The sequence below is a fragment of the Carica papaya genome, chromosome 6, assembly GCF_054855325.1.
Source record: "Carica papaya isolate Zhongbai chromosome 6, ASM5485532v1, whole genome shotgun sequence".
NCBI lineage: Eukaryota > Viridiplantae > Streptophyta > Magnoliopsida > Brassicales > Caricaceae > Carica > Carica papaya.
In genome coordinates this window covers 20,367,709-20,439,797 of record NC_142314.1, presented here as the reverse complement: position 1 = coordinate 20,439,797, position 72,089 = coordinate 20,367,709, and the positions used below count along the sequence as shown (strand labels likewise).

At 36.5% G+C, this 72,089-nt stretch overlaps 4 protein-coding genes across 11 annotated transcripts; 3 read left to right on the top strand and 1 right to left on the bottom strand.

The window, feature by feature from the left end:
* Positions 1-11,961: 11,961 nt before the first annotated feature.
* LOC110824321 (uncharacterized) lies at positions 11,962-65,704 on the bottom strand. 8 transcript variants are annotated; one of them, XM_088222265.1, is made up of 27 exons: positions 65,454-65,703; positions 63,717-63,811; positions 50,450-50,559; positions 48,473-49,083; positions 48,259-48,383; positions 48,027-48,121; positions 47,696-47,932; positions 46,905-46,992; positions 40,356-40,407; positions 39,286-39,351; positions 36,639-36,790; positions 36,453-36,523; positions 35,724-35,918; positions 35,580-35,618; positions 33,939-34,046; positions 30,291-30,380; positions 29,314-29,389; positions 24,002-24,098; positions 23,857-23,926; positions 23,597-23,773; positions 23,390-23,512; positions 16,188-16,271; positions 14,913-15,097; positions 14,632-14,770; positions 14,486-14,545; positions 13,053-13,124; positions 11,962-12,416 (listed from the first exon to the last, which is right to left on the bottom strand). In XM_088222265.1, exons 4-27 carry the CDS (start codon positions 49,054-49,056, stop codon positions 12,303-12,305), a joined length of 3,099 nt encoding a protein of 1,032 aa, XP_088078391.1. In that variant the 5' UTR covers positions 49,057-49,083; positions 50,450-50,559; positions 63,717-63,811; positions 65,454-65,703; the 3' UTR covers positions 11,962-12,302. The 8 variants fall into 8 exon arrangements, with proteins under 8 accessions (XP_088078391.1, XP_088078392.1, XP_088078390.1 ...); XM_088222266.1 differs by having other exon boundaries at positions 50,475-50,559; XM_088222264.1 differs by lacking the exon at positions 50,450-50,559.
* On the top strand, positions 53,851-54,767 carry LOC148253391 (uncharacterized). The gene is made up of 2 exons (XM_088223357.1): positions 53,851-54,149; positions 54,236-54,767. The coding sequence occupies exons 1-2, from the start codon at positions 53,851-53,853 to the stop codon at positions 54,765-54,767; spliced, it is 831 nt and encodes a 276-aa protein (XP_088079483.1).
* LOC148253390 (uncharacterized) lies at positions 54,958-55,281 on the top strand. Its single transcript, XM_088223356.1, has one exon. The coding sequence runs from the start codon at positions 54,958-54,960 to the stop codon at positions 55,279-55,281; it is 324 nt and encodes a 107-aa protein (XP_088079482.1).
* On the top strand, positions 56,093-56,975 carry LOC148253389 (uncharacterized). The gene is made up of 2 exons (XM_088223355.1): positions 56,093-56,506; positions 56,625-56,975. Exons 1-2 carry the CDS (start codon positions 56,093-56,095, stop codon positions 56,973-56,975), a joined length of 765 nt encoding a protein of 254 aa, XP_088079481.1.
* Positions 65,705-72,089: the final 6,385 nt, after the last annotated feature.

The following is a 72,089-nucleotide window of genomic DNA, read 5'->3' as shown; positions in this document are numbered from 1 at the left end:
GAGGATATTGGGCCCTAAATTCTGATTCCAGCTCCCAAGTCGCCTCCCTAGGCGTGTGGTTATGCCACAAGACTTTTACAAATGATATTTCCCGGTTACAGAGTATTCTGCTTTCTCGGTCCGTGATACTGACCGGTACTTCTTCATAAGACAAGTCCTCTCGGTGTGAAAGCGGTTCATGAGCCACGACATGAGAAGGGTCCGGATTGTACTTGCGCAACATAGATACATGAAACACATTGTGAACCCGGGAGAGCTCAGGGGGCAGTGCAAGTCTGTAGGCAGTGGTACCAATCTTGTCTAAGATTTCAAAGGGTCCAATGTATCTGGGGTTTAATTTTCCCCTTCTGCCGAACCTACTAATTCCCTTGAAGGGGGTGACTTTAAGAAACACCCGGTCACCTTTCTCAAAGGCCAGGTCTCTCCTCCGGGTATCAGCATAGCTCTTCTGCCTACTCTGAGCTGTCTGGATGTTCTTCTTGATCTTAACTATCTTGGACGTGGTTTCTTCCACCAAATCCGGGCCAAACAATCTTCTATCGCCCACTTCCTCCCAACAAATCGGTGACCTGCACGGACGCCCGTATAGCGCCTCGTATGGGGCCATGCCGATGCTTGCTTGGTAACTGTTGTTGTAGGCAAACTCTATCAGGGGTAGATGGTCGTCCCAATGGCCTCCGGAGTCAAGGACACAAGCTCGGAGCATATCCTCCAGCGTACGGATTGTCCTCTCTGATTGTCCATCGGTTTGGGGGTGGAAGGCAGTACTAAGGGACAGCTTTGTTCCCATAGCTTGCTGGAAACTATTCCAGAACCGAGAAGTGAATCTGGGATCCCTGTCGGATACCACTGTTACTGGGACCCCATGCAGTCTGACTATTTCCCGGACATACATTCTTGCCAACTTGTCCAACGAATCAGTCATTCTGATGGCCAGGAAGTGGGAAGACTTAGTGAGTCGGTCAACAATTACCCATATGGCATCGTGTCCCGATCGTGCCTTGGGTAGTCCCGATACGAAGTCCATGGTGATGTGTTCCCACTTCCATTTTGGAATCGGTAAAGGCTGAAGCAACCCCCCTGGGCGTTGATGTTCTGCTTTGACCTGCTGACATACCAAGCACTTAGATACAAAGTCGGCTATATCTCTCTTCATCCCATTCCACCAGAATCGGGGTCGCATAGTTTGGTACATTTTTGTACTTCCTGGATGCATGGCGAACCTTGAACTATGGGACTCTGTCATGATGTCTCTTTTTAATTCATTGTCGTCTGGGACACACATTCTGTCCTTGAAACGAATCAATCCGTCGGCAGAGATCTGAAATTCTGAGTTCACTCCCTGTTCTGCATCCTTCTTGCGGTTTACTAGGGCGGGGTCGATTGACTGGGCTTCCTTTATTCTTTGGATTAACTCGGGTTGGACTGCTAGGTGGCTCAAATATGTGGCCCTCTTCAGATCTTGCAGTCGAACCTGCTGCGTAGCCCCAATGGACCTGCATTCCGAAACCATCAGATGGGCTAGGGTGCCTGCACTCTTCCTACTGAGGGCATCGGCTACTACGTTGCCCTTACCTGGATGGTATAGGATGTCACAATCATAGTCCTTGAGGAGTTCCATCCACCTTTTCTGACGCATGTTGAGATCCTTCTGAGTGAAGATGTGCTTCAAGCTCTTATGATCGGTGTAGATCTGAAAGGTCTCTCCATACAAATAATGGCGCCAGATTTTCAAGGCGTGTATGATTGCGGCAAGCTCCAAGTCATGGGTAGGATAGTTCTTCTCATGATTCTTTAGCTGTCTAGACCCATATGCTATAACCTTTCCATGCTGCATCAGGACACAACCCAGGCCCAGATAGGAGGCATCACTATAAACTGTATACCCTCCTGATCCACTCGGTAGAGCCAGCACGGGTGCAGTAGTCAGTCGCTTCTTCAATTCGGAAAAACTCCTTTCGCAGTTCTCATTCCAATCAAACTTTGCATTCTTCTTTGTGAGTCGGGTTAGAGGGGCCGCTAGACTGGAGAACCCTTCGACAAACCGGCGGTAATAACCCGCCATCCCTAGGAAAACTGCGAATTTCCTTAACTGTTGTCAGCCTTTCCCAACCAAGTACCGCTTCAACCTTTTCGGGGTTCACCGACACCCCTTCCTTCGATATAACATGTCCTAGGAAGGCGGTTTGCTCGAGCCAAAATCCACACTTGCTCAACTTTGCATACAACTTCTTTTCCCTGAGTACCTGGAGGACTTGGGCAAGATGATGAGCATGTTCTTCTCTACTTTTTGAGTAGACTAAGATATCATCGATGAAAACGATGACAAATTTATCCAGAAACTCTCTGAAGATTCTGTTCATTAGATCCATAAAGATGGCCGGGGCGTTGGTTAGCCCAAACGGCATAACCAGGAACTCATAGTGTCCGTACCTGGTTCGGAATGCCGTCTTGGGGATGTCTTCAGCTCTCACTTTCACCTGATGGTAACCTGATCGTAGATCTATTTTAGAAAAGACCTGTGCACCCTGCAACTGATCGAAAAGGTCATCAATCCGGGGGAGAGGGTACTTGTTTTTAATTGTTACCTTGTTTATCCTTCTATAATCAATACACAGTCTCAACGTTCCATCTCCTTTCTTTGCAAAAGTAACCCCGGCACCCCATGGGGAAATGCTGTGTCTAATGAAGCCACTGTTTTGTAGCTCAGTGATTTGTTTCCTTAGCTCTTCCATCTCGATGCGGCTCATTCGGTAAGGAGCTACCGAGATGGGTTGGGTTCCTGGCTGTAAGTCTATGGTGAACTCGACCTCTCTGTCCCCTGGTAGACCGGGCAGTTCATCCGGAAATACGTCTGGAAAGTCTCAGACTACTGGAATCTCTTGGATACAAACTTCCTTCTTGGGTTTACCTAGTTAGGGAAAATACAATATCAACGCACTGGGAATTAAGAAGAAAAGAATTTGTCATTAGGGAGAATCAGTACCGAATAATTTTATTAACTTGTAAATGGCTCCTCGTTGGGAGGATTAAATACAATCTTTTTATTAAAGCAGTCTATGGTGGCGTGATACGCCGCCAGCCAATCCATTCCTAGGATTACATCAAAATCCCCTGTGTCTAACCCTATCAGGTCTACCCTCAATTTCTTATCTGCTATCTCCACGGCACATGCCCTGTAGACAACCTCTCCTAGTAATGTCTCCCCCCCAGCGGTAGATACCAACAATAATGAATCAAGTCTATCAGATGATACACAAATTTTGGAAGCAAGAACATGTGAAATAAAAGAATGTGATGCACCAGTATCAAACAAAATATGAGCAATGTGGCCAGAGATAGTATACATACCATGTACCACGTCCGGGTCTGCATCGGCATCCTTCTGGGTAAGGTTGTAAACTCTGCCCTGGATTGGAGGCCTCCCTTGATTCTGGTTCCTAGGGCACTCCCTCGCATAGTGCTGGGCACTGCCGCATATGCGACAGGTGTTGTTGAGGCGGTAGCAGGGTCGGTCCCCATGATCCCTGCCGCAGTACTGGCAGGTCTTCCCACGAGCTGCCCCCATAGCCTGAGGAGGGCCCTGAACGGCAGGCCTGGGTCTCTTACTGGGTTGGACAGACATGGTAGGCGCTGGCCTGCGGAGCGGGGCTGAAGGTCGGGAACTTCCCGTTAGCTGAGGACGGGTGTCGAAGCTCCTTTCTATGATCTGCGCCTTTGCCAGGACTGCCGAATATGTCTCGAGCTCCATCACCAACAAGTGCTGTCTGATCGCCGGGCGGAGACCCCACTGGAATTTCCTGGCCTTTCGGCCCTCATCCAACAATGTCTCCGGGGCATGTCGGCCCAGCTCCAGGAACTTGCGGGCATACTCCGACACTGTCATATTACCCTGGACCAACTGAGCAAATTCCATTTCCTTTAAATGTTGGATGTGCTTAGGGAGATACTCCGCATGGAAAGCCGCTAGGAACTGCTCCCAAGTAACTGGTACAGGCAGGGTGGCCCACTTGAGCTCCCACCAGCGTACTGCTTCCCCTACCAGCATGTAGGAGGCAATGGCAGCCCTCTGCTCAGGAATTACTCCCAAGGTCTCAAAGGCTCTCTCAGTCTCCGCCAGCCAGTATTGGGCCTCTTCGAAAGAGGATCCCCCTGAAAAAGTAGAAGGGTTCAGTCTCCTGTACCTCTCTATGAAGCCGGGGTCGATCAAGGAGGGAGCGGGGTCCCGAGGTAAAGGGACTGGGGCCGGCTGAGGGTGAACTGGGGGACCCTGTGGTGGCGCCTGCTGATGGGGTGGGGGCACTGGAATGTGCTGTGGCGGTACCTGTTGGTACTGTGGCTGTGGTACCGGGTCGTACCGCGGCTGTGGTGCCGGGTGGTACTGTGGAGGAACAGGCTCCTGCCGGGGTGGCTCGGGATCAGCCTGCTGTAACGGGGGCTCAACCTGCGCTAGCGGAGGAGGTCCGGGTAACTCCCTTCTCTCCTATTGCCTTCGCTGGGCAGCTACGAGAGCTTCCACCATCTCATATAATCTGTCCAAATCCTCCCGAAGCGAATTATCTTGGGCCGCTCGGTTTAGTGGGGGCCTTCCTCTCCTCATTTCTGTGTACCTGCATTTACAAGGAATGGTTGAGTAACGACCAATCGGTGAGTATTTCTTTAAAGGACTATAGTGTAAGGGATGGGTCCGAGGAAATGCGGCTCTGATACCAACTGTAACGGCCCCGGAAATATTAAAATGAAATGAGTATTTAAATATATCAAATGCGGAAGCGAGATCAAAATTTCAGTTAACATCCCTTACACGAAAAATCAAAAACGTACTTAAAATATAAAAGATTAAACTAACTAAGAGAGAAACTCGAAAATTAAACTATGAGTATGACTACAGAGTCTCTAGGCATCCCCTTCGTCGTCCTCCTGCGGAACGGGCTCGGGAACCATGTCTTCCTGATCTGAAATGGTTAAATAAGGAGTGAGCTACACTAGCCCAGTAAGAACATCACGATATCTCACCGTCACGGAGGTAAAGGTGGGTAGAAAAACACAAAAAGACCAATGGAGCATAATTTACAATAAACTCGTTTATTAACATGAAAACCTTTACCATCCACTTACCTCGGTGGAATTTATGAAAACAATATAAGAAAAATAATAACATTATCATAATCATGAAATAATATAAGCTGTAAAACATAACACTTATCACGCCTCTTGTAATTCAATCATTGTACAACATATTTTTTTTCTCATTTACCAGCCTACTAGTATCCGTGGGGGTCCATAGGGGTTCCGCTACCCGTTAACCTTTAACATTCATAATCAGTTTCCAGGGCCGTCCCCATACCCCGTCCGGTATGGGCGCCAAAACCATGAACCTCAATACCCCGTCCGGTATGAGGGTGAAACGGGCCGTCCCCATACGCCGTCCGGTATGGGCGCCAAAACCATAAACCTCAATACCCCGTCCGGTATGAGGGTGAAACGGGCCGTCCCCATACCCCGTCCGATATGGGTGCCAAAACCATAAGATCTCCATACCCCGCCCGGCATGTGAGACCACAATCCCGGTAGGGTTCCCTACGGACCTGGTCCGTCCACCATCTCCCAGGATATCTAGTTAGGCTGACCCTCATAATACAATTATCAGTCTACACAATCTTTCATTTTCCTTTTCCTCAGTCAGCATCATCAATTCACAAACAAACAAGCAAAACAGTAATTCATGCCGAACAGACAACATACAGTATCAGTTTTTCAGTCATTCAACCCATGATTAATAAAAACGTAGTATTTGCACACAAATCTGTAAAATGAACACATCAAACCTCATTTTGCATTTAAAGCTGTAAACAGGCTAAATAACAGTAAATCACCAATCACACTAGACTCGGGCTCCATTAGCCACCTTAAGCAATTTCACACATTCGTTAATTCAAGAAATACCGTTTTATCATTTTGAACTTTAATACCGTGATAGGAAATAGGGTGAGGGGTCCTTACTTATTTTCGGGATCCGAATACGATTCACAGTGCGCCTGCAGGCCATCCCTAATTTTCCCTGAATTTTTCCCGGGGAACTGAAACACACTAACAGTACCTGCACGTGTTCCAAAAAAAATCCAAATTAGGCCCAGGGCCCCTTTCGGACCAAATTGCAACTCCGGCACGGCGGCTCCGCCGTGCTTCGGCGACGGCGCCGCCGCTGGCGGCGGCGAGTCGCCTTGGGTTGGCTGTTTTCGGCCGTTTTCGGCCGAATTCGGCCACACTCGCATTGGTCCTTGTCAGAAAACAACCCTAGGGCCCTCGGGGGGCCAAAAATCACGGAAAAGCGGAGCTTACCGGCGGCGGCGCTCTCGGGTACGGCGGCTCTCCGGCGAGGTTCGTGTTTTGGTGATTCGGCTTCGGTCAACCTGTAGAGAAAAGAATGGTGATCACGGTGATATAAAAATTGCATCGAACGGAGGCCGGGAAGGACCTCGTCGGAGGCAAAAACCGAGAGGGGCGCGGCGGCGCCGCTGGGTTTCGGCCGCGTATTCCGGCCGTTTGGCCGGGATTTCGGCCTCAATTTGGCCATAGGAGGAATCAGCGGAGAAAAACGAGTCGGGGGTATGAAATTTACCTCGATCGGCGGTCGAAAATTTCCCCGGTGCGGCGGCGGGTGGCGGCGGTCGGCCTCTGGTTCGTCTTCTCCGGCGAGCGACGGGCGGCTAGGGTTTGTGGTCTGGTGTGGGGGTTCTATTTATAACCCCTTGCCTTTTGATCACAGCCATTCATTTTGTTTTAATCTGGGCCGTTCATTTTTGATTGAATCTGGGCCGTCCGTGCGATTGAATCTGGGCCGTCCGATCGCGCGATTGATCTGGGCCGTCGGATCGCACCCACGCGGATCGCCAACGTGGCTCCTTTCGGAGTGACGCAGTCTTGCCATGTGGCAGGCCCCGGTTGGCCGGGACTGCTGACCGGGCCTGCTGACGTGGCTGCTGACGTGGCCCCTTTTTTTTTTTTTTTTTTTTTTCCTCCTTTCCGGGTGCTACAGTGCTCTTCAGTTTGGACGAAAAATAAATTTCGATTTTAGTTAATTTTTGAATATTTATCTAAATACTTTATAAATTTTGTAAAATAAAAGAAATTGACCCCTTAAATAGTTAGCAGGTAAATAAATTTCTATCACTTCAAATATACACAGATATATACAAATTTATATTTTTGATAGTGAAGCAAATATGAAGATTAACATGCTCGATTCAAACTCATTCCACAACCATCTTTACCGACCATCAAGTGAAATTCAACTTCTCTAATAATTGCAATTAGCATAAGATTCTCATTCAGCCAAGTAAACAACATAACAAACATAGTTATTGTTGAAGAAATGATTCAAAATTATGATTTTCGTAATTTTGAATCATTTCTTCAACAATTCCCTCTTGATTCGAAATTGCAAACACTAAGTAATGATGTGAAGTAGACAAGCTTTTGATATGAAAATGTTTTTGTGAATATATCTGTTACTTGAGGGATCACTACTTTGTCAGAAGCTATTTAATTTATCTTTCCTTATCATAAGCTATTTAATTTACCTTCCATATCAAAAGCCGGTACCTTATCACAACAAGGCAAGTTCAGTTGACATATCACTTTTTTCTAGGAGAGGAATCAAGAAGAGACTTTACATCTTCTTCTTTTTGTAAGGGGAGTAATCATTTTTGTAGTAAAAAGATCAAAGCTTATACATGTAACTCGTTGCAAGGTAAGAGTTTTATAGCCCAAAAATGAGAAGAGATGTTTTAGTAGCTCCTTAATACTTTATTACTCATCTATTTATAGAAAAACAAGTCTTTCACATGAGTAACAGAAAAAAGTGAAAATTGAGGCTTTCTTCGAAAAAAAAAAGAGAAAGTCTTGGTTGATGAGAAATAGATATTGTTCATCATCAGCTTACCAATAAAGATTTGAAAGACTAATTGTTTAAACATTTAGTCAAAACATCTACTAGTTGAGAATTGTTAGACATGTAGAGTAGACATTAGGGTACTGTTAAGTTTTCTCTTGACAAAGTGTTTATCAACCTTGATATATTTGATCATTTCATTCCACTGGATTGTGTATAATGCTTATTGTTGACCTATTGTCACAGCATATCAGCATGGAGCTTCACTTGATTCTTAGTTCTTCTAAAATTCTTCTTATCTATAATATTTCACATACCTCTTATGTCATTATTCGAAATTCTGATTTTATGCTTAATCTAACAACTATATTTTGCTTCTTAAATCTCTAAATAACTCGGTTTCTACCAAGAAAAGTATAGTATCTTATGATAGATCTTTTGTCTACAATTGGTCTTGCATAATCTGCATTCATATAGGACTTTGAAAGCAATCTATCGTTATTTTTTAACATGATTCCTTTTTCAGGTGATCCTTTCAGGTTATATAGTAATATGTAGGTTGCATGTAGGTACACTTCATTAGGGTTATGCATGAATTGACTTATAATATTCATTGCATAGTCAATATTTGCTCTTGTGTGAGATAAATTTATCAATTTTCTAACTAATCTTTGATACATTTCCTTGTGTACTGGCGTATTTTTTTCTGTTATTCATAATTTGTAACTAGGATCAATAAAAGGACTATCTAGTTTATATATTAGCATATCAATATTTTTAATAGGTTATGAATATATTTTTATTGAGAAATAAAGATCCTAAATTTTAAATGGGCTACTTCAATTTTAAGAAAATACTTCAACATAACTAGTTCCTTAATTTTAAATTCTCTTGTAAAAAAATTATTTAATATCAATTTTTCTTTATTATCATCTCGTACTATAATAATGTTATCAATGTATATTATGAATATTGTAACTCTCATGTCTCTAAGTGCTTGACAAATATAGTGTGGTCTCCTTGAATTTTCTTAAATATCAAGTTTATCATCATCCTTTGAACCTGCCAAACCATGTTCTTGGTTATTGCTTGAGTCCATCCAGTACTTTTTATAGTTTACATACCTTATTTAGTTATGCTTTTTTTATCAAAACTTAGTGGGATATCCATGTTTATTCCTTCTTCTATATCTTCGTGCAGAAAGATATTTTTCACATTGAATTGTTATAGTTACCAATTAAAGTGATAAGTTAATGACAAAAAGATTCGCACAATTTTCATCTTGATTATTGGTTTGAATATCCCATTACCTCTCGGTTGTCCCATCTATCTAATATTTGATTTTAAATACCTATTTGCATCTATAAGTTTCTTTCCTTTGGGTAGATCCACTATTTTTCATGTATGGTTTTAATTAAGTACCTCCATTTCCATCTTCACAACATTTTGTTTTTATTTTTCACAAGATAATACATCATATACTTTGTTAGGAATAGACTTAGCATTCAAACTTGTAAGAAAATTTTTTATGTGATCATGAGTATTTACTAAAAAAACACAAATTGTGAGATAATATAAAGAAGATGTTTAGTGTATTTTTTTAGTACTTTTACAAAGTGTAATAGATATATCATTATCAGTTTGCATAGATTTTTGAGACTTACCTCAGTTCTAGCATAATGATCATATGCTTAGGTCAGCTTAGACTCGAAACTCAGAATCTTCCTCTTTGTATATAATTGAGGGAATCTAGGATCTAATATGATCTCTTGAATAAGTGAATTTTCTTATAGATTCTAAAAGTTTTCTTATGGAGTCATATGATTTATTGTTCCTAAGTTTATAATCTAAAATTTTTTAAAGAGTTCATTTAAGTGTTTTATTACACTTGTACCTGTGGGTGTCTTAAGGTCCTCAAATTAACTTTGCAGTCATTCAATCTCAACTTTGAAAATAGTGAGATTGACAGTTGTTTCCTCTTTCCGTTGATTATCATATGAACTTGTTTATGAATCTTTGAGGTAATTTTGTATCCCTACTCCATGTTGGAGGCATTGGGCTTATCATGTCATTTCTAATATTTTCTTTGGTATATCTAAGTTTTTTGCAAAAAGTACACCAAAAAATTATCCTTGTTATCTACTCTTGGAGTTAAGTTCTCCGAGTGACTCACTTCCTTCGTTTTTTAACGAGGTTTGAAGCGTTGTGAGATCAAGATTGAACTATTAGTAAAGTGAGGTTATAGTATGATCCATTTTTTGCTCTCTTATGTTGTTACAACAAAAATTACCTCATTATGTGATGATATTTTCTCTTTTCCAGGATTTGTTATGGTACTTTATCATATGTAGGATTTAATCCTAACAAAAATTGATTTGCATAATCTTTTTCTACAAACTTTTTTAAACAGCCTACATCTCTAATGTAATCCATGGTCAGGTTATGATACTGGTCGAACTCATGCCATTAATTTTTAATATGTTACAATATTTTTTTACTGATTTATTTTTTTATTTCGTGAATCATATCTTAATAGTTTGATCATAAATTTGTGTGACTTATTGATTTTAGAGTAGGTTTCACCAATTATATCTCATACTACTTTTATTGTGGGTAAAAACATTACAGTTTTGTTAATTTCTAGAGTCGTGGAGTTCCAGAGGCATGCGATAATTATAGAATATTCTTCATCCCAAGTATCAAATATGAGATTTTTGAATTTTGATCTGGTACTCAGAAGATGGTTGAACTTACCTTTACCTTTGAGAGTGGTCTAGATTAATTGTGACTAACTCAAATAATCCTTGCTTGTAAGGTGATGGGCAAACTAAATTTATTGAAATTCGCTACTGGAATTTCTTATGTGAGAGTATGTTTTAATATTTTAGGATGGTACCTTCAACGTTCTTGAAAAGTTGTAGATAATTAAGGCAAAAAATTTACAAATATAATTTTACCAAAAAAACAACTGATTGCATGTATCTAGTTAAAGGATACTACAGATTGGTTGCTAGAGCTGGCTGGGATAATGGGATGCAAGAGGGAAGTTGTAGGTTGAGGGCAACTGTGACAGAATAGAGTGGTTGTTGTGTTGGACAAGCGCACAGATCCATGGAGTTGATGGCACAGGAAGTAGTTTCGTGCAACTGAGATACTTGATAGAGAAGGTTGCATGACTCGTCAGAAGTAATGCACAGAGGTCTAGATAATGGTAACCTAGACTGTTGTTGGCACAGCTAACAACGTTGGAAGCAGTTAGGCATGCGCATCTGGATGGATTGCGCAGCTATGAGATATAAGCACGGTTAGAGCTGTGCGACTGTGAGGAATACGATTATAATGGAATAGAGAGCGGCACAGAGGACCAACCAGGTGGTTAACAACCACGTCTTTGCATCTAACATCTCACTTATGGTGACATGACCACATCTGATTAGTAAGATTAATGACAAACTATGTGACTATCAATAGACGATGTGCAGTTGCAAAACTTTTTGTGTCAATCGAAGTCACTAGTCTACAAATAGAGCGTGGAGACATGGCTGGACAAGAACGCAAAAGACGAGAGGTGTCTAGTTGGAAGATTTTAACGCCTTGATGAAAATTGATTTGAATACTCCTGGTAGCCATCAGCCTGGTCTTAATGGCCAACTATGAAGTCTATTTTTTTTTTTTTCATATTTTAATTTAGAACTCTGATATTATGTTAAAAATAATTAATATGTATTTTATTAAATATCACAATTCTGTGTATAAATATTTTTCGAGATAAAAAAAAAGAAATAATTAATTAATAATGAGATGCATTTTACCTTATATATCTCAACCTAATTGATACTTTCTTTAATAACCTATAGAATAATTTTTGGTCTTTATGTGATGAGTCATGCGGACAACGCTCTCTGTTTTTGGTAGTAATACCCACTTACTACCACGAGATATACATATATATATATATATATATATATATATATGCATGCAAGTTAAAAAAACTTGAGGAAAAAAATATGATGTGCCAATGAGACTCTGTTTTTCTACTACTAATAAATAAACAATAATAATACAAGTGGAGGAAAATTCCTTTAAGATTATTCCTAATAATCACTTATGAGATTGAGGAAAAAAAATAATATTATACATGGCAAAATTGAAGCCTGTAATTCGGGGAAACATTCCAACAGCAACAGGCTGCCTAAAAATAATATTAATATTAGAGAAGCCTTTTCTACCTAACCTTTTGTGCCTAGAATACATTTAAGATTTTGTGTTGATGCCGCCTATATCATCCATTCAAAAAGGATGAAAAGTAGATTTTCCCTCTTGACAGAATAAAACGCCACTGGATTTAGGCATTTCTTCTTCAATGAGAACAAGAATAAATTATGAAAAGACAAAATGAAACAAAAGACTAGCTTCCAAAACCAAAAGGTGATCTTCTCCTGTTTCCGCCTTCTCCGTACTGTTCATTCCATTTCCTCAGCTCATTCATGCTTGCAGCATCATATGCAACTGATGGTCCCACCTGTTTATCAGTAAAACATATAGCAAGCAAGAACCAAGACATGCTTTCAGCTTCTTGTGTGGGCATAAGAACTAAATGGTCAATGAAAAATGTTCTGAGAGGAAAAATTCAAGCCGAATTGTGTTAGCAATGAGTTAGTAATGGAATATCCTATAGTTGTATGGCATCCATTGTAAGTTCTATATCCAGTGTACAGCCTCCAATCTTGGTAAAAGTGTGTAATCCCACTTCCCAGCCAACATAAAGAGAATATCTCTAGAAGATAAATCATAAACAATAAGTATTTGGCTGGGAAACAGGATCCTAAAAACCACTTTTTAGCTTCCTAAAATGCATCTTGCATAACTTCGAATATAGGAAATTAAATAACATGCATCTTCTCCACGAGAAATTTAACAGGTTTCTGGTGGAACGTATATTTGAGAAGGATGACAATCACATAGACTAACAGGTTGAATAACAAGTAGACTCAATCCATGCTGAACACATTTTTGTACAGTACTACATAAAATTAGATTTCAAAGGGACAAACATCATAACCTAGTTTGATCATTGAAGAATCTAGTTTGATCATTTGTGTATCTGTGGATCTCCATATTAAAGCAGTAACATAAATTAGAAAGACTGCTTCAATACCTTAGCTTTTGATTGAATGAAGTCATTCAAGTTAAGTGGCCTTAAAACTGGAGCTGCAGCACTTCTGCCTTCCTGTACAGATTACCAATTAAAGGTAAAAGGGATACCGAATATAAGGACATCCAAGAAAAACATATTAAGAACTCAAGTAGGAAAGGCCAAACATGGATTTGTACCCAGGGACTCCATAAAAGATGGCAATGCACAAGAATAAGACCCCGTAATTATCAACATATTGCAGTTTTAGCGAAATTCCAACATTAATGGAACTCAGTGACAAGGTACATCCAAAATTAGTAGTAACTTGATCAAATTTGTGTTATATGTTCATGACCAAGTAATACCCAAAGTGAAGGGCAAAACATTTAGCTTGTTGGTAAGGACCCAAACTTTTAGTAAGAAATCAAAGGTTCAAATCCCTATCCCTACTCCTTCCCCTCTTAAACCTCTCAAATAATATCCAAAAGTACTGATCAGCAGCACTTGTAGGTACTGTAAGTACCAACGACTAGCAACTTTTAAGTATCAGACTGTGGTGCAGAAAGAGCATCATAAGAACCAGTCTATTGCCATGTAAGATGATTCATGGTGCACAAATAGCATCATAAGAACCAGTCTGTTGCCACGTAAGATGTGTAAGTTCTCTTTCTACGTGGTTTATGAGACCAAGAGACAAGAATGTCTAGAACTGTTTATTCTTTGTCCCATAAGTACATTAGGATCCTACATACCACATTCCACTATGGTATTTACGTCGTATATTAGGTAAACTATTTGTATCTATTTGTAAGGGGAAAAAGAAGTTTATTATTCATCAACATAATATATATTTTCACTCCACTAACCTCAAGGTCAACAACCAGAACACGTTCAGGACTAGCGATATTACTCTACAGAACCAATGGGCTATTTGTTCATTGACATTATGGTGCTTTACAAGTTAGTTCAGTAAGAGATCAATATTCAAATGACTCTGAACTGCGCTATTCAGTTGCCAACCAAACAGTGCCGAAGTCTCATCTCCGTTTATGTGATTCTTCTCAAGTAGCACTGTGCAGGAACAAAGGACAGTAGGAACTTTTCTAGCCAGACAACTAGATATGGGGCTTGAACCCATTCTCCACCTTACACTTGAAACTCTGAGATTTTCAAAGTGTGTATACAATGTATAAGCCTTCACACTTGCCTCACAGAACAGATGACAAACTCTGCTCTTTCACATACAGAAACTTCTGTTGTGACAGTGCTACATTAGGTCATTCCTCTAATCTACCAGATTCAGAAGAAAATGCTAGAGCAACATAACTGTATTTTGCTAGAATAATTAACTGCACAAGCAAAATTGTCTTAATCTGTTACTTCAAGCATCAATTCAGGTTATTCAAATTGGACATCCAGAAATGTTACAGAAACCATCAACTAAACAAAAGTACCTTTCTTTCCTCCTCCAAAAGTTCTTGAACAGGTCTGTATGCTGCAGCGATACAGAGATTCTGCAATCCAAAAGGTGTATAAAAAATATAAGTACTTCTCACAACCTTGACATTTGAAATTGACACAACAAACATCAATGCCCTACCTTTAAATCACTACCAGAGTATCCCTCAGTTTCATTTGCAAGTTCGTCAAACCTGAAATCAGGTTCTAAATTTTCTGTTGAAAGAAATATTTTCAGTATCTTCATACGATTTCCTGCATCTGGTAGGTCCACGTATATCCTGAACAGCATCCCAGTATAACTCCATAAGAATCAAAGAAACATTAGTCATATAGAACAAATACATAATTGGATCCATTTTTGAGTTAAAAAATATCATTTGAAAACAAAAAGCGATTATGCAAGAGTTAATGCCATTTTACCGTCTTGGTAAGCGACGGATAACAGCATCATCAAGATCAAACGGCCTATTTGTGGCACCAAGGATGAGTATTCTTTGGCTGTCTTTTGACCGCAAACCATCCCAAGCTGCCATAAATTCATTTCTCATTCTTCTAGTAGCCTCATGCTCAAAAGCACCGCCACGAGCACCAAGCAAACTGTCAACCTATCCCAGAAAATCTGAATTCTTAGGCAACTGAGGTAATAGAACCGAACAAAGAATAAATATTGCGAAAAAAGTAATAATAATTGGCCCTTATGATATATCGGATATAAATAAGTGTCAGAAACTTACGATAAGAAGCTTTTAAATTTATTGAAGATAACTGCCAATAAGAATATCATAAAACAATCATGTGAAATATCCCTTGGCCATGGCCATTACACTTGGTTACAAAAAGCCACTGATTCATTGCTGTCAGACCTATGAAGAAAAAACCTACCAGTTAATTTGAACAATACCAAAAAACCTTCTATTTATATCAAGACCTGCTGTCTAGCTACTATAATGCACCACCTAAATATTACTTGGAGCCGAAGGAAAGGAAAGGAAAGGAGAGACTGCAATAATTCTCTAACTCTTTTTGTTTGCTCTCACACAGATCATTTAGATCCTTGTATACAGGGGGCACCTAAATGCCACTTTACTGCCAGTACCAAGACTTGTTCACTGCCATTGTCGATTGTAGTGTGTTTAAGAGATTTTAATAGAGAAAACTTGGCTAACTTGCTCAATAGATAACAAAGCAAGTGCCACAGGTTTGAAGACACAAAACTGATGAGAAGTGAACGCATTTAATAACCTGTCATCAATTTTCCAACATTACTAGTCTCATATATGCCTCTAAAATCAACTATAAATGCGAATGGTCCTTTGAAGCTGCCATCCCATATTTGATAGACATTGAGGATGCCCCAGTTTAAAAATCTGTATGCTTTTTACATGAAAAGATAATGTTACCTAAAATTCTTTTCCTCTTTTCATTGGTTGGAGGATGGGGGCATTTTTTCTTTTGAGAAAGACAAGCAGCAGATTATGCTTATTTGTAAAGGTTAAAAGGAGGAGAAAAAAGGAATTCTCTTCCAACAGCAGAATAAATCTTGTGTAATGGAGAAGACAGCATATTCTCGTCAAATATGAGGGAAAAAATTTCTTCTGACCTACTCTCTTCTCCTGTTGGATTCCAGGAAGATTAAATATAAAAATTTAAAAAAAAAATGCTTACTGTAGAAAAAGTGTTAGAAGATTAATTCACCTCATCAACAAAGATAATGACAGGGTCTAGCTTGCTGGCAAAGGAGAAGAGAGCCCTTGTAAGCTTTTCCGCATCTCCAAACCACTTCAACATGTGAAAAAGGGGTAAGAAAAGGGCAAACAAGTATTTTCTCGTATTAGTTAATAACTCCAAAAGATTTAGGCACAATCAATTGTAAATACAGCAACAGATAAATTTAGTGACATATTACAGTCCAATGAATTAGTTGCTGCTAAAAATTATCCGAAAAAACACAATATCTCAAAACTTCCCTAAACGTTTAAGAAACAAAGAATGGTCAATCAAACTATGCTGCTATGCACACGTTGACAAACAGCACAAACCAAATCCTTTCAATCCAACAACAAAGTGTAAGCCATCTGATATTCTAATTACCAGCAAAAAATGAAAAATTCATAGCAAGAATGAAAAAGGGTTCAAATTGACTATCTTTGTTTGGAGAGAGGAAATCGAGTGGCTCCTTGGTGCCCCACAGGAATTTTACTGAACAAAAGGGGAGAACTTCTAGGGACAAACATTTTCCGCAAAAACCAACTCTTTGGGTAGCTTTAGGAGCGAACAGAAGAGGGAAGTTCTTGGATCTCACAAAGTAGAGAGGGGAAAGTTTATCCCAGATGGACCGCAGGCAAAGGATGGTGGAGGATGATGGTGTTGCTGCACAAAATTGATGGGGAGGAAGTTTAAGGCACCCAATCATAGAGAGGCGAGCGAACTGTGCTCAGAAAAGACAATGTTGAAGATCACGAGTGAGGAGCAAAGTAAGATGTCATACATACTATCAACTATAATAAGGCGGTGATGTAAAGTTAGGCGGCCATGCAGTCCCTCATGACTAACCTTTTCTTATGATCATTCATTCTCCTTAAGAGATAATGCGCCTCATCATAACGATAAAGATTGATGGAATGGCATGATGGTAGAGGGCAAGGCAAGTAATAGAGTGGCTAAGAAGCTTTCGGTGGTTGAGGCAAAAATAAAAAAAGTAGTGTAAAAGGGAGCGGAGATGAGAATCAACTATTAATCAATCCTTACTTCAGGAATTAGAGAGCATTGATAGAATGAAGGGTGACAGAGGATTGTCTGCCACTAATTAAGCCCGTAGAGAATCTATTTGCCGCGAAATGACAAATAGAATCCAGATGGAAGAAATCTCACAGAGAGAAAACTCATAAGCCAAGTGGATAATGGAGAGTGACAGAAATATGAAGTTCTTCCATTGTATAGCTAATCATTATAGGAGAATCAATTATGTGATAGGTTGGAGATTGACGGTGGTCTAGTGAAGGGGACTTGATGAAGGGGCCTAGACTTTCTTTAAAAGGCTTTACTCTGATAATTTAGGTGGACACTAAGTAGGATGCCTTGAATTTTCTGTCACTGGATGATCACAGTCGTGAAGTTTTTGACAGAAGTTTTCCAAGGATGAAATTCATGATGACCTTGTGCAAACAATAAGGATAGAGCTCCTGAGTCTAATGGATTTAACATTGGTTTCCTTCATGATATTGTTGAACTCTTTAATGATTTTATAAAATGGGGCAGTTTGTTAAAAGTTCAAACTTAACATTTCTAGTTCTTATCCCAAAAATTGTGGAGTAACAAGCATTAAGGATTTCAGATCTATCAATCTTGTGGGAAGTGTGTACAAGCTTATTACTAAAGTTCTGGCAAGAAGAATGGCTAGAGTGATGGAGAAAGCAGTGGAAGAGGATCACCGTGCTTTTATAGGGAGAAGACAGATTTTGGTTGCAACCTTAATTATAAATGAGATTACAGAGGAACTGAAACATAAGAATTTAGACGAGATCCTTTATAAACTCAACATGGAGAAAGCCTACGACCATGTGAACTGGGAATTCCAAATTACATGTTGATTATGATGGTTTTTAGGGAAAAATGCCAAAAGTGGATCAGACATTGTACCTCTAGGACCTCCTTTGTTATTATGGTGAATGGGGGACCATCATCTTTCTCCAAGGACTCCATAAGTCATAGGCAAGGAGACCCCTTGTCCCGATTTTTGTTCATCATTGTTATGGAGGATCTCAATAAAATGATTTTGAGGGCCTACGAACTTGGAATATTTACAGGTTTAAAGGTCAAAGATGGGAAACATGCGAAGGAGATTACTGATATTTGTTTTGCTGATGACACGCTACTTTCCTGTGACCCAAGTGAGAGAATTTTGCTAAATATTAGATGTATTTTGTTAAGCTTCCAAGTAGTATTGGATTTTAATATAAATCTTGAAAAGTCTGAATTGGTGAGACTAGAGAATTGGAACGACGCTAATAGATTAGCTAGTATTATTAAATGTAAGATTATTAATCTATCGATCAAGTATTTGAGAGTACCATTGGGGGACCAAATACAAGGAAGTCCGGATGTAGGATCAGGTGGTAGCTCAATTTGAATAACATTTAGTCATATGAAAAAGAAATCTTCTATCTAGGAAAGAGGGAGGGGGAGAGAATCACTCTCATTAAAAGCACATTGGCCCACATCCCCATTCATTACATATCTCTCATGACAATCCTAGTGAGTGTGGTTGAGATACTTGAGTCCATAAAGTGTAGATTTTAATAGGGTGATTCTGAGGAGAAAAGGAAATATCACCTTGTGGCTTGGAAAGAGGTGAAGAAGCTTTTTCACCTTGGTGGGCCTGGGTTGAGATCAATGGTGGAGCTCAATGGGGCTCTTCAAGGGAAATGGCTCTGAGGATTCATAAATGAGATGACAATTTTCTATGAAAGGTAATTAAGGCGAAGCATGGTACAGAGGAAAGAGCTTGATTCACTAGACTAACATCTAGACATCAAGGCAACAGACAATGGAAAAAAATTTATATGAAGAAGACAGTTTCCCAATTGCATTAGCTAGAGGATTGATATGGGAATAGGGCCAAGATATGGCATGACAGATGGATGGAGGGGGATCCTCTCAAAGCTTTAGTTTCCTCATATATATATATTATTGCTTACAACAAAGATGCTTTGATATAGGATGCTTGGACTAACACTACGAGATTTGGGAATGATCTGTGGAGGTCATGAAGAGCCTCAATGATTGGGAAGTCATAATGTTAATGTATCTTTCTCTGCAAGTACTTTCTACAACCATCTAACAAATAGAGAGACTATGGGAAGAGGCTTTCCTTACAAGCAAATTTGGAGGGTTAACGCATTGCCCAAAGTTGTTTTTTCTTTTTTGCTTGGGAGGCTACTTGAGGTTGCATTTAACCCTGGACAAGCTGATCGGAAGGGACAGAGTTTTGTTAAATTTGTTATATCTGCAGAGGAGACGTGGAGTCATGTAAGCATCTACTATTCTGGTGTCCCTTTGTATATAGACTATATACCTTTACTTATGGCTTATTGGGTACTAATTGGGTGATGGCTGATTCAGTGAAGGATGAAATTTGGGCGTGGAAAGGGATCAGAGGTGAGAAGAGACGTGAGCCTTATTTCCCTTGTCACTTTTTGCATGGTGTAAAAAGAAAGGAACAATAGAGCTTTCAAGGACAAAAATGTCAATTTCAATAAGATTAAAACTAGTTGGTGTCAGACCCTAGGTTTTTTATTAAGAATCATCCTATTTATTCCTTTGAAGACTTGGGGACCTTCTTTACATTCTGATTGATGTATAAATACTTTTCTACATGGATTTGCACATCCTTGGTGCATATGAATAAAGTTTTATTTCAAAAAAGAAAAAAGAGACAGGATGACACTTCTTCAGGATATTCGGAGCCCTTACAATATAGATCAAGCGACTCTTTATTTATTTATTTTGGTGCTGTTGGGGAGGGGGGAAGAAAAAAGAAGTGAACTAAAAAGGCATCAAGCAGTGCTAACCCAGATTCAAAGAGGACATATACGGACAGAGAATTTTAAACATTCCTAGGAGAGTTAAAGTCGAAAAGCAACTGTGTCTCCAAAATGTAATAATCGACAAAGATACATGTGAAATTTGCTGCCAACAGCAATACTAATGAAGTAAGAGGAGCATAAAACTTATCATCTTCATTCTAAAAATTTTGGAACCATCTGCTAACATTGTTTTGATTTTCTTACAGTGCATAGCATGAAAGAGTTAACACTCATACTATTCAATTTCTAAATGAAACTTTAACTCTGTCTTACATAGGACTGACATTTTGGTTACTATTATGAGCCTAAAACTGCTGATAGAACCAGTAGCTGAAGGGACTGGATCAGCCAAAGTGGTTCCAGTTATGGGGAAGGTTTATAAACCTTATATCCATGGAAAAGAAGGTCAACTTGATAAAGGGAGGTAAGACCTCGTCTATTTTATTTTACTTTCTTGATTGTCCTGGTTTTATGCTAAGAGGACAGTTGCTCTTAGTAGCAATTGATGGTATAAATCTATAAGAATAGTGACGAAAATTAAGCAGAACTTGTTCACCAGAAGTTAGATTTTCTTTCTAAACTCTGAGATCTTAGGGGTTCTCTCTAACAAGCCCTCCTGCCACAGTAAGGGAGAAAGTTATGGAAATTGTTGAAAACTCTTGAGTTCCTCTTAGATTACCCCACTTCTAGATGCATAACCCAATCCTTAACTTGGTCTTGTGATTTCCAAGGATGGCGTTTCAGCTGATAACAGCATGTTCCTTGGAATGCTATAGTGGACAAGACCTAACTGTATATGGTTTATGAGCTCTTTTGGGGCTTATAGGGTGCGACCACAAGCTTGTGTGAGATCATTCTTATCATTGTGGTACCTCTTGTTAACATGTCACATGAAAGCCCCTTTAATTGGACAGGTGACTCATCCAAGGCTTTTGATGCACTTCCCCCTTTTGTTCTTCTGGCTTTTACTCAAATTTTTGTCAGATGTGATGCATCTGATTTGGCAATTGGAGATTACAATAACTAAACTATCATATTGCCTTCTTTAGCCGCCATCTGGCTGTGTGTCACCACAAACTGCCCAACTATGAAAAGGAACTGATAGGGCTTGTTACAGCAATCCGGCATTGGCATCCACATCTTTGGGACCAAAGTTTGTTATTCACACTAATTAATAGAGTTTGAGGTTTCTTCTCGAACGGCAAATTTTAACAGCTTCCCAATAGCATTTTTGACTTTTTGTTGAGTATAAAGCTGGCCAAGACAATATTGTTGCTAATGCCATATCACAGGTTCATGAAACTCAAGCCATTTAGGTGCAATTTCCAACCCATAGCTGGATTAATTCAGAATGAAGTTGCTGCCTTTACAGAGTTTCACCATTTAATCTCTGAAGTTCAAGCTGCTTTCAAGAAAATCTACAAAAAGTCATGCTGAACGAGGCGGTGGGCAGGCGGTGGGCCCTTAGGAGTAACCATATGGCCCTTAGGTATCTTTAAACCTCAACTTCCTCTTGTTTCTACCATCATGTCAGGTATTTCAAAATCATGAGTATCAGAAAACTACAAGACAGTGGTTGTTGAACTTTATTAGAAAGGGGTGAAATCAGGTGTTCAGAATTTTGTGCAAGCTGGTTTGGTTTGCCAACAACATAAACTGGAATGTCTTCAGCCTGGCAGCTTCATTCTCTTCCAATTTCTCAACAGGTCTGGGTGTCTCTTGATTTATTTGTTCCTTCCCCTTTCCCATGTCAAGTCTGTTTTGCTGGTTGTGGTTGACTGGTTGCAGAACTTGCAGATTTTGTTACTCCTCATCCCTGTACTGTTTCAAGTGTGGCCGTATTTTCTCTAATAACATTTTTAAGCTCCATGATTCACTAGAAACCACAGTCAATGACTGTGATGTTAATTTCACCTGCTCTTTTTACTGAATTGTTACTGTTGAGTGATTCCAAAAGACTTTAGACTTTCTTTTAGTTATGCTTATCACTCTTAACCGGATGGGCAAACTAAACTGGTTTGCACAAATGTGTCTTCATCAGCGATCATCCTAAGAAATGCTTTGAAAGGATAACTTGGGCAGAGTATCCTCACAATATGGGCTTCCATTCCTCTCTTAAGGCTAGCCAGTTTGTAGTGTATGGAAGACCTGCAAATTGCTTTCTTATTCTCCTGGGGTTACTGAAGCTGAGGCACTGGATATGGTTCTTTTAGAAATGAAATTTTGTGGAAATTGTGCCAGTGTCTCTTATAGTCTCAACATGCCATGAAACATCATTATGATGCTCATCACACAGAAGTTGCTTTTTCAGTCAGTAATTTGGTTTTGCTAAAATTGCAGCCTTATAGGAAGCTCTCCTTGGCTGCTAGATCTAACAGAAAATTATCCACAGTTCTGTGGTCTGTTTTGACTCAAATGTCTAGCTGGTGGCTTATTATCTTGATTTACCTACTGATTACAAGCAGTATCCACTATTCCATGTTTCCTGCCTAAAAAATTTATGAGTCCTTCTTTGACTATTCCAATAGTTCCATTTGCTAAAGATGGGCAAGTTCATCCTTTTCTGGCAGTCTTGGATTACTGCAATCATAAAGAAAATCCTGTAAGTTCTTGTCCACTGAAGGTCCATTCAGTCCCAGCTGATGCTTCTTGGGTACTTATGGTGGAAGTTTGTTATTCTTCATTTGCACTTGAGGACAAGCACCTGGCTAAGCGAGAGAGTGATATTATGAGCCTGAAACACCAGCCATAAGAACCAGTAGCTGAAGGGACTAAATCAGTCAAAGTTGTTCCATTTATGGGGAAGGTTTATAAAATTTATCCTAATGGAAAAAGAAGGCTGAGTTGGTCAAAGGAGATAAGACTTCATCTTTTTTTTTTTTTTTTTCTTAGTTGCCCAGTTCTTTTCCCAAGAATTATTTTCTTATCTGTTCTGAAAGTCAGGGAGTAGCTTTTCTTTTCAGTTCTTTTTAGTTTCTTGTAGTTGTTATTTTATGGAACAGTTCTGCAACGAGGTCAGTTGCTCTTAGTTGTAACTGATGTATAAATGTTTGGGAATTAAGCAGAATCTATTCATCAAAAGCTCTGGTTTCTTTCTAACTCTGCAATTCTAAGGGTTCTTATTTCTTGTCACAATAGGAACATAGGTATTAAATTTGTACTTTTTTCAAAGAAAGAAACATGTCGATAATAACTAGAACTAGCAATAACATTTCAAAGAAGAAAAAGTGAATCTAGAATATGAAAATGAGAAAGGAAGCAAGCACCAGAAAATAAAGTCAAATATTCTAACTAGAGCACTTGTAGGCATACCTTTGATGTAAGGGTGGAACCGGTAATGCTCATAAAGTTTGCTCCTGCTTCTGTCGCAAGTGCCTTGGCCAGAAGGGTTTTACCAGTACCAGGAGGACCAAAAAGTAATATTCCTTTGCAAGGCTAGGGAAAAAGAACGTTTTAAGCAATCAGGCAATAATAGTAACATGATGTGATGTAACTGATGCAGTGAATATAATCCAATACCCGCAGTAAATTCCCGTGAGAGAAAAGCTCTGGCCTGCTCATGGGAAGAATGACTAGCTCATTCAATGCCTTCTTTACATCTTCAAGAGCACCTATATCATCAAATTTGACACCAATCTCACCACAAGGTACCACTGCTGAAACAAAGTTGCTTTCATACTCGTCCTTTGCAAGGTTCTACATCATTGATACATGAAATCTCCACATTCAAACACTGTTTTCAATATTTAATCTAAGAACCAGAAGAAAAAAGTGCATGCCTTCAAGCTATGCGAGGGCTTTCGAGACAAAGCTTCCTGCTCCTTCAACCTTAAAATTGCAACTTCAAGGCTTCATATGAAATGAAAAAGTAGTCAACACCAAGGAGATAAACCTTTAAGATAAGCAAGAATAAAATATATATACCTTTCCCGGGGCAGATACAACCTCTCCCCTTTAATGAAAGGAAGCAAGCAAGACGATAAATAATGATTTTTTGCCCAGCCAACAACTTTCTCAGCTTCTGCAAACAAATGCAAAGTGTGAATCAGACATTAGCAAAGGGCAATAAATCAAGCCTCAAACTCATAATTGTACTTGAATGCACTATAGATAGAAAAACATGTAAAAAAATCTAAACGAGCCTCAAACCCATAACTGGAATCATATACATATGTATTACCATTTCATTTTTTTTAAACAAAAAGTAGGTATATTTCAGTGGCACCAAGAAGATGAAACTCAAGTACAAAAGAATTTACAAATTTAGTAAAACATCAATAAGGTCTCCTATATCCTCATTAAAGTAAAGCAGTTAACTCTTGATGAAAAATCTCAGTGCCTGAAACCAATAATCTTTAAATCTATCAAAATTAGAAACTGTACCCTCAAAACCTTCTATTCCTCTACTTCTAAATGGTCCAAAAAGTAGTTACAATGATACTTAACAGGCTGCTTATCACTCTGAATGCCTTTCCAAACCTAGAGCTCCTCTCTAACTGTGTCTGCTGCTATGTAGCTCAGTCCCAAAAAGCTGCACACCAAAGACCAAAGCTGGTTAGCACAGGGACACCAAGGTAGAATATGATTGCATGATTCAGTCCCGCCCTTACACAAGTAACAACCATAACTAAAATCCTCCCCTTCTAATCAATATATCCAAAATGATACTGCGTTCCAATACAAAAAAAGCCTCTCTGTGGGTAATCTTCATCTTCCACAGCATCTTCCAAGGGATAATCTCATTCGCACCCTCCCTCCTGGTCAAATGGAAGTAGTACAAATTGTCCACGAAGCGTATTTTCAGATTTAGCCACCGGAGAGGTGCATCCTACATCCTCTTGGAAATTGCCACTTGTGAAAGAGAATTGAGAAATCTTATATACTCATTGCAATTGTTTGCATTTTTTGTCAGATTAATTGTCCAGTGTCATTACCGTGGTATGAATACTTCACAAAGATATCATTGTACAAAACTAGATCATAAATCAATTGGAATTGTGTATCGCCACTTCCAACAACTCATCCCTCCATAAACTCAACCTTTTCCCCGACCAAATTCTCCATCAACTGCATTTCAGTGATTCAATCTTGCTCATGTTAATCTTCTTCCACAACCCTACCCCATAAGACCCCTTGTAATTTCTAACACGCCAGCCATGTACCTCAAACCCAAACTTTGCGCAACCACCTTCCAAAAACTCTCTATTTCCCTCATGAACCTCCATAGCCACTTGAAGAGCCAAAGTAAACTTGACCAATGATCTCACTTCCAGACCACCGTTCTGAGGCAGAAGTTTCATTATAACCCAAGCTACAAGATGATATATTTTTTTTTATCTTTTGAATCTCCCAATAAAAATCTATGTTGAATCATCTCCAACCTTTTTGCCACACTAACTAGGATGATAGCCAAAAACACAAAGTATATAGAGATATTGGCCATTGAGCTTTTGATGAGAGTAAGCCATATGCCTTTTAAAGTAAAGGTCTCTTCCATCTTGCCAGACAGTTGTTGAATCTACCCATGGTCCCACTGCAAAGCATCTCTGAGTATGGCACCAAATGAAAGGCCCAAGTACTTATTTGGGAGATTGACATTCTTACATACTTGAATATTGGCCAAACATCCAACATTCCTCCTATCACCCAATTGAATTAATTTTGACTTAATATGTTGGCTTTCAAACCTGAGAGCTTGGAAACAGAAAATAACACATTTAATATTAAGAATGCAGGAGATCTAGCTCACAAAGCAAGAGGGTATCATCCACAAAGAATAAACGAGTTATCTCTACCTCTTCCCCTTGCATATCCACCTTCATTCCCTTGAAAAGATGAAGTTCTCTTGCCTTAAGCAATAGTTTATTTAAGACCTCCATGATGATAATGAAGAGCAAAAGGGATAAAGTATCTCCCTTCCTCAGACCCCTAGAAGCCTTAAAAAAAGATGATAGACCACCATTGAGCAAAACTGCAAAAGAAGATGTGGTAAAGCAGGCCTCCATCCATGATCTCCAGTTTGGCCCAGAACCCATTTCTTCATTATGTAAATAGAAAATTATATGAAACATGATTATACGCCTTCTCCATGTCGAGTTTACATAACATTCCCAGGTTCCCTTCTCTCAAAATGTTATCAACAGCCTCCTTAGTTGTAAGAGCAGCATCAAGAATCTGTCTTCTCCCCAGAAAAGCATGTTGGCATTTCTCAACTATGCTTCCAACAACCTTAGCTAATCTTCTTGCCAGGACTTAAGCAATAATTTTGTAAACACTGCTTACTAAACTGATAGCTCTAAACTAATACCAGAAGTCCCTTGGATCTTCAGGATAAACACCAAGAAAGTTGAGTTTAGTCTTTTTACAAAGGAACCCGTAGCATGAATTCCACAAACAAAGCCATAAGACCCTTCTTTAAAAGCTCCCAATACAACTGATAAAACTTCATCTTGAGCCCTTCAGGACCCAGGACTTTGTCCCCCTTACAGCACATAATACCTTCATATATTTCCTCTTCTGAGAACGCCTGTTCAAGATATATGCAATCTTGCTCACTCAGCCTAGTAAAGTTGAAGCAATCTTTAGTCAAGCTCTGGCTCACATCCTTAGTGTATAACTCCTTAAAAACACTTGATATTCTCCCTCAGTTCATCATTTCGTTTAACCAACCTTTCACCCTACCTCCAACTCCTTAATGTAATTAAACCTTCTGTGATGATTTGTCATGTAATGAAAAAATTTTGTGTTTCTATCCCCTTCCTTGATCCATTTGGCTCTAAACTTATATTTCCAAGCAACCTCCTCCATGAGAATTAAGTTGGCTAACTCAAATCTGATCCTCTGTTTGACATCCTCCTCAAGAAGACCTTCATCCCTCTCCTAGCCATTAAGCCTCTGTAATTCTACAAACAGTTCATCGTTCTTCTATTATCCTCCCCAACTCCTTATTCCACCTCTTAAACTTGACCTTAATCGAATCAAGCTTCTTAGCAACTCCACCCTTCGCCTCCATTTCCTCCCACCACTCCTTGAGTTTATCATTCAAACATGGGACTTTGAGCCATTTGTTCTCGAACCAGAACAGGCATGGACCCTAATTTATGTTTCCCATCTCCAAACATGCGAAAGTGATCTGAGATTGGGCATTGTGTATTCTTCTTAAGTAACCCAGACCATTGAGCTTGAAAAGACAGAGAAATGATGAAACGGTTTATTGTGTGGGAAGAGGCCCCCCCCAGAAGCTTGACCACGTCTATCTCCATCCAAAAGAGACAAATCCATGAGGTCTAACCTATCCATTATATATGAAATTCTTCTGCAAAGGTCCCCAAAAGTAAATCCCTTCTTGCACTACTCCATATCTCCCAGAGTTTCTCCCTCTCTCCCCCCTCCCCAAGCCCATAGACCCCTAAAAACACCAAGCTCCATCCGTTCACTCTAAAAAGTAACACAAAAGATTGAACATTCATCTGTTTACCTATCTGCAAGTTCTAACACATTCTCATTCTAGAGAACTATTCCACCCACTGCTCACTCTGCTAGTAACCTCCAACCTATCTCTCTAATTTTCCACAAACTATGAGCTTCCTAATATGCGAAAGACTCCTATTAAGATTCTTGGAGACAAACAACATCCTGTTTCCACCTTGCCATGCATCTTTTTATGAACCCCCTCTTCTTATCATCATTCAAACCTCCCACATTCTGTGAAAAGAATCTATTTAACATAATGCTACAATCAAACTTCCCCTTTTCTTACTCATCTCCCCCTTGTTCGATTGGTTATAATTGATTGATACTAAAGTCTTTTCAATTCTTTCTCTTGATCAACCCCACACTTTTTCTTTTGCCTCTTTGGTCAATACTCACCCTGAAAATTGCAAAAACTTGTCTTCAAACCGGTGGAAACTCATTCCGACCATATCGATAAACCTCCTAATACTGTTGAGCACTAACACATCATTAATCTTCCTCTTTCTAAACACTACCCCTCCTGCCTTCAAACACTGCTAACTGCCAATTTTTCTTCACTCTCCACTCCCCATACCGTCACTGTTCATTGCCACAATTCCCCAACATTGCAGATAGTAATGCAACAGAATCCTGATACTCCACCTCTGATATTCTTCAAGAGTTGTAGAATAATTAAGGTCGAACAAAAAAAATTCCTGGAGAAATTTTATGGACTGAAGAACAGCTACTGCAAGGGTTCGCAGTTGGTCTATGTGCAATTGGCCCTTATGCGGATGGATGTATGGTAGATATGTGCACTGTCGGCGATAGAGGCTGGGGGGTGTTACATGGTTTCTGCACAGCTGATGGAGCACGAGGAAGTGCATAGAGGTTTGGCGGCATGGACTAGTGTTTGTAAGACAAAAGCATAAAGACGCTAGGGTTGCACGACTGTAGGAAGCAGCGGTTAAGGGTGATCTGGTTGCTGGAGCAAAAGTGGTACAAAGGGGCAATTGTCGTTTGACATGTGAGGTCGTGGCAGCTCGAGCTTTGGTCACGCCTGCATATTGTGGTGCGATTGCGATAGAAAAGCTCGTGTACTGGTGTAGGCACAACTGTATCTGGTGGTGCGACCACGATAGAAAGGTTGCATTTTGGTGGTGCAGTCCAGTTGCGGTCGCGACCGAGAAGCTTGCATTATGGTGGGGTGGTTGCTATGGGTTGAGCCTGGTTGCAACTGAGAAGTTCGCGACATGTATCTGGCGGTGCAGTCTGGTCGTGGTCGCGTCTACTGGTGCGGTTGAAGGGTTTTGGCACCAGTTAATGACAGCCAAATTGACTGGTCCTAGTGGCAGACAGTAGTGGCTAGTGGTTGGTCTACAATGGTCGGCTATAATATAACCATTTAGTTTTTTTTTCTTTTCTATTTCAGCAATGAAAGCCAAATAGGTTTTTAATTGAGGTTAGAGTTTCTTTAACCTAGTGTTCTAATACCATATTAAGAATGGTTTAATGTGTATTCTATTGGATATTATACTCTTGCATATACAGGTTGTTTAGGACGAAAAAGAAAATAGACAATTAATCCTTTGACCAAATCTCCATTCCTTTAACGAGAAGAATAGCAATTGTATATGTGAAGGATAAAAGAAGATGATAAAAGATAATCAACCCATTTTTATTTTTCAAAGAAGAAAATTACTAGAAGGAAAAAAATATATACAATTAAGATTGTCTAGTTAATATATAAAACTCATGAAGATATATTTGTTTCACTTTCTTACTCTTTGTTGTCAGTATCACGCCATCAGTGTTTACAAGCAAAAGGTCCACGCATGATAGCTGATGTTCCTCAAGAACCTACAATAACGTTAATCAACATTTAGTTGCAAAGACCATAAATATTTAACACATTTTTTTAGAAAATGAACAATATCTAAAATTACTGTTGTACTGAATGATTGGTAGATTGATGAGTTTACAAGGCTCCTTCAAGTTCTAGCTGATGTGCATCTAGAAACTTATAAGGATAAGGTTGTTTGGAAGTTAAAGAAAGATAGAATCTTTACTGGGAAGTCCTTCTATGACTACTTGACAAATAGAGTGGGTGATGGTTTGAAATTTTTGAATTCCCAATTGAGAATTATTTTTATTTTTATTTTTTGCCTGGGAAGCGGGTCAGAAGTGCATTCTTACTATTGATAAGTTGATGAAAAGGGGTTACATTATGGCCAATGGCTGATATCTATGCATGGAAGCTGTGAAATCTTACAACCGTCTTCTCCTTTGGTGTCCAGTGATGTATAATGTATGGCATATGATGTATAGTTTACTAGGTATTAATCGGGTGATCGAGAACTTGGTAAAAAATGAACTGTGGGCTTGGGGTAGGATTGAGAAAAGATCAAATCTTGTTAAACTTATTACTTAAACTATTTTTTGGGTGGTGTGAAAAGAGAGGAACAATAGTGGTTCAATGGTTAAGGGATGTTGGTAGAATTAGAGATAAATGGTTACATACTTTTCGCACTCTAATTCTGGATCATGATGTACGTGGGTGGGATGATTTTGGGAGGATTTTTCATGTACTAACTAACATGTAAATATATTGTATAGGGGCGGCACCCCCTTGGTATCATATACGTGATATACATGTTTTTATTTCAAAAACAAAAAGATCACATCCCATATGCAACATTCCAACGAAGAAAATCTGCCCTTTGCACTGCCCACTCCTCAAAATTTTCAATTATCATAGTACCTTGTGTAATTCGTTCAAATTGCTTCGTGATATCACAATTCTTCTGTCCTCTTCGACCTGTTTATTGAAAGTCCTAAGCTGATCTTCCTCCTGTAAAAACAATGGAATGAATAGCAAATATCAGAATTTAAATATGAAAGACAAAGGCTTTGCTTGGTTGTGATTTTGGAGTTGCTTTCTTCGAACTCACTCTTGTTTAGTGTTTGGTAATGCACTTAGTTATTCTTTTCTTCATTTTTTTTTGTTAGAAAAAGCATTTTTAGCTGCTTTAGAATGGTTGTGTTCCCAAAGCAACAAAAATTTCTTTTAATGGAGATAATTGATGAGTTTCAAGCTGTGTCAAATATAGTCATAACCTTTTAAAAATATCCCATAAAATACATATTTCATATTTGATAGTCTAATAAAAAAGATTTGTTTCCTTAAATGCAATACAAGCATATTAATTTATAAGTTACCAACACTATCCTTGATTTGCTTAATAGCAAGCTTTCAACAAGAAAAACTAAAAACATGTCCTTTTGACAAGAGCTTTATCTCTATGCACATTCAAACCAAGCTTAAGTATCATAGAAAAAATATGATTAAGAAAAGTAGGCATAGGCATATGAGTGCTTAAAAATAGCCGCTTACTTCTGCTGAAGAAAATTAAAGCATAAATTCAATTGGTACTGAACAAAAGCAACAATCATAAAAAAGGATGGACTTGCAACACCATTCACAGTTTAGATATTTCCTGCCTTCAGAAGTAAATGATGTTTTTTTTTTGCTAGCTGTGTTAGTAAGAGAAAATATTCAGGAAGTCCGCATAAGATTGCCTAGTCATTTGCTCCCCTATTGTAAAACCAAGAATCTTTCTTACTCCCAAAACGTTATCAGTTTAAGATTATTGTTTTCGTACTTAGTTAGACTTCTATGGTTTCTATAGAAAACTAACTAATCCTACTTGCCGTTGCTGCCGTATGTATTGACCCTGTAGGATCATAACATCACATCCCCTATTAAGAGCGTGTTTGTCTGCAAGCATGAGATCAGCGTTGTGTGCCATTTTTTAGAGAAAATTTTGGAATATATTAGCAACGAACAAAAGGAGTGCCACCCATGTAGAAAATAGGAGAAATTTACAAGTCCAAATATGTCTATAATCCCCTAAATTCTCATGAAAACTAAAGGGGTGACTTCTGCTAATACCCAATCATGCCCAAGTCTCATTTAGTGGAACCAACTATCACCCAACAAAATCCAAGAAACTCAATAGCAGGACACCAAAGATGATAGGAGAAAGGATACCACAAAAGAAGATGGATCAGTCTCAGCTGCCCCTCTAGCACAAATAGCACTTGTTCACTAAAATCTTCCCTCTTTTTCTCTTTAGCTGAGATTATCAACGGGAGAATCCTCCCTCACACTATTTCCTAGGCAAAGAATGCAATCATAAGTGACACATTTAGCTTCCAAATATCCTTCCAAGTGAATCTGCAATGGTTAAAGGACCAGTGAGTCAAGTGCATGTAGTAGGATTTCTAAGAGAAGGATCCACTAGCACTTCCCATAGAGCCTTATCCACATCCAAAAGATGCAAACAATAAAGGGAAAAGAGATGAAGGAGACGAACATATTGTTCTTCCTTGTCATCAGTCAGATTTCTTACAAGGTCCACACTACTTGACCAATAGAGATGGAGAAGTGGTCTCATAGTCGGGAATTGGTTATACAAAGCACATCCATGACACTTCTCATCTTTCCAACATCTTACTCTCTCCCTTTCCTTTAAGTCGATCCACATCTAGACACACCAAACCAAAATAATTCATCCCATCCCAAGTTTTTTTCTGGGAGGAGATAAAAGAAGAAGCTTTATTGAAATAAGAGGGAAAATAGGTATGAAAATGTAGGCCAAGAAATCCTCTTGGTTATGACAAGCTATACTGAGCAACAAAACATTATAGAGAAATATAATACATAAAGAATGTGGGATCTTAGGGGCCAACAATAATAATCTCCCAATTTTGATGGACGTCGGGAATAGCTATATAAGAGAATTTCTCATAAGCCTTGACCCATAATGTTGCCATAAAAAACCATCCTCCCATAGCTCATAGAACAGGGTACATTAGTCTTTAAGGATTTTCCAATTTATTTCAAGCCATACGGTCCACAGACATGAAAAGATTGGCCTTGCCACAAGGTTTCACTTCCTTTCTCACCCTATCCCCTTTGATGTACACACTAAAAAGCTCTCATCTGTAGGAGGTGTGACCCACTTGAAGCCGAAGAGAGTAAGGATTTTTGTCTAAATCTTCCAACCTATCTTGCAATGAAGAAATATATGGGAATGTGTTTCGCCTCCTTTAGAGCACGAGACACAAATATCTGCAATTTCCAAGTTAATTTTCTTCCATAAACTTGAACAATGAGAATCCTTAAGACAACTTTGCCATCCAACCCCATAACCAAGCCCATACTTCCACCTCTTAACCTCAAAAACCTCTAAACCCACTTCCTGAGAAGCACTTTGTTAAAGCAAAAAAGAGATCCAAAATCATGTCCACCGCTACAACGAGCTAAAATGCTAAAATTGTTAGTACAGCAGTCTAGACTCACCAATTACAATTGACTAAAATACTAATATATTAGGTCCTTAAGTTGGATCTAGTTATGAGTTTCAACAGAGTTAAGGGCTCTTTATGAGATAACCCTTTGATCCCTACAAAAGCTTGTTTAGAGAGAATCCTTTAATATCTAAAAGAGCTCCCTTTGATCTCTGAAATCGGGAACAAATTCACATTTCATTAAAGACAAATTATGGATGCACACTCGTTAACAAATTACTTTTATTAATATCATCTTTGGATCAAGTTAAAAACTACCCCATAGAATAGGCACCTTCCAAAACTGAAAAAATAAAAAACTATTCTTACATCTAGAAATGGAAAACTATAAAGAAAAGGATAGAAGTCAAGATTGGGTACCCAAGATAAAATAAAAAACTAAAATTTTCTGCAAGAGATTCTCAAGGAAATTAACTAATCCTTCCTGCTCTTGCCACCATGTGTATTGACCACTTTGGTTCAACCAGGATACCCCTATGTGGAGACATAAAAGAGTGGAAAAGTTTTCTGTCAAATCATTTCATTCAAGTGCTCAAACTAATCATTCTTCTCCCTGCCCCAATTTAGGACAGAAATGCATACCCGGGGGAGGGGGAAGCATACTCATCCACTTTTAATCCTTCCTTTTTTTAAATAAAATTTCAAAGAATATTATATCATGGAATATTTTTTTATAAGAAAGAAGCTTCAACAGAAAAAAATGAAAAAATAAAATAGTGGAGAATAAGACATCCTCCTCAACCTTTCAAACTGAAAGGACGACATAAAAGAATTTCCTGTCAATTTTATGGCATACAGAACCCGATTAACAATCAATAATGAAAGGCAAAAAGCAAACGAAATATAGCAAGGAGCCAATAAGACAAAAGACATCACCAAGATAGTTTTTATTTTAGATTGTTATTATTTTAGAGAAAAATATTTATTAGAAAGGGCAGAAATTGAAGAGAGTTCGGGACATAATTACATTATTCCCCATGCAATTAGGATTCCAATATTTTGAGGAAAAAGAAAAGTGAAAGACCAACGAATTTACCTGAGGAGGATATAGACGTAAAACATTGGTGAAGAGCCTATATATTTCACTATCATCTGATCTTTTTGTAGCCCTGAGTCCCTCAGTGAGGCGCTTCAAAGAGAGAGGCTGAAAAAATAGCAAGCCTTTCAAATTTATGATAAAAATTTGAGAAAAGAATAAAACTTAAACAGATCAAAATTTATAACTGGTATAACAAAGAAAGAACAATAATTTACTAGGAAAATATTTGATATTGAAGTAATTCAATCCAATTTTGAAGATCTAATAGAATTCAGCTCTATAATTTGATTGGCTTCCACGACACTGAAAGCAAGATGTAGACATAAAAATCTAATTTCCACAGGTCATCAATGGGCTTTTGCTCTTACCAAATAGGAAACGGCCTAGGCATACCAAATAGGACAAATTTTATTTGGTTGTCATCTTAAGCACCCTCATCACTCAAATACCTCCAGAGATCAGATAATAAAACATGCAAATTGACTTCCTCAAACACATTTATAAATAAATTTTGGAAAATCCACTTTATGGATTGTGTCATCATTGAAGTATCAAGACATGGCTCAATGGTAAAGCCGTCATCAGTTAAGTACCACAGGTGACCAAGATAATCACACATCCAAATAGAATTCCTTAAACATATTTATGGATAGATTTCAGAAGACATATACTTCCCTTAAGTGGCTGTGTATGTCAGTTTTGTGAGGAAATCTTGATGATTCGCAAATTGCTTCAGTAACAGAATTTTTTTAAAAGACTCTGTGGACCAAGAGCACAAGTGGAAAAAAGAGATAATCCTACAGTGGCAATTTAAAAGGAGCCTCTGATGTGGAATCCTACTGCTGAATTTTTATAAGAGGTTATAAGAAAGAGAGCAAGGAAATTTTCCTGTCGAAGGCTATTTGAAAGAGGAAGGCACCTTTCAATAAAGCTTTTGTTGCATGGGAAGCAGCTTGGGTAGAAGACTCTAACCACAACCTAAAAAATGGTTGTTCTCTTTTTCTGGATGCTATGGAAACACCTAGAGCCTTCAGGTATAGTATTAAGTGGACAAAAAGCCTTTGGGAAGCAGCCTCACTGTTGATTGGGCCAAACTTTGTGGTAGCCATATCAGTGAATGGCACACTTCGGACTAGGGACAGTATGCTACATAAAAGGAGAAGACCAATAGAGATTGGTTATGACACAATTCCTCTGTCTATTATTTGGAAGCTCGGAAAGAGAGAAATAATAGGATTTTGAGGGGAACATCATTCCCTTCCACAGGAACCGAAACTAATTCCACTACCTCAGTCTCTGGCTAAACTCTCATATTCTTAACAATAGACGATAGTTTTTTTTTTTTAATGTACCAATAGGGGATATTTATTAGATGTTCTGGAACATTTATCTTGTAATTGAAGTGCACTATACTTTTGGTACTACAGTCCTTGCATCTTTGCAACATGTGAATGGCACATTATTTTCCCCTGCAAAAAAAATGCATTGCGTCCTCCATAACAGCCTAAATACACATAAAGAGTACTAAAGAACTACCATAAATACATCAATATCAAATATTGTATATAGACAGGCATAATATATAAAAAAAATACCCCAACATAATTCTCAATCAACAAAATTTTTAGTATGCATTACCAGTTTTGCAAGACGACCAAAATTTGGAAGTATCATAGTCTGTTGAAGGCAAAAAAAACGAAAAGAAAAAACACATTAATATACTAGTCACAGGAAAAAAAAAGGTAAATGGTACTTCTACTTGATGTTGATCTAGAGGCTTACAAATTTCTCTTTCTCCTTCGACCCTGTTTCAACTTTGTTCTGCCCACAAATCAAAACAAGAGGACCTGATAATTGGTCAAACATTTCTTGAACCTTGGATACAAACTCCTTGCGTTTTGACTTGGGAACAGCCCTAGACAACCATTGAGAGGAATCTGGAAAATAGACAATAAGTGGTTGCATGGAGTGCAAAACCTGCAAACAGGGTAAAGAGCACGCATCAAGTCTCTTTGGAACCCACCTTAATTTTTTTTTGTGAAATAAAAAGTGCAAATTGTATTAACAGGCACCAAGAAGATGTCAACCCATATACAGATTATTTACATATCTATCAAAATGTCAACAAAATCCCCCAAATCTTCTATAGAATAAAGATGATGACCCAAGATCAAAAAGTTAAGGGTTTGAAACCATCTATTTCTAATCCTATCAAAATTACCGACATCATCAACACTCTCAAAAACTCTTCTATCCCTCTCCTTTCATGCCAGCCAGAAAATGGTGGCTGGAATAAGGTCCACAAATTTCCTTCGTCGATTAATGCTCTTCTGCGCCCAGATTTCATCTCTGACCGAACCCGACATCACTCAACTGATACCCAATAAACCGTAAGCCATCGACCATAGCTTGTATACTATTGAAACCCATCTTATTGTTCGCCACCAAAGGCATTTAAACACAATAAGCAATAAAAATAATAAAGCCTCAATATAACCAGTTCTAGTGTACCTCACACAAAGCCTCCATGGCAATATAGCCCTCTTCTGCTTGAGTATCAAAATCATGCTCAATGTCCTTGACTGTAGGCAGGCTATAATTGTCAGCTTGCTTATGATAAAATACATGGACAAAATCCAGGCTAACAAAAAAAAAACACTAATGAATAGATAAGCCTTTCTAAAGTTAGAGAATTACCATCTATCCAATAAACTGGGGGTTTTGAAGGCTTTTCTGAGAGCTTTTCATCTTCCGCTCGTGATTTATCTTCAGCACCAACATCCAATATGACAGCAACTCTGTCTCCACTCACCTCATATACCTCCCCGCGTTGCCCACTTGACAATGCCCTGAACACAGCAATATCAGATTAATGACACAAACATCTACTGCAACCTATAAACACATAAAACTTCTCTTTCTTTCCAATTAAAAAGATACAGGGATGAATCGCTATTATCGGACATGGTCTAGTTGTTCAAAGCCACTCCAAAGAATGCTAAAAACTAAAAGTTTTACTATTTGAACCTGCTGATGATATTTTTTTTTTATTTGAAATAAAACCTGCTGATGATAATAATCACAAAAGGAAACCAATATAGACTATTCCATATGGCCTATCAGATGCTGGGGTCCACCATAAGAGCTTTCCTGGACCAATAACCTAACAACTGTTGAAGAAACAGATAAAAGGTACCTTCTCGGTAGAATTTTCAAACAACTTAGAAGAAATATATAACCAAGGAGAATTGTTTGAGATATACACCTTGCTATGATCCATCAGGTTTTTATCTCTAACAAGAACAACATATTTGTCACTTTAGAATGAAAACAATCAAGACTAAAGATAGATCCCAGTTCTGTTTCCATTTTCAGAATCAGCTAACAAATATCTCATGGAAGTATATTTCAAAAAAAAAATCTCATGGAAGTGCTAAGGTGAATGAGTTAAGTATGACTCTTAATATTTGATCTGTTAAACATTGAAAAGGGAGCTCATAGTGCCATGTGCTTGGTAAATTTTAAGTTAGGATAGGTTAAGCTAGAATGAAGAGACTTGAGTAAGTTAGGTTAGGCTGGAGTACAGGTTTTTAACTCTTAAGTTAAGCAGGTGTTGGCTTTCAACAAACTCACTTAAGCTGCAACCTTACTTTGATCATCTACTTTTGACTAATTTGTTAAGTATATTATTGGCTAATGAAGCAGACGTGATAGGGAAAGAGAGAAGTGACCTAAGACAGTCCTTAGCCCATCAGTTCCAAACCACTGTCTCAAACTATTAATCAGCTAACACCAAGGAATACCCGAAGAAGCACCATAGACCTCTTGCTGCTAATAATTCTACAGGAACCACCCTTCCCATGCAGCAGTAACTTAGAGCAAGTGAAATTGAGGAAGTGGAATGATCAATCAATCCAAGGTGCAAATACCAATTGAATTTCAAGCAATCTACATGTTGCAGATTGCTAAATTTTCTTCCTTTATCTTAATACAGAGAAAGAGAATGCAGGTTGCTAAACTTTCTACAATAGAAATCAGTGATAAATTCTTGTAACTTTTTATGGAAAAGAATTCTCACAGGAGTTACATATTAAAATGGAGAGAATCATTCTTATCTATATATCCATAAAATGGAAAGCAATATTACCCTGGATATAAAAAGTGCCACATCTATGTTTTTGGGCTTTTGGATTCTGATCTTTTAAGTGAATAATTAATTTGGGAATAAAACTTGGGCTTAGTTCTCTCTACTCTGTAATTGAGATAATTATCATAGCGAAGTCAAGTGATAGTTTATACCCATTGATTAAAGTATCTTCATTACATCTATAAACTTTATGAACTTCAGCTTTGCTTTAGAAAGTTCTGTATAAAATCTTTCACGATTATTTTTCATAAAATCATTTAAGTTACAACTAAAAAAAAAAAGTTAAAAATTGTAATCTCTAATTAGCATTACTACTTAGAGATCAAGAAATAAGAGAAATATACAGGACACTAAAACATAAAAAATACAAACTAATTAATTGAAAAGATATTGATTTTCTTTCTATGATATATTTTCATTCATTTTCTAGGGAAATTAAGAAATTAAAGATTTAGAAAAGCAATATGCATTTGAGTCATTAGACATTTTGAAGTTAAAGACATCGAAAGACTAACGTAGAGACAACATAACAGATTAAGATGAAAATGACCTAGGAATAAATAGATTGGACAATGTACACTATATCATCCATAAGCATCAAAAGTTCTCAAAGTAAACACAAATGCACAAGGGCATTTGTGACAGATTTTTAGTTCAATACTCTGCAGATATATCAAATGCCAATATATTTTTGCAAACGCTATTTTAAGCACATAATATTCTTCACTCTATGATCCTTTAAGAACTTTCAAAATAAAAATTATGTAAAGCTTTTGCTCCAACTTGTAGAGCTTGGACATGCATGATGAAGTCATTAAAAGCACAGACTGATCAAATAACAGAACAATGAGAAGAAAGAAGAATATGCGAGTAGCTAGAAATGAGGAATTTAGGCTAGAAAAAGACAATGCATTAAAGATTAAGCAGTTGAAAATTGTATGGAAGTCAACTTTGTATAGAAAAAAAATCCAAGGAAAGCATGTCAAAGACAAGAACCACAGACATCTTCCTAGTTTCCTGAACTATAAAAACCCACCAACCAAAAAAAATCTGCATAATTTGATCAAATGGCTGAAACCATTGAGAAAGAAGGTTCCAACAAGGAGCCTTGCAACAAAACGAAAATGTACTAACAACCCCCAGCAGTTCTGAGAAAATGCAATTCCTTCCACACAATGGGACGACTTACCAACCCACCTGCCATGGATAATGATAAAGGCATTTGTCAGACCATCAGATGTCGGTATCTTCCCCAATATAACCCTGTGAGTCATTATACAAGTCAATATCATGCAAAGGGTCCTAGAGGAGATGACTTCCAAGCTAAAGGGTTTCCAGTAATATATAAAGGCCTCTGAACAATGTGCTTGTCAGTCCTCAAACATGCAACATAACAGGCACCACATTGGTGCCTTACCAAAAATATTATTGCTTTAGTCTTAAAGAAGTTCAACATCTGACTGATCAAAATCTTAGCACAATCAAAACTGTGAAAAATGTTGTTCAATTTTTGGCGTTCTTTAAATATAAGATACAAAGTGAAAAGAAAGAACCACAGATCTAATCATTCTCAGCATGCGTGATCCATGGAACCTCTAATTAGGTAGCGACACTGATCCCTCAACCTGTTGCTATTAGGATTGAAAAGGGCCAGTACCTAAACTATTGGAATAAGGAGCAAAAACTCCAGCTTTAACATGATATAGTCAACTTAATACTTCAACATACCACAGCACAAGACAGTGTTCTGCTTCCATGAGGAGGTCACGGACTCAGAACCACATGTCATAAAAACTCTGATATATTTTTACAGAGTTCAGAGTCAAAACCCATTAGTATTTCAGAAGAAAGCAGTCAATTATATGCTCAACCCAAGTGGTTAAAAGTTAGCTTAGCAGCTTTTTTATCTTCAAGCCAACCAGATAAAATTTCTTTCTTGAATGGACAGACAAACAGTATTCATGAAGACAAATCATAGTGTCAAAGGTCCATTTCAACCATTTAGGTCATAACAGGCAGGATCAGAATTTCCTCTTAAGATTTAACCTTCCATGACGTAAAACAATGAATTTGGAAGGACGTAAAAAATACGAATTTATATCGAAATTGATGCTCCATAAGTTGCTCTAGAAAAGCCCAATCTTCTTAAATTTCATACATTGTCCATGATGACATAATTTAGCACCACTTCTAAGTAGACTTCAAACAGCTTAACAATAATAGAAGAACATTATGTAAATATGTTAAATCTCAATTACATAAATTACCTGTCATCAGCTTCAATTTGTACAGAAGGGCCGATGTACTTCACACGATCCCCTGGAAAGGATGATGGAATAAAATAATTGACTTAATAAAATATAATGTGAATATGCATCATGACATCCCACAAGAAAAAGCCAGAAGAAAAGAAATGGAAAGGAGAGACAGAAATCGAGAGAACCCAAAATACTAATGGAAAAATAGCAGTATGGACGAGACCCCATGAATTACCGCAGATGTTATTTAAGGGAAAAAAGAAGCAATAGAACAAACTAAGAATGCTATTGATTCAAATGTGATTTTTTAGAAAAGAATAGCCGAGTAAAAATACAATAGAAAAGAGATAAAGATTTAAATAAAAAAATAATATTCTTCCATATTCCATTCAAGTTAGGTGAATTGGTAATCCTTACTTTAACAAGTGGTAGTAAAAAATCATTATTATAGAATCCAACATAAAAATGGAGTCAACTGTGAATAAATATTTTTTATATTACAATAGGTATTATTAGAAAACAAAAAGATAAGTATAGAAATGAAGGATTAGATAGCCCTCCCAAAAGAAAAACAAACGATAAGAAACAACATATCTGAATAAAAATAGTTAGCTCATCTCTGTATAAAATAGACAAAGAATCATCTTTAAATGTCCATAAGCCCAGAAAGACACCAGTAACAAACAAACTATCTCAAAGAAGCAAAAAGTGTGAGACAACTCATATATTAGAGATCCCTTCATAGAGAAGATCTTAGGGAACTTATCAAGTTGTTATATGATTCTATTTGGAAAAGTTCCAGTTTTACACGAGGGTGGAACCCCCTCGGTGCTCAATTAATAAATCTTTATCTTTTTCTATAACAAATTTAGAAGAAAGAAGTAAAAGGCAAAATGAAATGAGAATAAATGTACTAGAGGCAAGTTTGACAAAAAATGACAAAAATCATAATGATGAAAACAAACAGTCACAGAAACATAGAGCTTTTGAAACTCTCTCTCTTTTGCTTCTGTCCAGGACCATCGGTTTAGGACCCTTGAGTATTTTGTTTAAGGATCATCTCTCTTTTTTGTGGGGTAGATTTTGTTAATGTTTCAGATGTTTTCTCTTTCAGAGAACTATAAATTTCTATACAGTTGCACCTCCTTTGTGCTCTTTTAACATATTTCTATTTTTCTCTATTAAGTATATGTGTGTGTTTATATATATATATATATATATATGCATATGCATCAGCTTGTTTAGGGAGCCATCACCATCAACCAAGTTGGGAGGACATCACAAACCATAAAAGTTTAACATTTATATAGAAGATACTTTTGTTAGGAGAATCCCTTATCCTCTTCAGATGTATTCTTCTCTTTTATCTCTAACAAACTTCCTTTTGTCAGAAAAATTATAAATGAATATATAGAAGAGGAAAAAGTAGATGGTCAATGAAGAGAATAAAGGAAGAAGTTTCTATGAAAATAGGAGAATTCCTCTGATTTTCCTTGCAATTTCATGGGCACAAATGTGCCATTATATAAGCCTTCAGTCAAGCCAAAAACGGTTAAAAAGGTACTAACAAAAGACTAAAAAATTAGTGAAAAGAATACCCAACTGTCCTAACAATATCAGCTGTCCTAACAACTTGAGGCAAAACTAAGTTATCCCTAGTGCAAGTATACATGTATATATGCATTCCTACATATGTACATTCTATACTCCCCCTCAATTTAGGTTACGTAAATCTTAATTAACCCTAAATTAGATACAAAATTATTGAACTCCCTTTTTGGTAGAGCTTTGATGAGTATGTCTAAAGTTTGTTGACTTGTCGGGATGTATAGGAGTGATACATCCTGAATTTCAATTTTCTCTCTAATGAAGTGACGATCAATCTCAACATGTTTAATTCTATCATGGTGCACAAGATTTTTGGTCATGCTAATAGTTGATTGATTGTCACACCTGATCCTCATTGCAGTGAGAGTAGAAAATCTTAGTTCAAGTAGTATCTTTTTAAACCATACTCCTCCACATATGTAATGTGCAAGTGATCGTAATTCAGATTTAGCGTTACTCCTTGATACAACAGATTATTTCATACTACGCCAAGTGACTAAATTACCCCAAACATAAGAGCAATAACCAGATGTGGATCTCCTATCTGTCACAGATCCAGCCCAATCAGCATCAGTGTAGATCTCAATATCTCCGACTATAGTTTTCTGAAAAAATATTCCCTATCAAGATGTCATCTTTAGATACCTCAGAATACGATAGACAGCACACATGTATTCTTCAGTCGGTTCAGACATGAACTGACTCACAGTGCTAACAGCAAAGCTGATGTCAGGTCTTGTGTCAGCCAAGTAGATAAGTTTGTCTACAACTCTTTGACACCCCTCTTTATCAATAGGTTTACTGTCACTTTTGGAACGAAGTTTAGCATTTGTTTCCATAGGAATCTTTGCAGGTTTATAACCAAGCATACCTGTCTCATCCAGAAGATCTAAGATATAATTCTGCTGAGATATAAAAATTCTCTTCTTGGATCTGGCAACTTCCATTCCAAGAAAATACTTGAGTATCCCAAGGTTTTTTATTTCAAATTTTCTAACTAGAAAGTCTTTCAATTTTTGAATTTCTTCACTATGATCACTTGTTAGGATAATATCATCCACATAGACAATTAATATAGCTCTCCTTCTTGTGGTACAATGCTTGACAAACAGATTGTGATCGGACTGACATTATTCACATCCCATATGTTTCACTGCATTGGTGAATCTATCAAACCATACCCTTGGAGACTGTTTGAGACCATACAGTGCCTTTTTTAGTTTGCATACCTTTTGGGGATTCATTTCGAGTCCAGGTGGGACTTCCATATACACTTCTTCCTCTATATCACCATTAAAGAAAACATTTTTCACATCAAATTAGTAGAGAGACCAATCAAGATTAGATGCCAAAGAGAATAATATCTGAATTGGGTTGTGCTTAGCAGCAGGAGCAAATGTCTCTTGATAATCGATTCCATATGATTGGGTAAACCCTTTAACGACAAGTCGTGCTTTGTAGCGGCTTACACTACCATCAGGATTGTACTTAGTGGTAAAAATCCACTTGCATCCTACAGGCACTTTCCCTGGAGGTAGATCAGATAACTCCCATGTCCTATTTTTCTTAAAAGCTGAAATTTCTTCTTGGATAGCAATACGCCATACAGGAATCTTGAAAGCTTCATGAACTGTTCTTAGTTCAGGAAGAGTACTATCAAACTTACTCACAAGTGCATGGTACTTTAAAGACAGCTTGCCATAAAAAACATAATCCTGTATGGGATGCATTGTACAAGAACGAACACCCTTTTGTAAAGCAATAGGTAAATCAATATTATCACTTGAGTTCGAATCTATTACTTGTGTTATTCTGGCTACTTGGTCCAGAAGTTGAGTAATAACAGTGCATAATTGGCTCAGATACTTTATCTTTACCTTGAGTTTTATTTCTCCTTATATAGACACATAACTTACTAACTGTGGGTAATGTGCTATCAGTCTCTACGGTAAGTTCACGTTCTTTGGTAGTTTTATAGACAGGTTCTTTTTCTTGAGTTGTCAATGGAGTCTGTAGTGGAAGTATATTCACATCCCACAATTGATATTCCTGAGTTCCAGATGTCTCCCCCCTAAATATCAAGAGTGGGATAAAATTGTCGGTTTTCAAAAAAAATGACATTCATAGTATTATAGAACCGGCGGGTTACTGGACAAAAGCATTTGTAACCTTTTTTAGAAGTAGAATACCTGACAAAGACACATTTGAGGGCTTTAAGATCGAGTTTCTCTCTAAGGTGACTGTCAATGTGAACATAGGCAGAACAGAAAGACTTTAAACGGAATTGTGTGAAGGATGTGTGATGTTGGGAAGGCTTGAACAAGAGAGTCATAAGGTGTTTTGAACTGAAATATACGAGAGGGCATCCGGTTGATCAGATATGTAGTAGTGAGGATAGCCTCTCCCCAAAGGAATTTAGGGACATTTGTGGTAAACATAAGTGAGCGGGATACTTTAAGTATATGCCTATTTTTTCTTTCGGCTACACCATTCTGTTGGGAGGTGTAAGGATAAGAACTTTGATGGACAATACTTTGTTCAGTAAGGAATTTGCTTAGATTGGATGCAAAATATTCACATGCATCGTCAGTTTTCAACATTTGTATTTTTGTCTCAAATTGTATTTGAATCATAATGTTGAATTTGTGAAAAATTTGACCAATCTCAGATTTTTCTTTCATCAGATAAATTCAAGTTACTCTAGTGTGATCATCAATAAAGGAGACAAACCATTTTGTGCCAGTAACATTTTTAATCTATACCGATCCCCAAACATCACTATGAATTAATGCAAAGGGTTTTGAGGGTTTGTAAGCAATACTGGAATATGAATTACGAGTGTATTTAGAGAATAGAAATACTTCACATTGAAATGAACTTGAATTTTTATTTCTGAATAGAGTAGAAAATAGTTGTTTTAAATAATGAAGTTTGGATGTCCTAATCTATAATGTCATAATATAATAGATTTGTCAACATTAGAACATCTTACAGATACTGAGTTAGCACATACTGCACTTGAAGTTTGTCCATTTGAAGGTGAGATTGTGACTGGTAGAAGATAAAGTTTTGATTCCTTCTTAACAGTGTCAATCATCGTACCCGTGGCCAAGTCCTGAAAAACACATGAACCACTGTCAAATTTAACAATATAGTTCAAGTCGTTACATAATTTGCTTACAGACAGCAGATTGCAATCTAGATTAGGCACATAAAGAACAGACTGTAATATCAAATTTGATGATATAACGGTTGAGCCAACCCCTGCTACTTTAGAACTTGTTCTATCAGCAATCTTGATGGAGGAAATTTCCTTACATTTACTATACTGATGAAGAAATGTGATATCTCCGGTCGTATGATCGGATGTCCCTGAATCAATAATCTATATTTGCTTTTTCACAGAGTAAGCAGATAAACTGAATAAGTAATTACCTCTCTAAGCAACGAATGTATTACCGAGAATACCCTTCTGAGAAAACATTTGTAGGAGAGCTTCCATCTGAGCTGGACTGAAATGAGAGCTTTCGGTAGGTGTGGGTGCAGGGGATAATTTTTCTAAAATTACCATATTGCCCTGAGTATCATTTTTGTAATTCTTCTTATCTGTCGGTTTACCATGTAATTTCCAACACTAATCTTTAATGTGACCCGGTTTTTTGCAATAGTCACACCAGGGTCTCCCTTTCCTTCCTCCTATTTCAGAAACACGCTCGACGAGAGGAGAGGCCAGCTCGGGTTTTAACACAACAAGCTGGGATTCACTCAGTAGCGACTTCCTCTGAGCAGCAAGGGTGGAGCTCGTCTTCTTTCAGTTCGGGTCAGAGTAAGGATCCACCATCATGATTTTTTTCCTACTCTCTTCTCGACGGATTTCAGAGAAAACTTATATGAGACTTGACAATGGTTTGGTACTCAGAACACGACCACGAACTTCATTTAAATTTTTGTTGAGACTCATCAAGAATTTGAATACCCTTTTTCGGTCAGTGCGAGTTTAGATGAGTTTGGAGTCCTCGGGATAGCTCCACTGATGTTCTTCGAAGACGTCAAGCTGCTGCCAGTTCCAAGTGAGTGCATTGTAGTATTAAATCACGGTGAGCTCCCTCTGTCGCAGGTCGTGCAGGTGAGTCTCGATTTCAAAGATGGCTGAGGTATTGTCTCGGCTAGAGTAAAACTCGCGCGCGGCCAACCAAATGTCGTGCCCAGTTTCATACAGCAAGAAATTCTCTCCAATCTCTATTGTCATTGAGTTAACTAACAAAGACATTACAAGATTGTTTTCGACCTTCTACGAATGGGCTCTTGGATCATCTGCTGATGGTTGAATGGCTTCTCCCGTAAGATATTCATCTCTACTCTTTCCTCGGATGAACATGAGGACGAATGATGACCATTGGAGATAACTACTCCCATTCAGCCTATGTCCAGTGACAAATGAAGGTGTTTGGTCGACGTGAGATTAGGTGATGGACATTGAATTATAAGAACCTGAGATAACGTCAGGGAGAGAGGAGTTTTTCTCATCCATTGTCATTTTGGCTTGAGTAAGATGGTGAATGATTCTGGATCAGAATTGCTGCTCTGATACCATGAAGAGAATAAAGGAAGAAGTTTCTGTGAACAGAGGAGAATTCCTCTTATTTTCCTTGCGATTTCATGGGCACAAATGTGCCTTTATATAGGTCTTCGGCCAAGATAAAAATAGTTAAAAAGGTGCTAACAAAAAGCTAAAAAAATTAGTGGAGAGAACACCCAGCTGTCCTAACAATATCAGCTGTCCTAACAACTTGAGAAAATACTAAGTTATCCCTAATGTAAGTATACATGTATATATACATTCCTACATATATACATTCTACATGAAAAAAGACTAAATTATTCCTAATGTAAGTATACATGTATATATACATTCCTACATATGTACATTCTACAGTCAGAATATGTTACCTCTCTTAAGTGGACGTTTGGTTTTCTCAGCTTCAATAGCCTCCGCTTTAGATGACTCACTGGAGCTCTCTAGTTCTCCAGAGACCCTCTGCCACAAAAACAATTACAAAATCAGAATATATGTATTAGAGTTCAAAATTCAGAGTTGTTAGACATCTCTAGGAACCAAATTACAAGTAAATTCAGTTCTCCAATTATGCAGAAAGAAGAAATAAAAGAAGCTAAGGGATCAGTGGTTTAAACAAGCCACCTAAAATTTTTGTGGGAAGAATAAAGGAAAAAAAAGACAATTATTTACAGCTAAGCACCTACATCCTTTCACCACTTACTAATGCAGGTGATTGCTATTATGTAAATTAGCCTTCTCCAGCTTGAAAAACAAACAAAAATATGCTACTGATAAAAAGAGCAGAATAGTTTAAATGCCTCGAATTTCAGGCATATTTTTGGTTTCTCCTAAAGCTTATTTCTCTCAACTATGAAACTGAAATTTCTAAACAGTTAACTGCAACAAATAGCTATATCAGTAGAGTTGTTAATCACATAGTTATATGTAGCCAGATTGAAAGACACCATATCATTTCACCAACAACTACGTTTTAAAACGACCACTAAGTCTAGACAGGTATCACTTAATCACGTAAAGTAGATTATATCATAAACCATTAGAATTGACATTCTCAGCTTCAAGAAACATTAGATACCAAAATTACATGCTGAAGCCCAATATGTACCAGACTTGTTCCACAAATTCCCATTACTCAGAAAAAAAAAAAAGAAAAAACAAAAACCTTCTCAAAGTCTTCTAGGTTGTATGGCACTAGCTTCTTGAGTGCGGCTTCAGCAGTAGCTTCTACACCAGCTTCATCATTATCACTACAATCTGTTCTTGCCTCATTGCTGCTTGTCCACTCTTCTTCATTAGTTGCATCATTCTCATCTTCAGCCTCTGACTCTGAAGCAGTATCATCAGCTGACACTACATTTTCATCATCTGATTCACCCTCTGAGCAATCATCACTAAAATCCTGCACCAAAATAAACAAAAATAAATCAAGCTTCAAGGACGAAAGGAGTAAAAGAAATTTGATATCTCATACTGCCCAAGTTATCAAATCTCACATAAGGAGCAAGAATACTGCTATCAAGCACTAGCAGGGGCACTTTTAAATCACGCGCAAGTGCTCTAACTAATCTCTCTCGATAAAGCTCAGTACCTGGAAATGACATCATTCAGTAATTGATCAAACCGAAAGATTTCTGTCATTAAAAGTAAACTTTAAAGTAGAAGTATTTCCATTCCAATAACAATGTGAAGAAGAAAATGTATAAATTGGTTAGACCAATTACAAACCAGGAATACTCTGAAGCAATATTCTTCCACTTGATGATGCCAATCCAGAACCATATGAAGCAGTGAACTTCTTATGCTTTAGGTGAGAGGCTGCACATTCCACCAAAAGATTTTTTGTGTTTTCACTGTAATAGAGAGGCAATAGGACTAATTAAAGACAAATTCAAGTAACCTGAAGACCAGAAAGATAAAATTTTAAGTCAGTCGGCTTTACTGAATGTAGTAAGGAAAGGTCTCCCAAGAAACGTGTATTTTCTGCCATGGAAGAATTCTCCGTGCAAACTCATTTTTAAACTTTTCACGCCTCGTTAAAAAAGGCGATTCCTTTTTCTTACTATCAAGGGCAAGCTTTTCATTGTTGAGCCATTCCTTTTGATCCTGCTCACCAAGCCGAGCATGTGCATCGGAAAAATGCTTCAAATCTTCTCTAACCTTCTCCCGTCGAGTTTTCCCCTTATCAAAGTTAGGGTCATTATTCACAGGTCTGTGATTATCCTCACTAGCATTCCTTCCATCACCTTCAGAACTATAAACACGTAACTGGCCATTTTTCAAACACATACTAAACCTCCCAGACAAACAAGCATAACTGCGTCCACAGACTATACCGCGAGATGCAAATGAATCAAAGAAATATTTTCTGATTGAACTATCAAGTGATGAACACCTTTCAATATTTATGTGCCTCAAAGAACGAGAAAAAGCATATTTTTGGTACTTTGGCCAAATTAAAAATTTAGATTGTTGAAACACCAAACCCCATTTCTGGTTTCTAGCCTTTAATCTCCCTGCATACATTGCAACTTCTTAGTATTGCTTCCACCTCTGCAAATTACCATTTGTTAGCTCGCATGATCATATGAAGCTTTGATTAAGAAAATTAAGAATGCACAACCACTCAATGAGATCAAGGGAAAAAAGTAGCAAATCAGCAGTCTCACAAATAAGTACCAATGAGTTAGCATCCGAAAAGGATTTTCACTAGATAAACCTTTATAGCATATTCTTTCCACGTACAAAGGATCTTTCATATAATTTTAAAACACAACTAAACTATGCACCTTCCCGTGCCCACAGAAAATTTGACATTAAGCACAAAGAAATTAATTCATGATAAAAAAACTGAAGACAGAATAATATTTTCTATTAACTATTTGTTCATCTCACTTCTTTTCAAATAAAATACTTTTGCAAACAATATCTCCAACAGCATAAAATTGGATTCGTATGTTTAAACTTTTCTTGATTTAGAAACAGAAAAAAAAGATACATGCCAAGGAAAAGCCCCTGATGACCCTGTTTACTTCAGCAGATGACATAGGATTCACGAGTACCCGATGCCTCTGATAATGCAAACCGATGTTTACTTCACATCTAAATTAAAGATATTAGATATCACTCTTTCCAAAATAATAGTGGACACCCAATAAATAGCTTTTCAATTGATAGTCAAATTGTGAATCAAAATTTCAATTTTTTGAACCGAGAACTGCGAACAGAAACAAATCACAAAATTCAGAATATAGTTAGTATCTCAAATTCTATATATATGATACAAATTAAAATGCTTATAAAAAAAATTTTTAAACTTTTAAATCATATATAACTTACACTGTAGAAACTAAAACTTATTTTTTAAAAAATAAACTGTCTAAATATATATACTAACTCAGAAGAACTGAAGAAGTAGAAAAAGAAAATATATTGTAAACAACTATATATATATATACTAACTCAGAATAACTGAAGTAGAAAAAGAAAATATATTGTAAACAATTAAAAAACTTATTATTTTTTAAGAATAAATTGTGTAAATATGTGTGTTAACTTAGAACAATTGAAGCAGCAGTAAAAAAAAGGAACAGAGTATTTTTATTCAAAAAAAGGTTACTTGAATCTTTTTCAATTTTCGTTATCGAAGTACCTAAAAATCCAAAAGAAAATTGAATTTTAATTTATTTCTACTTTCAAGACTCAATTCAGATCTGACCGGGTGGATCCAATATGCTTTAAACTCGGCTCTAACTAAGGTTGAGTGAATCTCACGATACAATTCCATTCATGCCCCTCGCTATCAATTTGCAAAATTCACCTACAGTTCTTGATACATTGTGAGTCGTTCATAAGATTCAAATAGTTTTTATGTTGAATTAAATCTTTATGACTTCGAATCATGAAATACAATTCTAACCACAATGATTGGGAATCCACCATACGAGGTTAATGTCTTCAATTCCCTCCTTCCACTTTATTTACCCCAAAATACTCCTAATTCTTCATGAAATTTTACTGGTTAAGCAACTGCAAGAAGACAAAAATAAAGTACTTTCAGTGCTCATTTTTCAAAATTTAAGCTCCAAAAAGTAGCCTTGAAATCTGAAACTATTTTTTAGCAGTCATCTTTTAAAAGAGTTTAAAAAATAAATAAACAAAATTTGAGATTTTTCAAGGACCTAAGAGGTGTCTTTGTTGAAGTACCAGTGTAGTACTTTTTTTTCTTTTTGGAGAGAAAAGGATAATGGTATTAAAAGACACCAAGGAAATACTACCTATGTAGAAAAATACATATCTGAAAGAGAAAAAATCTATATGTAGAAATCCAACTTCTTATAGAAGTCCAATTCCTATACAGATCTTCAGGAAAATCTTCCTATAAATAGAATCATAGTTGACTTTCATAACTACAAGATCATTTCCTTTTCCTGGGGCTTATTTGTATTTAATTTCATACTAAAATTCTCTCTAATCTTTTTTTATAAATATCTAAATATTGTAAATTAAGTATCATGAATAAAAATTCAATAAATAAAAAATTTAATTACAAATTTTATGGTACCAAAACAGAATCTTTTCATCCTAAAAACTTACCAACGACCAAATACAGAATGGTCACAACAAGAACCAATGACCTCTTTGAAGTCACATATTGGTTTGATGAAATTATTTCTACCAAACCACTTCCAATTCTGATCACCAGCCACAAATTAAACAGATGCACATAAATTTAATGATCTCAATCGGTCAAGATCTTTATCTATAAAAGAGGGAGAAAAGAATACCTCATCAAAAAAAGTCACCCAATCGAGCAATGAAAATCCAAAATTCCAAATCTAAAAGGTCAAGAATATTTTGGTCATATCATGACTAATTAATTCCATGAAAAATGATATCAGTGAGAATTTCTTATTATATAAGGCGAGACACAAATTCTGGAAAATGTCCAAGGAATTCTTCTCAAGTAAAGAAAACATATCTGAAATTTTCGCCATTAAATCTAGCCTCCGTGACTTACAGTAAGGAGATCTTTCTATAACTCTACTATAGCTTGAGTGGTGAGAAGCTCGTGGGCACTATTTACGAAATTGTGTCGAAACTCTTGCAGAGAAAACATGGTTGCAATATACAGAGGATGAAAATAAACATATAATTTTGTTTAATGTAAGTACTTAGCAGCTTGTTATCAGTAAGAGAGAGAGAAAAGCAATCTATGTTAGAGAGAGAAAAGCAGCTTTGTGCTGGGGCTTGGCCTTGCACCTTGCGGCTCGCAGCCGCCCCTGGGGCCTTAGTGGCTGCCCAGAATGGCCGAAAATATTTGTACGTCACCAATAAATCTTTCGACTTGATTAGTGCGGGGAGGACGATGGATGGAATGAGGGTTTACGAGAATGGGAGAGGGTTTCGAACGTTGATTTTTTCAAAAAAGCGGAAGCCGACTAGCTCCTCAATGCTCTAGAGGACTTCTACTGGAATAAGAATGGTTTGACTTGGGGAAGACACCATGTGGGGCATAACAGAGATCTATGGATTTCGTTCGGGCGAAACAGGAGAGGTCCTTACTTAGTCTTGTTGGAAGTGTGGGAAAGGAAGGCAAGAAGAATTTTTATCCCAGCCGGTGCGAAGGGACGGGGATGGTTGTTGTTTATGGTGGTGGCTTTTGAGTTAGCTGACAGGAAGGTTGTTAATCCAAGCTCCTTGAACAAGAAGACAAAGAAGGAAAGAGAAGTTGATAAGGCTAGAAAGAATCGTAAGGGCTCCTGGTGGTCATGTTTTAATTGCCCACACTGTGTGATGACAATTCATTTCTCAGGGGATGGTGGGGTGAACCATAACTATGCGGCGCAACTCAAAGCCTCTGAAAATCAGTACAATCGGGTAGGGCAGAAGGATCCAGCGAACTATGTGGGTTGGGGGAGGCAGTCGACCCAACCCGCCCAAAAGTTGTTTAGGCCTGGTTGGTTAATGAAAAATCAGGGCCAATCTAGGCCGAACTTGTCCAAACCCAATGGTGAGCGTAGACTCACACGTGAAGAGCAAGGTAAATGGGTGGTGGACCCGAACAGTTTTAGAAGCAGACCGAATGGAAGAGGCCCATTCAGGAAATATGATTGGAGGCCTGTTGGAGTATTCCTACTGATGGTATACCTTCGGGTGTGAAAGTGGTTAGCTGATCTCCACCTAAGTGTGGTCCAGAAGAGAGAGGAAATATCGATGTGAGGGTGTTGGCCGACGAGGATGCGGAGAGAGAAGAGGATAGAAGAAACGGGGAGGAACTGATTCTTGTTGGAATGTTCGACGAAAATGCAACTGAGACGAGATGTGACCTTTACGGAGGAGAGAAGGAAGTGGAAGCAAATGGGTATACGGAAAGTGAGGCAGGCGAGGTTTTCTCTACTGATAGCTCCCAGGCTTTGGTTCAGATTGAGGAGGCCATCCAAGCTTTAGATGCGGTGATGTTAACTGATCAGGGAGAGTAGGTTTTGTTCCATACCTAGGGAGAGGAAGTGGACTGTGATGTGGATGATGGATGTACTGTGTGGGTCCTACAAAATATTCAAAAATTCAGCAAGATGATGGGAGTTTCCTTAGATGGCATGGAAATTCAGGTACTGGTTTTCTTTACTGAAATTTACTGAAGGCGAATGATGAAGAAAAGGAAGGGAGAGAGTGTCCCTAAAGGGAGGAAATTTGGTGGATCGGGTATGCCGAGAGAACTAAAAAGACTGGAGTTGTCGATCAACTATAAGGGAAGGAAGAAATTGAAGGAAGGAGGGGGAGATAGGGAGATGAATACTGTGTAATGATAGACAAGATTATTTCGTGAAATGTGAGGGGAATTAATGACCGGAATAAGAGGATTGTCATCAAGGGATGCCTGGGGAGATGGAAGGCGGATCTCGTGTGCCTTTAGGAATCCGAAGTGGATGCATGCGATATGTTATTGGTGAAAAGTTTGTGGAAAACACAAAATACTGGGTACCACTTCTTGCCTACCAGAGGTACTGCTGGGAGAATTGTGATGATGTGGAATGAGGATCGATTGCAGTGCATGGACGTGTGGTAGGGGAAAACTTGTATTTCAGGGAAGTTCAAGTGCACCAGGGGAGGGGAAGAGAGGATTTTTTCTGGGGTATATTGCAGGGAAAATAGTGGTGAGAGAGATTTACCATGAAATGAGTCAAGAGCCTCTAAAATGAAGTGGAGTGGGAATTGGATGGGGGGGTGGGGGGGGTGGGGGGGGGTGGGGGATGTGGGGGGGACTTTAACATGGTTATGGGGAGGGATGAAAGAAATGGAGGAAACTTTAATGCGGCGATGGCTGAGGAATTCAGAGAGGTTGTGGAGGAGTTAAAGCTTGCCAATCTCCCATTGATTGGAGGCTCTTGGACATGGACAAACCAGAGGATTAATCCATCGTGTTCTAGGATTGATCGTTTTCTCATCTCACCTGATTTCTTGCTACAGCTTGCAAGGGTGACTCAATGCTTACTTCAGCGCCCCATCTCTGATCATTTTCCTATCAATTTAACCTTCGGTGGAATCCACTGGGGGCCGGTTCCTTTTCGACTGGATAATAGGTGGTTGAAAGCGTTGAAGTTCAAAGAATTGGTTGAGTAAAAATGGTTCTCTTCCAGCTTCGATGGGACAGCTTCTTTCAGAGTTGCTAGCAAACTAAAACTGCTGAAAAATGAAATAAAAGCTTGGACCAAGTAGGAAATCAGAAAGAGGGTGAAGAGATGGATTGTTGGCTTAGTGAATTGGTGTTGTTGGATGATCTGGAGGGCAGGGAGGGGTTGGGGGTTGTTGATCAGCTTCGTAGGGATGAGATCAAGTTGCTGATGGCCAGAAAATTAAAGATGGAGGAAGTGAATTGGAAGCAGAGGTCAAGAGAGAAGTGGCTGTTGGAGGGTGACACAAATACTAAGTATTTTCATGCTTTAGCAAGTCACAAGAGGAGATGTAATTACGTTGAGGAGTTGGGGCTGAATGGAGTGATTTGTAGAGGCAATGACCGGATGAGGGAGGCTGCCAGGATTTATTTTGAGGATGTGTACAAGGAAGAATTTAGGCTGAGACTGAAACTGGATGGCTTAGACTTCAGAAGAATCAGCAGAATAAGCAGGCAGAATTTGGAAGCAATGTTTACTGAGGAGGCAGTGCAGGTTGTGCTGATGTCCTGTAATGGTGATAAAGCCCCTGGACCGGACGGTTTCAATATGAGATTCTTCTAAGACTTTTGGTATGTGATTAAAGATGATGTGATGGAGTTATTTCATGATTTGCATAATAATGGTAACTTTGTGCGGGAACTTAATTGTACCTTCCTCGTATTGATTGCAAAGAAGAAATGTGCAAAGAACATGCAAGACTTCTGACCCATTAGCTTAGTTGGGTGCATATACAAAAATTATTGCAAAGGTGATGGCTGCGAGATTTACTAGAGTTTTGGGGGAGGTGGTTGGCAAATGTCAACATGCTTTTGTGGAGGGAAGGCAAATCCAAGATGTTATACTTGTGGCTAATGAGGTTGTGGAGGATTTGGTGCACAAAGGAAATGAGGGATTAATTTATAAACTTGACATGGAAAAAACTTACGAGCATGTTAGTTGGGATTTCATGGATTACATGTTATATAGAATGGGTTTTGGGATAAAATGGATATGGATAAAAGCGTGTTTGACTACTTCTTTCACTGTTTTAGTCAATGGCGGACCTTCTAAATTTTTCAAGGGACTAGGGGTTTGAGACAAGGGGATCCACTCTCCCCGTTATTGTTTATTCTTGTGATAGAAGCTTTGAATGGATTGATGGAGACGGCTAAAGAACTGCAGCTGGTTAGAGGGGTGCACGTAGGCAGAGGTGATAATTCCATTGAGGTATCTCGTTTATTCTTTGCGGATTACACGTTATTTTTGCAGCCAAAAAAGCAATACTTAATGCATCTTAAGTGCATCCTCCTTTGCTTCCAAGGCGTTTCGGGACTCAACATTAACTTAACTAAATCAGAATTAGTAAAGATGGGGAGTGTGGGTGAAGATAGCAGCTTGGCTTAGATCCTTGGTTGCAGGACTAGGCAGCTCCCCCATAAAATATTTGGAGATGCCGTTAGGGGCGAGATACAAAGATAAACAAACATGAGAACCGGTGGTTGAAATGTTTGAGAATCGGCTTGCGACTTGGAAAAGGAACTTCTTATCAAAAGGAGGAAGATACACTCTAATCAAAAGTACACTTGCTATCATTCCAATATACTATCTTACTACCCTAACTATACGGGTTAGCATTGCAAAAAAATTGGAATCAGTTCAATGTCGCTTCTTATGGGGGGACGGTATTGAGAAAAGAAAGTATCACTTGGTCAGATGGCTGAAAGTTAAAAAACCTCAAATCATGGGCGGTTTGAATATCAGATCTTTGGTTCATATAAATAGGGCTCTTCAAGGCAAGTGGCTGTGGAGATTCTTTAAGGAAGATGGCAGATTTAGGAGAAAGGTTATAGTTGCTAAATGGGGCAGGCTTGATTTTGCTGAGGAGGGTTTCCGTGACTGCAGGGCCCATGGCCTGGCTTTATGGAAGAATATACCGAGATTTAAAAGAGCGCATCAACTGGAAATTGGGTAGGGGAAACTGTATAAGGTTTTGGCATGATGAGTGGCTGGATGGAGGATACTTGAAAACCAGATTCCGTAGAATATATATCATTGCACAATCTAAAAACATGAGAGTTGAGGAGGCGTATGCAACGGAAAATGGAGGTTTGTCTTGGACAGTAAACATCTCTAGAAATCTAAATGATTGGGAGGTTTTTTATTATGACGAGATTTTGAGGCTGGTCTCACAATGTCAAATTAGTGGTGAAGCTGACCAGATTCGTTGGAAACCATCGAAAAAAGGTGAATTCACGGTTGATTCACTTTATCGGCAGTTGGTGGGGACTGGGCAGGATAACATTCCCCTTTTTCCTTTCCAGGTGTCTGCCTAGAATTGTTTTTTTCGAGTGGGAGGCTCGTAGATGAAGTATATTGACACTTGATAAGCTGAAGACTAGAGGCAAGATTGTGGTTAATGGGTGTTTTATGTGCAAGAAGGCTGAGGAATCCTGCTGCCACTTACTTCTTCACTGCGAGGTGGTCCACGATTTATGGTACCAGATTTATAGACTGATTGGAATCAATTGGGTCATCCCTGTTTCTGTTTTTGATGAGATCGAGGCTTGGAGTGGGATTGACCTGAAAAAGAATATTGTTAAACTTATCCCTTTAACCTTTTTTTGGGCTATTTGGAAAGAAATGAATAAGAGGGCGTTTGATGGTATTGAGAGAGATATTAATAGACTAAGAGAGTTATGGTTTAATTATTTTAGTAACATTGTGTTGGGTCATAACATCATTAGAAATGAGAATTTTGGAGATATTATTGACACCCTAACAAATTCGTAAATTTGTATATGGATGGTATCCCATTGGTATCCTGTTTATATATATTTACACTTTTTATCTAAAAAAAAAAACCTACTATAGCTTGATGTGTTTGAGAAAATTGCATGAAATTGTTCAAATGATGCAAAACGGTATCCAAAAAAAAAATGGAAAAAAAATTAAACTTCTCATGGAATATGAGAATTGGATAAAAATTTGGATGAAATCCGGAAAAAAAAACTTGAAAACCATTACTTTGTCTTCATGAGATATTTTTTTGAAGGAGAGAAGAAAGCAAAAAAAAAAAACATGATGTTGGCAGATAAATTCACAAATCCTACTACCGTGCAGAACTCTGTCTTGATTGCCTAAGCCCTCATCCCAACTCAAACAATCAGCAAAGAAAAAGAAGGCCTTGGTGTGATTGTTACAGAAAAAAATGTCATACTCGATACAATTGCTGAAAAATTCATGGAAAATCAACTTATTTGAATACCATAAAATCAACCACAGAGAAAGAAAGTAAGGAAAATCCTGTCTCTATTAATGAAGGTGTCTCCACTAGAGAATTATGTCCATTAAACAAAGAGTATATAGAAACCCTCCAAAAAATATTCCTACATTAAAACTTCATCAATAACAACATACGATGTGGTACAACAACATAAAGGGGCAATTCCTCTAATGTGTTTAATCCTATTTCAGAGAGTCAAGATACTTGAATCATGATTTAGGGGCATCTAATCACGTGACGGAAAATAAAACATTGTTTCAAAAATATAATCCATATAAAAAGAACTTCACCATAAAAATAGCATATGTAACACCCAAAAATTTTATTTTATAATTTAAGATTTTATTTTAAATGTAATAAAATAAATTTTTTATTTTTTATTTTATTTTTTTATTTTAATTTAGAGCAAAAAATGAAATAAAATTGATGAATGATTTAATTGAAAACAATTTTGGGAAAAAGTGATGAAAATTTGGGTTCTGATGGTATTTTTGAAAGAAAAATCGAAAAAAAGAGGGTAAAACGCAATTTTGGAAAGTTTCACCACATCAGACGCCCGGTCATGAACCTTAACCAACCAGGACGCACCAAGTGGCAGAGACACTAACGCGGGAAGCCACGTGGGCGATCCATGTGCCTGCGATCGAATGATTGAAGTCCGTTCCTGCGTGCACGAACGGCCTGAATGCACTCTCTTCCAAATGCGAACGAACAGCCAGATTCAAACACAATCAGATGGCTCAGATTGAATAGCGATGGACGGCCCAAATTGGATCGCCCAAATTCACTCTCTATTTAGTCGCGATCGAACGGTTCAGATCAAACGCGATAGACAACTCAGATCAAAAGCGATGGACGGCCCATATCAAAAATGGATGGATATAAATAACTCCCATCCGCACCAAACCCTAACCCTAGCTGCCAGAATCCCTCACCGAAGAAGACGACCCAACAGCCAGAGAGCCGACCGCCGCTGCACCGGAACCGTTTCCGACCGCCAAAAAAAATAAAAACTTCTCCTTTTGCACGAAATTCAATTTTAAGCTCACCCATAGCTAAATTGAAGCAAAAAGAGCGGTCAATTGGCCGAAAAACATCGGCGAAGTTCAGCAGCACCGCCGCGGGGAATTTCACAAAATGCCTCCAATGAGACCCTTCTCGATTCCCGTTTCGCATAATTTTTCCACCGTTGATCACACCGTTTTCTTCTCTACAGGTTGACCAAAGCAAAACACCCAACCGCAACGTGAGCCGGAAGAGCTGCCGCACTGAAGAGCCCCACCGCCGGTGAAATTCGATGTTTTGTGTTTTTCGGCCAATCGAGACACTTTAACGTGTTTTCTCATAGGGATCGATACAAAATCGACTGAATTCGGCCAAAAACGGCCGACTCAAGACGGACCGCTGCCGAGGGCGGCAGCGCCGTCGCCGGAGCACGGCGAAGCTGCTGTGCCAGAATTGCAAAATTGTCTGAGTGGGCCTTGAGACTGATTTTGGATTTATTTGGAATATTTGTAGGTGCTATTAGCGCGTTTCAATTCCCGAAGAAAAATTCAGAGAATACAGAGACCGCCCGTAGGAGCAGTAAACAATTTAGCTTTTCAGGCGTCAAATCGAGTAAGGATCCCTCACCCTATTTTCTATCATAAAACTGAAGTTTAAATAAATAATAATATGGTATTTTGTGCGATTTTAGTAAACATGCATAATTAATAACGGATTGCTAATGGAGCCGGAACCGGAAGTTATCTACTGCTGTTGTTGATTGTTTTTACAGTTTACCTGCATAATGGTATTTTATTTATTTATTTTATACATTTGAATGCATGTATGGTTTATTTTACGTGTTTACTGTTGAATAGGGAAAAATGAAGTTTAAACGGTAAAGAAATTGTGTGATTAAATGATTATATGAAACGACAATCTTACTGGATATCTTGAGAAATAGTGGACGAACCGAGTACATAGAGAACCCTACCGTGAATGTTGTCTCATACCGGACGAGATATGGAGACTTGATAATTTGGCACTCATACCGGACAGGGTATGGAGACGGCCCGCTTCACCTTCATACCAGACGGGGTATTAAGGTTTAGTAAATTGGAACTCATACCGGACGGGGTATGGAAACGGCCCATAATTGAGAATGATAAATGAAAGAGTTCACATGTAGCGGGGGCATCCTTATGAACTCTCATGGATACCAGCAGACTGGTGAAAAGAGTGGTAGTTATTGTTGGGTTTATTGATAATGGATATGAATTTATAATATGTACTATGATGGCTGATCATGCATGAAATATTGATCTGTATTATATTATTGTTTTTACAGGTTGTTTTCATAAAATTCCACTATGATAAGTAAACAAGAAATGATTTTATGATTGATAAATGAATTTGCTAACTTTAATGCTCCATTAGTGGTTTTCGATTTTATATCAATCTTTACTTCTGTGTCGGTGATATAGTATGATATTCTTACTGCGCTAGTATAACTCATCCTTTATTTAAACATTTCAGATCAAGAGGACCAGGTTCCAGATCTCGATCCGCAAGAAGATTACGAGTAGATGCTAGATATTTTCTATTTTCCTTTTGTTTCCTTATTTTTCGTATTTTTTTCAAAAAATAAATTCCGTAATATTGTTTAGTACTTTTAAGTTATTGTGTAAGGAATGTAAACCTTAACCTTTCATTTCGCTTTCATACTTAAGTTATTATATATTTCCTTTGGATATTTACGGAGTCGTTACAGCATATGGATCTCACTCTGATCGGATATCTCCATCTCAAAAAAGTTAACATTGAAAGAGGTACTTGATGTACCTAATCTGGATAGAAATTTGTTGTCGGTAAGCAAACTTATCCAAAATCATAAATGTTACTAAATTTTCCTCAAAATTATGTGAATTCTAGGATTTGGATTCAAGGAGAACGATCTAGAATGATAAATTGTACTCTGAACTTTATTTCAAATAAAAAAGTTGCACTCTGAGCTCTTTTTCTTCAAGGATAATGAATTTTTCAAGTGATAATCTCATAATGCAGTATGTGTTGAGACTCAAGATAATCCAACTTACTTAGATAATTTTAGTACAATTATGTTATGACACTGTTAATTAGGACACTAAAAATTTTTGTACCTTCAAAAATTATTCCTTTATTTACTCATAAATAAAAATTTAAAAATTTTTTTTGGAAATTAAAAAATTCAAAAAACTTTCATTATGAAGTATTGTCAAAACATACTCATACCACATCCAATTGCCCCACAAAGCCTCTAAACCGTTTAATATAGCGCATAATGATGTCTACTCCCATCTACAATCAACAATATTTTTAATATTCGATGGCGTTTAACAATATGGTCCCAACTCAATTCAAGACAAAAAAATAAGTGATAAAGACAAATAATGCAAAAGAATATTTTAAAAAAGAGTTGGGTATGTATCTTGAAACAGAGAGAATGTTTATTAAAACTCATGTGTTGATACTCCTCAATAAAATGGGATAGCCGAAAAAAAGAATAAACATCTTCTGAAAGTTGTCCACTCCCTTATGTTCACAACTCAAGTTCAAAAATTTTTTTAGGAAGAAACTGCTCTAACTACAACTTACCTTATTAATAGTATGATTTCTCTGGTTCTTGAGTTTCAAATACCCTACCAAGTTATACTCCAATTTTTCCTACCACTTGACTTCTATCTACCTTGTCTATCAAAACCTTTGATTGTTCAGCTTGGTTCACATACACAAACATCACATTAGCAAACTATACTTGAAATCAATAAAATGCATCTCTATTGGATATTCATCAAACCAAAAGGGATATAAATGGTATTCACCAATCATTAGAAGTACTGTAACTCCATGGATATCACCTTTCATGAAAACCAACTGTACTACAAAATTGCTATTCAGAGGAAGAAGAATAAAGAAAAATTTCAATTTTGGAACTCTACCATATTTAATATCTTCATCATCCTCTAACTAAACCTATTCAATCTCCAGGACACATAGATTGAGATGAGACACTTATACCTGAACCTACTCACCATACTAAAACACCTGAACTTTCGGTCTACATTAGAAAGAACAAGAACCAAGAAGAGAAAGAGTGATGCGGAACACAAAATTAACCAACTAGATCAAAAAGTCACACAATTTCATTCAAGACACCAAAGGAATTTGATCCTATGAAAGTCTTTCCTACTTAACCATTTATAAATAATTATAGAAATTAAGATCACTGGAAAACAAACGATTAAAAGAATTGAAGAATGCCACGAAAAATTATCTTGATAAGTAGATTCACTTCCTGCTTAACAAGAAGGATAAAGGCACCTCTCTTGAATAAGACTCACAATATTATTGATTTTAATATTTAATGGTTACAACTAGAAATTAAAGGCTTATTTATAGAGTAAGGTCATGAGCAATACAAGGAAATAAATTTTCTAAATTAATTGTAAAAATTAAATCTTACTTTAATTGAAAAATTAATAAAAATTAAAAAAAAAAAATTAACTAATTAGACTGGATAGAATCTTCCCTTTTGGAAAAATTTTTTAAAATGAAGAAGATTTTAATTGATTGTAGAAAATTAGGGAAAAAATAAATGGAAGTTTAGGGTTGGCCATAATCTTTCCTTTTCAGCTGAGATTTGATTCTTTAAAAGTTTTTCTTTTTCTTGCTTGATTCCCTCTTTCACTTGCATTGAGATGCAAGTACTATTATATTCTTAGATTGTTGGACTTATTTTCCTCTTCTTTTGGATTTGGTCTTCTTTTTATGGTACATATCCATGCTCACATCAAAGAGTCACAACCACCTAATCAAAGTTATGAATCTAATCTGAATCCAGATACAACATCATCAAATGCTTCATGTAATCTAAATTCAGATCTCTCCCCTGATAATCCATATGATTATAGACTTATTGCTTTAAGAAAACAAAAAAAAAGAATCCACTAATCATCCAATTCACAATTTTCTTTCATTAGAGGTTTGTCATCAACTTACCAAACATTTGTTAGCAATATTGATAAAATACAGATGACAAGAATGATACATGAAGCATTAAAAGTACCCAAATAGAGAACTACAATCATGGGATCCAAGCATTAAAAAAGAATGAAGCTTAAGAAATAGTAGAATTACCACCTGGGAAACACCTAGTCAGCTGTAAATGAGTATTCACAATCAAGCACAATACTGATGGTAGTATTAACAAGTTCAAAACCCGACTAGTAGTCAAAGGTTTTACTTAATCCTAAAGAATCGACTATCAAGAGACATTTGCACCAATAGCAAAGCTTAACACATTTCGGATACAAATATTCCTAACTGCCAATTTGGATTGGCTATTATACAAATTAAATGTGAGGAATATTTTTAACTAGAGAACTGGAGGAAAAAGTCTATATAAAGGTACCACCAAGGTTTAAAAGTTAAGTCACATTTAGTCCTTGTATGGACTCAAACAACCTCCAAGAGCATGATTCGATAAATTCATCAATGCAATCAAGAGATTTTGGTATAATAAATGTCAAATAGATCATGCTATGTTTGTTAAGCATGATCTTTCAATAAAAATGGCAATCCTCATCATATATATAAATCAAAAAATTACAAAAAATAACACAAATGAGATACTCAGGCTAAAAAAGGTTTTAACTAAAGAATTTGACATTTAAGGCCTAGGAAATCTCAAACATTTCTTGGGAATAAAAATTACTAGGTCAAGCAAAAGAATTTTAGTTTCTCAATAAAAATATATGTTGGATTTTCTAAAAGAGACTAGAATACTTGAATACAAGCCCACAGACACACCCATTGATCCCAACATTAAATTGAGAAGTAAAATTGGTAGTAATCCAAACGAGAAAGAAAGATACCAACGTCTAGTGGGTAAACTGATTAACCTCTCACATACCATACCAAATATCAGTTAAAACGTCAATGTGGTAAATCAATTCATGAATAACTCAACTGAAGAACTTATGGAACTTAGTGTTTTGGATTTTCAACTATCAAAAAATGAGAATTGGACAATGACTATTTTAAAAAAAAAAATAGAAATCAATAAATTAAACTATATACTAATGCAGATTAGACTGGTTCTATGACTGATAGAAGATTTATCTCTAGATATTGTACATATATGTAAAGAAATCTAATTACTTGAAGAACCAAAAAGCAGCCAATGGTATCAAGGAATAGTGCTGAGATTGAGTTTAGAACTTTACCACGGAGTATTTGTGAAGCAATATGGCTACAAAGGGCATTGAATGAATTAAGAATTCTCTCTTTAAAGTTATGAAAGTATTATGTGACAATCAATCTACAATAAATAAACAAAGAACTCAGTTCATTATGATCAAACTAAGTATATGAAGATTAGTAGACACTTTGTTAAAGGAAAAACATAATTAGAAGCACTATCCTTGTGACACATTCAAGTTTGTCATTAAATCGCATACATCTTCACCAAAGTACTATCTAGGAAGACTTTCAAAAAATTGAGCTCCGAGTTTGGTTTACTCAACATCTTCAAACAAACTTGAAGGCAAGCATAGGAATCTGACTTCATGTGAAAGTCTAATTTCTATACAGATTGATATAGTTAGAAAAATCTCCTTATAAAGTAGAATTTTAATTGACTTTCCTAATTAGAAAGTCTTTTTATTTTATAGGATTAATTTGTATCTAATTTTCTATTAAAATTCTCTCTAATTTTCTTTATAAATAAAAATTCAATAAACAGAAAATTTAATTACAAATTTTCACTACAAGATTAACAAAATCAACCCCATCATGAAGAGAGCAGCCCTTTAACATATATGAAGGATATTGAAGAAAAGGGGGAAGAGAAATTCTCAAAAGCTCTATTCTTCTTCTCTTTCCAAGTGAGCCAAAAATGGCATGGGGATAAGGAACTAAAACAGATGTAGTACTTATTTGAGAGGATGAAAATGATATTTTGTGAAAATGATCAAATCCAAAATGGAAATGAAATCCAAGTAAAAGAATGGAAAAAAAATGATTCAAGCCTTCAAACCCAAAATTAAACAGCCTTAAGGATATGTTTGAAACAAATGACTGGAATTCAAATGTACTTTCTTAAACCATGAAAGATGGGCAGGGGGCGAAGAGGAAAAAAAAACAACTCCAAGAGGATAAAATATCAAGTCCAAATGGATTCCAAGTAGAATTAACATATATATTTCAAATTCTCTCAAAATTAAATCCCCGGTTTTCTTCCTCCCATGCTCGGACATAGAGTACACATCAAATTGAATTTCATAAAAATTGTATTTTTGTTCCAAGCCTAGGAGTCAAGAAGAAAGGAAAAAGAAATCTCGCACATAGAACTAAAAAATTATCTTTAAAAAAAAACATGATAAAGAACAAAGTGTATCCAAAATACTAGCCACACACCATTGTGAAAGACAATACTAAAAGTATTCAATCTTCTTAAACTTAATAAAAGATTCAGGTTACAAGAACCAAGAACAATAAGAAACTGCAGATAGCAAAATTAAATAAGAAAATAATAGCCAAATTTCCATTTCTATATAACCATCATCTAGTAGCAAGTTTCCATAAAAACTAAAATTTTCAAACTTACAGTGCAATAAAAGAAAAAACAGAACTCTTCAAGACAATACATAATAACTAAAAAGCTCACCCAAATATGCATGAAGAAAGATTACCAACGGAGGGTAAGTAACCATTATCATTCTCAACAAAACCAATAAAATAAAGCACCCAAGTTTTCAAGTTTGATTTCTCTCTTCTCTAACTACACTTACTCGGCAACCAGACAGAGGCCTAACGATTAAGACCTCCAAAAACCACGAATTTTCATTAGATAGATGAGACAAACAAAAACAAGGAACATTCAATCATTCGCAAAATTAAGGACGAAGTAACGAGGCAATGAAGAAGAGCTATGAATGAAGACAATACAATACAATACAAACCTATTGTTGAAAGCAGAGCCGAAAAGCCCTAGTTTGTTGGCCGCCCCATGGCTTTAATAGCGGCTGACATGCCAATTAACGAAAGATAGATTAATAACAGAGGAAAGCCGAAGAAAGACCGAGAAAACCGGTCTGTAAGAGAGAGGGATAAGATCTGGTGAGTTCTTCCCAAAATACAAGGTGCGAATCTCTGTTTTGCAAAACTTCAGTCACCGTACATCAAACTCGTAGGTTTTTATCTTAAATTTTGTATCTTGTTTTCATATTTTTATTTAAAAACAAAAATATAGGGAAGGTGGATGGAGATTACTATAAATTGTTTTGTTAGTTTTAATTTTTTTTTTTTCAATTCTAACCTAATATATATATATATATAAATATATTGTATATATTCTAAGTTAAATATTAACAATATTAATTGATATAATGTAATTTAATCTAAAAATAAATTAATTAAATATGACTCGACTCAATTCAATTTTTTTCTTAAAAAATACAAGAATCAATTATAATAAATTACTTGATATATAATGGGTCAAGATTATTTTTATCATGCCAGTAATTGGAGTAGAATTGTCTTTTTAAACAAGTTTTTAAATTTTATAATTTCTAACTTCTTAATTTTTGTAATTTTTTATTAAAAAAAAAAGAGTTAAAGAACATTTTATTTTTTTACCAATTCTTTTTTCCACCAAAAATATGAAATCTGCATATATATATATATATATATACAAGTAATACCATTAAATATCACAGTATTTTTTAAAATAAATTATCAAATTAATCCCTCAAAATTTAACACTTATTATAATTTATTTTATAATATATTTTTCATTACAATTTGATCCATAACATTTTATACTTGTTTCAAACATTTAATTTTTCTCATTTTCTAAAAAACTTAAAATATTTAAGTCATGTTTGGACCTTTAAAGAATAAGACAACACAAAAGTGTCCCTTGAACTTTTGAGATATATTACTTTATATAGATAAATGTATATATTAATAACGCAAAGATAAAATAAAAGATATACAAGAAAAGTAAAACTAGTCAAATTAGTCGTAAAAAGTGCAAGAGTAAAATACTCAAGCTCAAACAAGCTAATATGACTATAAAAGATGATTGATAGAAACTGCAAAAAGTATTACAGCAATGTAAAAGAAATAATAGAAAATATGATACCTCATGTGTCTTAAGCTCTTATTTGAAAGCTTTTAACCCCATCACTTTTTATTATTATCCATTATTGTTTTCTTTTCCTTCTCCTTTACCTCCACTATTGATGTGAACCTAGGAGGTAGGACACCCTGCAAGCAATGAGGGGCCCGTGAGTTCAAGGCAACCCTCGGGATGACGTATTCCTAAACTAAGAATGAATCCTCAGCAAGAATGAATCTCGTGGGAAGGAGGAATCCCTCTACGAGAAGAATTCCACAAGAAGAAGGAATCCCTCGATGAGAGGGATTCTTATGCTCTTAAGGATTCCTACGCGCTTAAGGAGTCCAATGGTAAGGAGACCAGACCCAATATGATTTCTCCAATGATCCAACATCAAGACTAGACAGAGATCTATCAAAAAGATGAGTTTGAGAATCTTAGAAAAAGAATTCAAAGGTCCTTAAGCCTAACCTCAAGAACCCAACCCAAAAGGCTTCAACAAACCTCCAATCATCTTGTTAATGAAAACAATCTTGGAGGCCTAAGAAAATTTATAAAATGCCCCAAAAACTAAGAAGACTCGCGACTTTGTGGAATTTTAGACCAAAAACATATGGCCGAGAATTTGGGGAAGATGAGTGTCTCACCCATGCGAGATTCCTCAACTTGTGAGGAATTCTCCTCCTTTACGAGTTTATCTCCTCTTAGAAAACATGAATCTGAGTCTTACAAGTTTTAGACAGCTGACAACATGAAGAATAGTCCAAGAAAGAAGGGACAAGAGAGTCCTAGTGGGAGAAAAGGCCATGGGAAGAGCTTAAGGAGGAGAAGAACATCCCACTCGTGTGAGATGCCTTACCTTAGAGGAATTCGCTTCCCTCTTTTTAAGATGTGATCTTTTTTAACTTCTTGAGTCCTTCTTGGACTATGCTTGCAGCGAAGAAGAAGGTGAATCAATTTAGAAGAATCTTACTTCAAAAAGATTGGATCTTTATCAAGAAAAAAAAATGAATTCCAAGAGGATTCAACCAAATAATTGTCCTTCCTAACTAAATTCCTCTTCCCTTTTCCTACTCCAATATTGAATCTTTCAAGTTTTTTAACTCAAATTCTACAAATTAAATTAATAAATTAAAAAAGACTTAATTCGACATGATTTGAGATGTTTAAGATTGAATGGGATTCATCATGTCATCCAAGATAGAGAAATCACTATATATTGCTTAAGTAATTAATATTTTAAATCCTAGTTTAAGTTTATTTAAGAGTTTTATTAGGATTTAATTTTTTGTTTTCTAGTAGAATAAGTACGGTGAATGTCTATATAAAGAGGTCACCCTTTCAATTGTAATCATTCCAATTGAAGTAACTAATAATACTCAAGGTTATTGCTTTTAACTCTTTGCTAATTGTAAGTACTCTTTAAGAAGGTATCTTCAACCGTCTTACTGAATAAAAGATTGGTTGTACTTATTAAGATAATTCCCTTGTGGCATTTTATCAATCTATTTTTGAATTGATTTTTATTTATTAGAATATATTTTTGTGGCGTTTAATCAATTTAACTCATCCTAATTAAGTTGGTTTATATTCACATATTGAATATAGGTTAAGTATTGTGAGGATTTGTCAAGAGTTTTAGAATTTTGAATATTGATGCTATATGTGGAATTTTTAATCACATTGGTTGATCTTAGGTTTCTCATTATTTGGTATTGGAGTTTAGACACAAATTATAGCTTACTATCCCACATTGAATTTTTTTATCAGTTATTTAGCTATAAATACGTTATCAAAAACCAAAAGTGGCCCGTGTGTCACTCAAAAGGAAAAGAATTTCAAAGCTCAAAAAAGGTAAATACAGTGAAATTTCAACCTCTACGCTATAACTTTGAAACCTTATTTATGAAATGTAATGAGACTATGTAAGATTTTTTGTGTAGAGTAATAGAAATTGTGAGTCAAATGAGATCCTATGGGAATAAACTTCATGGCCAAACTATTTTTCAAAAAGTTTTAAGGTGTTTACCCCTAAATTTGATTATGTAGTTATTGTCTTTCAGGAATCAAATGACTTTTCTATTTTTTTATTTCATGAACTAAGTAGTTCTCTACAAGCACATGAGGCAAGATTAAATAAATCACTTGACAAAATTGATGAGAAGGCATTTCAAGTAGAAGGTGACATAACTTTATATGATAACGAGTTAAGAAAAACAGCTAATAGAGGTGGATATCATGGTCGAAGCCGTGATAAAGGAAGAAGCAATGACATAAATGAGAAACCTAATCATGAGCAATCTTCAGATGATCAAAAAAACTATAATAAAAGTGATATTTGTTAGGAATTCATTGAATTAATATATAATCTACAAATTCATTTTGTAACTAATTTCTCAAGATTAATGTGCATAACAACATATACAATCACATTAACACATAACAAACTGTATGTAAATATTCACGGTATAAATATTTTTTGTAAAAACTCAAACTTTTGAAGAAAAATCAACTAAAAAATCCCATCTTTTTCTTTTTCACATAAGCATAAATGTTGGAGAGTGAGAGTGAGTTTTTTTTTGTACGTTGTGTCTCTTTTTTTCTGTTTTTTTTCCTTACATAACACTTAGTGGGTAACCTCTCCTTTCCTTTTTGGATGTGGTAACTAACCACAATCTTTTGATTTTGAATTTTAAGTGGTAACTGCTAGTCAGTTACCACTAATCTAAACTTGGTTGATTCCCATCACGGTCGACTCATCCAATTAAATTTAATATTTCTCACTCACACGTGATGAGACCACCTCTCTCTTCAATTTTATAAGACTCATACGTAAATAAGCCGTGTGACCATACATACTTCGAGAACACTTTAGCTATTTATCTTTTAGGAGTATATAGCTTCTCGAATAGTGAAGCTTGGAGTATGTAATTGAATGTTATACCCTAGATCACATATCATATTTATGTCTCTAATGATCTCATTTAACCAATAAATCGAGTACATTCATAATTACATTTTTCCACAGATAAACATAATTGGTCAACTAATGAATGTACATCAATAATGTATATTCTTTAAACTATGATCTTCCTCTTATCTTGATTCTTTTGCATTTTATTTAATTAGCTTTTCCAGAGATATTTCATTAGACGAATCATTCATGACTCTTTGGTCATATCTTAAGATAGCAAGCCTTAACTGAAAGGTTCAAGAAAAATATTAGAGTCATGAGAGTATTAGATGAGATTCTCTTAAAATCTCAAGGTTTCACACAATATTAAAGTTGGGATCTCACTTTTATTACCCTTTGGTCAAATTAGTTGCACATGTGATACGAATAACATGTTACGATATTCTCTCATTTTCCATGGAGTGCATGTCTTTTATTTCTTATAAATACCATATATATTGTAGTCAGATCTACTTAATATCTAACTCAAGTTTACTTACATATATTTTTAACTCTTTACAACTTTAATATGATAATAAAACAGATAAAGTGATAATTATTAAATTATTTACCTAATATTATAAATTTAGTAATTTTATAATGATTTAATTCTTCACCCTAAGAAGTGGTGATAATTATTAATATTTAAGCTGGCTTTCAATTACCACCTAGGTAATTAACTTAAAGTTGTCTCATCTTTGTCATACCAAGTAAAGAAGGCGATTACCTATGTGAAAATGTCAATCTTATATCTGTCCGATATATTTTTTCTAAATGTATATATGTATACAACATATGTACACATATTTATTTATGTATGCTCCACAACAAATGTGAATAAGACAATAAGAAAGAAAAAAATAAAATCTTTTATTGATAACATAACTAGTGAATAGGGTTAGAAAATATATAAAATGTAAGTACATTCAACACCTACACAAACCTAATGATTTAATACGCCTATAATATACATATCTTGGTATAGGCTTTATAAATGGATATGTTACCATATTGTGTGTAGATATGTACTTCATATTCATTTCTTTTTATGCAATCATATCCTTCATAAAATATCTATATGTTTTATTTTTGCATAAAATTTAGGATCTTTGGTATATGTTATTGTTACTTGATTATCATAGTTCAAACTTACTGATTCATTAGCAATACCATTGACTCCCAAATGGTCCATAAATCTTTTTAACTAAACAATTTCTTGCATTGTAGTTGAAAAAGCTACAAACTCAACTTCCATTGTGGAAAGGGCGATACATGATTGTTTCTTACTACTCCATGATACAACACCACCATTTAGTAAGAAAACATATCTAAAGGTAGATTTTCTCTCAACTAAATCTCCTCCCCAATCAACATCTGTATAAACCTTCAAGTGTAAATCAACACATTGACAACATAATGAGTAATAAGTTGTGCCTTTGAGATAATGTAATATTATTTTCATCGCTTTCCAATGTGCTTGACCATGGTTAGATTGATATCTACTTTTCATTTTAACTACATGACATATGTTAGGCCTTGTGCACATCATAACATATATAAGGCTTCCAACCGCACTTGAATAAAGAACTTTGCTAATTTGTTCTTCTTTATGGTATTTTAGGATATAACATTTGGCTTAAAGTTTTACCTTTTGTGATAGGAGTATCAATGGGTTTATAATCTCACATATAAAATCATTCAAAAATCTTTTTAATATATGACTCTTGTGAAAGAGATAACAAATTCTTTAAACGATCTCTTATACTCTATTTGGATGATTTTTGTGATCATTCATTAATGTAAGTAAGTGTGCAGGATGATAATTGATAAGTTATGACATGTTTTTGAAGATGGTATATTAATATACGGTAATAGTAGCTGTTTTGTTTAGATTGATAAGTTGATATGGTCATATATTAAGTCAAATTATCAAATTGTTTCTATCTTAATGTATGTAATATTAAAAAAAAAACATACTTATTTAAATTGTAATTAAGTTATTTAACTTGAGAAATTATTTAAACTGTAATTTTTATTGAATTTTTTTCTTAAAATATTAAAAAATAAATTTGTTATGAAGAATAAAAATTTATTTTTTATAGTTAGTATAAAAAATTAATTTAAAGCTACAATTTTAAATTTATAATTATAAATTAAAAAAATCTAAAAAGAAACAGATTGAGAAGAAGATAAGAAGATAAGAAAAGAAAAAAAGTAGGTTGGGCTGCTGAGAAGGGTATTTTTGAGGATAAAATAAGAATTATAAAAATTTAATAAGGGTATAAATGGAGTAAAAATATTAGCTCGTCAAAAACCACCAAATCGGTGGTTTTAAAAAGTTGCCAAAATTTTGCCTTTAGAATACCATCAAAACCCCTATGGTAACGATACGATTAACAAACAAACATTATTTTGTCATCCCATTATCATATCTTACATTAATGAACCACATTTTACCATCATCCAAATAGAGGATTAAAATCTTAACTCCAAAGATATATACAACCTCTCACATATCCTTCA

Excerpts from the sequence above, each read along its gene's own strand:
- LOC148253389 (XM_088223355.1), top strand. The coding sequence starts at position 56,093 with ATGGCCTGGCTTTATGGAAGAATATACCGAGATTTAAAAGAGCGCATC. Across the intron at positions 56,507-56,624 it reads TTCCCCTTTTTCCTTTCCAG|GCTGAGGAATCCTGCTGCCA; the intron begins GTGTCTGCCTAG and ends ATGTGCAAGAAG.
- LOC148253391 (XM_088223357.1), top strand. The coding sequence starts at position 53,851 with ATGGCTGAGGAATTCAGAGAGGTTGTGGAGGAGTTAAAGCTTGCCAAT. Across the intron at positions 54,150-54,235 it reads AAGTTCAAAGAATTGGTTGA|CTTGGACCAAGTAGGAAATC; the intron begins GTAAAAATGGTT and ends ATGAAATAAAAG.
- LOC148253390 (XM_088223356.1), top strand. The coding sequence starts at position 54,958 with ATGGCTGCGAGATTTACTAGAGTTTTGGGGGAGGTGGTTGGCAAATGT.
- LOC110824321 (XM_088222265.1), bottom strand. The coding sequence starts at position 49,056 with ATGTATGCAGGGAGATTAAAGGCTAGAAACCAGAAATGGGGTTTGGTG. Across the intron at positions 23,513-23,596 it reads CTCACGGGAATTTACTGCGG|CCTTGCAAAGGAATATTACT; the intron begins GTATTGGATTAT and ends CTTTTTCCCTAG. Across the intron at positions 14,546-14,631 it reads ACTCTGGTAGTGATTTAAAG|AATCTCTGTATCGCTGCAGC; the intron begins GTAGGGCATTGA and ends TTTGGATTGCAG.